Below are 72,089 nucleotides of genomic sequence, written 5' to 3'. Positions count from 1 at the left end.
ATCTGTGGTGAAATTATCTTAAACTAAGTTAGAATAACAATATTATAAGGCATTTTTAGTTTCTAGGTAGAAATAGACCCAAAAGTAAAAAGCATGGTAAATCTGTATCATTAAGAGCAATTTACAGTTACAAAATGTGAGTTTTTTACAATGGTACTTCTCAATGTCTTCATCTTCCATGGAAACTATTAGTACAGAGGAAAAGAGGTATGTTTGGACTCTGGACAAAAAGACAAGATCCTCATTGTTGTCTGTGAAAGGAACAAGAATCTTAACATGATTTCAGAGCTGCTGTATAAGTTCTCTAAAGACTAGACAACAAAACCATATTCACTCATGTCACAATCTTTCTTGCTCAGTAAACACGTAAATAGGTAACTTATACTTTTTGGAATACATTTCTAAAAGCAAGCACCGCGAACATTTGCAGCCATAGTTTAATAGTAGCAGACACTGAATATATAGTGGTCCCATATATTCAGTGAGGGGTTTATTGAGAAAATACAGCCTGTTCATTAAGTGAACAGTAGTTCTGGAACCTAGTGTGGCTCTGCTGCAGGACCTGCGATGCCACCACAGTGCACTCAAAGCAAGTCAAACTTTGTCATCATATCAAAGAACACTTTCCCAGGATCACACCTCACTTGGCTTGTCTTCACACTCTAAATAGTATCTCAACTTCAAATTTGTCTTCCATACTTCAGAATGCCTTCAGATCCATACCTACCCAGAGGCAACATCCAAGGAAGTTAGTGACTGCATGAGTAGTGTTTGAGTTGAGATACAAGGCTGTACTCTGGTAACATAATGTACCCTTTCCTGACTGTTATCATAGTTCCAGTCTTCTGTTCTTTGACATGAATGAGCACAAAGAAAGCAAATAGCTCTAATATCCATATGCAAGAAGGTAAGCAAGGAGATTTCTAAAAATATTTCATAAAAATTTTTGAAGGAAGAAAATCTCCATGGCAGGCAATCAATTCAAAATTTTGTGAGTACAGTGGTCATTATAATATTTTTCATAATTAATTAAAATACAAATACCATAGGACTTATAGACTACAATAGCATCTTATGATTTATTTCAAGGTCTGGAAATTGATGGTTTGACACAATGAATTTCCAAAGTAGCTGAATGTTTATTGACATCATACCATGTGTCAACAGAATACAATGCCTAGTCTACCTAGTTCATGAATGAAATTCAAACACTAGAAAAACATCAAAATTTGCATGCAGTTCTTTTTTCACTTTGAAAAGCTGATGGCTATATATGCAATTCAAATTTCGTAGGACTCATTTACTTGTTTTATGGAATTAGCAATAAAGCAGAATTTTACAAACAGTATCACTATCTCCAGGAGAGATAAAGCTCAGTGTATAGAATCCATATTTCTCCAGTCATTTAAGTAAAATAATGTCTGTCTTCATTTAAAGGGAATTCCATGCTGTGTATCCATGATTTACAGCCCACTAACTAGACAAAAAACCCAATTTATCTTACAAGGAGATAATGATCGCCAGTGAATTATGACATAAAGTCTCTGCTTCCAAAGATTTTCAAACCTTAGAGAAAACTTTAATTCCTTTTTATTTTTTTTATCGATTCAAAACCCTTTATTAAAAATAAAAATAAAACTTATTTGCTGAACAGTTCAAACTTAATATCAATAAAAGCAAATTTAGATAATTCAAATCTAGGGCACTTTTCAAAATTAATCAAAAATTACAGATGCAGATAAAAGCACCATATATGAAAATGGAAGGTTGTATAATCATTGCCCATTTCAATTTATCAGTTAGTATATGTGTGAATGAAATCCCTAAATAGATAGGTAGGAATACCTCATATTTGAAGTTACTTTTCTTCCAAGATATGAGACCTTTTTCCAAACAGTCAAACACTTCAAAATATGTCTTACTGCTTTGGCAGTAAAAGCAACAGACTCAAAAACTCTAGTTTTGTCAAATCTTTGGAAATTTATGGATTGGGAATGTTTCTGTGGCAAAACTCTATTATCTGATTAGCTTGAATCCATTTGTTTAGCAAAATTTGAGGTATCCTTCATTGACTGACTTCATGTTATGAAACATCAGATGTCTAGAGTTTGGTATCTAACACGAAATATGTGTTTAGTTTGCCTCATTTAGTTAGACGAAAAGCAAGCATCCCACGAAACAATCAGTCCTAGATATGTTTTTGGAGGGAATGAACCAAAAAGAACCTAAAGGTGTCCAGTTTAAACTTTTGGTTCTAACAGGGGTTAGAGAGAATATCTGGCTTTTAATTCACTGAGTCAGGTCATATGAGCTTGCTTTTTACATATTATTGAGCATAAATCTCAAAAAGAGAGAAACCATCGTTTTCTGTAGAATTTTCATGTAATGCTGACAGGGTCTTCTCATTAACTCAGCAAATGTATTCTATATTAAATTAATTTTTTTTTCACTTTTCATGTGTTTTATCAGTTTTGGGTTTGCAATATTGCTGCCATTGCTACATATCATTATGTGTCATTATTATTTAAAAACAGGATTCAGGAGAAAATGCTGTAAATATAAGGCCAAACAATTATGGTATAATTGAAATTTTTAAGACTTAGTTATGGATAAAATTATTATTATTTCAATAATAATAATTTGTAAACTCCTTATATGTACATGTTTCTTAACTTCCAGCCCTATTCCAGATGCTGTGCTCATCCTTACCCTGCTTCTTTTACTGTCATTGGCAGCAGGGGTGTGTTATTGTGAGTATTCCCATGAGTAGCCCTTCACCAAGAGGAATATGACATTTGTGCTGATGGTTTTACCTTTCTTGCTCTAGGATCTACTCAGGATCATATTTATATGTCTGCTAACATCCTTATATACCTTTCTTTTTTTTCACTGGACTGTTGTTCCAAATTACACCTGAATTTACAATCTATAGTAGGGTTTATGGATGTTAGATACTCTTCTTTTTGTTGTCCCTAAGATCAGTTTTGTCTGCCTCCAGTTCTGCATTTCTTTGACTGTTCACTGGTGAGTTGTTTACAACTGTGGGGTCTCCAGAGCCTAGAGTGTGCCTTGCCTCCAAATATTCCATACCTGTACTGCCATATACTGCATGCTGTGTCTGCAATTCTCGAGGCCTTTTACCATAGCAGGCCTCCATTCCTTTGAATGACATCACAATGTTAGAGCCATAAACCCATGTTGATGTTACCAGCTTTTGAGAATGACTAATCTTTTTATGAGAGACTCTCAGACTCGACTCTTCTTTCACCATTGGTGCTTTGGCAAGTATTCCAGCTCTGAGTACATTGTGCCTCTACAGTGCTTACAGAATGGGCAGGTGCTTACAGTACTCAGCCCAATATGCAGGGATTTGAACACATCCAGTTTTTCCCCATTAACTAATGCTGATGGATGTCAGGAAATGGAAATATACCCAAATGGAAATATACCCAAGGTCTCTGGAGACTTAAAGTTACAGTTCTGAGAAATTTTGAATGTTCGAAGGTTGGTTTTCTTGCCAGTGGTATAATACTATTGGTATTGGTTCTCAGTCTGATAATGTTACAAGCTGAACAATAACCAGACCTCTTCTTTTTTATCACAATTCTAATAGAATGTACAGATGTACGAATCAGTTAATTCTAATGGATACTTTTTTGGTTTTCTGGTTTTCTTCCATAAATTCTCCTTGGGATTTTTTTTCTTCTCAAGAATAATTATTTACAATAAATTAATGCATAACCTGGAATATAAATCTGGATTATAAGATTTTATGATCTGGTCACTTGACAACGCACCAAATATTTTATCCATTTGACCAGCCTGCATTTTAGACATTAACCCAAATGAACCCTCTTGAGACCTTTTGACAATCAATTTGCTTAAAATTTTGTAGCTAGGATAAAAAAATCAGCAGTATCAAAATGCTCAAGCTAAAACACCAACAAACTATTTTCCTCACCAACAACAAATAGGTTATACACTCTTTTCATTTGAACAGCTATCCTCAACGTTTTTTTCTCTCCCTCCTAGGATACAGAAGGTATCAAAACAGGTCTATTGTAGGTAGGTCTATTGAGTAGGTAACTACTCAGCATATCCTACTGCTTCTGTGTTACTGTGAAGTGCTTCTCTAATCCTGAAATTCAGGCCTTCTTTTGCTCTCACTTTCTGTCTGGTCTGCCCTGCTTCTCTTCAATGCACTCAATCCCTGTGCTGCCTCAGACTTCCCCTTACTTAGCACACGTCCCTGGACTCTGAGCTTGCCCAAGGGCACACCTTCCCAGAATGTATTCCTAGCATTTACATTTCTTTTCAACCCTTACCTCGGTTATTGAATTTCAAGTGGCTATATATCCTGAAGATGCATTTCCCAGGTCTTTGGTAGTTGTCTCAAGCCTACAGTCATGTTTCTGAATATTGTTAGGCAATTTAGTAGGAATTCATCTCAGCCAAAATCCTCTTTAACTCTAACAGAACTATCTTGTCATTTAGACTTGTGATTTCTGAGGATGAAACAAAAGTAAATTTATATATCTTGAATAGACTTCTTTGTCAAAGACTTGAAAAATCAATTATCTTTTGGTAAAATTATTCCCTATGTCAATTTCTTTCTTCTTGAGTAATTGTATACTTGCTCCCACACTCCTACAGCTTAGGAAAAGAAGATATACAATCTTTAACAGTAATTAGCTGTGAAACTATGGAGACAAATGAATCACAGCCATCAGTTATTCACATCCATCAAACTGATTTTGAAAAGAATTCTGTTAAAACATTTTGTTCATACAAATTAGTGAATTCCAAAGGTTCAATCTGTTTGAGGAAATGAAAGGGTTTAACCAACTGTATATTCCCATCTGAAAATTTGAAAGTAGTGAAAGTTTTTCAATATTTTTAAGTTCAATATTTGCAGCTGTGTATAATATGCAATTGCTGTGAGCATTTGCCCATAGCTGTATATTGTTTATTTAGAGGTGATGTACAAAGTTGTAAGTGTCTTAGCACATGTTTATACGAGATTTTTTTTGTCTTCTCACAAAGTTTTGATTGCAGACAATAGAAAAGACCAAGCCACAAACTATAAATTTTGTTATGGAGGAAACTGTTTAAGTATTCTCATGAAACCACATGATTTTTCAACCCATACATATCTTTCACCATCACTCAGCTGGCTGTGGTAACGCTGACAAGAGAGGAGAAAGTTAATCACTTGTCATCTGCTCTAAAAAGTATATTTGCAGAGAAATAGTATCAACTTTCTGGTGGCTGATTTATTTCAGACTCTTCTTCCTGAATTCACATAACTAACTGAACTTCCCAGTGTGAATATATAAATTATTGCACCTTTAAATTATCCTAGTATCAGAGGAATTCTTGAAAATATTGCTGCCAAAAGGAAGAATAATATCAATTATCGTCATCAACAACAACAACAAAAAGCCTCTGAATAGTTTTTGAATTCTTAAAGGTTTACATTTATTACAGCGTATTCATGATTGCTGAATATTGAGGTGTACAGTACAGGCATGTTACAGACAATTTTTAAAAGTTTTTATGGAACTTTAAATTGCAGGTCAGTTTCTTTATTTGTCTCAATAGGTATTAGCCTAAAGCTTTTGGTGTCCAAATATCTAAATTTTACTTCTCATCTGCTGACTTCAACTCATAAAGAAAAAAAAGACAAGGAATTTGATAAACCTACCTAATGTATGTATTGATGCCTTATATCTAGATCCATCCAACATGTTTTACAGGATTTTTTCTGATTTACAGTAGATTATGTGAGGTTCCATTGTGATAAATAATAAATACAATTATGACTGCCAAAAAAATGGGAGGCATGCATAACTGAATTAAGAATAATGCAACAAATATAACCTATATCACTTTTCCAAGGAAAAGTGTGTCAAGAAGGCACTCAGAATAATTTACTTTGCAAAGTAAACCTGTTAGCACAGATTTAACAATATTTTTTTTTAAATATATGGTTGACATATGTGTTCTACTTTCTAAAATTTTTATCGACCTATTTTAATTTGGAATCACATATACATTTTCATTTTAATGAAGAAAATGTCTATTCCACTTAGTATATTGACTTGATTTGTTTTCATTTAGGATTTTAATCAGAAGTATGTTTCCCATTCATACCTTTAGAATCCATGTTGAGAAACCTCATGCACAATCCAAGTCCATGAATCCCAAGTGAGACCTCATCTCTAAGATGTGTAATTCCTCAGAATTCAAAAGTGTTGGGCTTCTCAGAAAAGTATGTGAGCCATCAGGAACATCCTTTAAATTGGAGTATAGACAAGGTCTTATCACTTGATGAGCAGTTGAAGAATTGAAGTAATACTTTCTGAAGAAATTTGCCTCAGAGAAAACACTGTTTAATCATTACATTTTTGAAGCTGCCTTTCCAAAAATGTTTGGAAATAAATCATATCATTTTTACTGTAGTAAAACCCATGAAGTATATGTTAATTCGTTGCTAGTGGGCACACTCAGATATTCTTCTGTGTGGTAAACATCCTCAGCTGGCTGCAAAGAAAAAGATCATTTTAAATCTAGGCATTTAGTGATTGGGCAGCATTGGTGTTCTTGACAAAATCACAAATGTCAATCTGAATGTTACAGCTATCCTGATGCCCCAAGCAGCATTTTGAACACTCCTTTCTGCAACAGACTGAGGGACTAGGAAGTGATTTGAGGTGAGGAATAGTATATGTCTCTTACACATGGGGTGCTGCTCTTGCCCCAGGATATAGCAGCCCTCCAGAGGCGAGGGCAGCCCGTGCACACTGCCTTAGCAGCAGCCAGGGTGGCATTGGCTCAGGATCAGACCAGTTCTGTTAGCTTCTGCTATTTTTTGAACACTGTGGTTAGCAAAGATAAGAGGTAAAACTAAAAGTTTATAAGAACTCCTGATGAGTTTTTACAGCAGTACTGTCATTTTGTCTCTAATAGACTCTGATGGAAGCTAATGTTCTTCTCATTCATTTACTTCTAAAATGTCTATTTTCAAGTATGCTGATTGGAGCTTTCCTATAAAGCACATCAGTGAGCTTTGATGTTGCCTATTTGGTCTAAAATTAGGATTATAGCCCTTATAAGCTTTCACAGAGACTTTTACTCCATGAAAGACCTATATTTACAGTGCCTAAAGTAGATTTCATTTTGATTTATACTTTACTGAAACTTCATATACATGAAAAACAAGGTATCATTTATCAGTTTTGATAAGACATGTATATGAAGGTGTGAATACTGTATTTAAAATAATTTAAAATAGTAATGATTTTAGTACAGTAATAGAAATATTTATATACTTCAGGGTCCAGATATGTAAAACAAGAACTTGTGATTCAGTGACATGTTTAAACAGAAAAAAGAAAATCATTCTACAGAGACTTAAAAACACTTTTCAGTTTTGCATTTAAAAGGAAGGACATCTGATGAAGATCATGAAGGTAAAAACAAGAATTGGACTGAACTAAACTAATTTTAATAAATTGTTAAAGGAGCTAAAAAGATAGGGATTATTTATTCATAGAAATTTTTTCACAACTGAATCAACAGAAATCTGATGGTCATCGGATTAAAAGAATTGTTTATTAATTAGTAGTTCTGTTGCATAATACATATTAATGGCACACATATGAAAGATGTTGTGTGGGTTTGTATAATTCTAGATAGAAATGAACATATTAAAATATTAACAGTAGTTTAAACAATTAAATTTTTATACTTCTCTTCATACTCAGCCTTCATTCAGTTTACTGCCTAATTTGCATCTTGGTCCTTGATTGAATCAAGTGACAGTCAGTTGCTTCATTTATGCTGAAAATAAATCTCTCTCCCAAATAAATCTCTCCCCCACTAAATACTTCATTTTTTTATCCTAACTCTGAAATATTATTGCTCTATTCTGAGACAAGTACAAATAATTGAATATAACATATGCTGTTTCCTGAACCTGCCTTATGCATAACTGTTCTAGAAAATACTGGCTTTTTATTAGAGGAACAACGAAATGAGAGTGCTTATATCATATTAAAGTGTAGGATGCTAATATGAATCATAACATATATTGTTTCTTGGGAAGAGAAATGTTTGCATAAATATGAAGTCCAGAAATACTGCAACTGAAAGAGAAACTATTTATTTTAATCTGTAACCTCAGATATTTATGTGTCACAATGTGATATCTTAACAAATTGAGTGATTGTTATCAGTGGAGTCAGGAATGTCCTTTGTCTTTAAATGGGTTATCATTATAACATAGCAATGAAACCATAGAAAGGAAGACTAGGCAGGATAGAGATAACTGGACAAGGAAGAGCTGGGGTTCTTCTGTCATTAGTTTCGGTTTGGTGAAAGATTTTATAGTTTTCATGTGTAAATTCAACTGAGGATGTTGGAAATAGGGTTCAGTTTCTTAAACTAAAATTCATTAGCTTTCATATTAGTCTATCAGATAATCTTTACTCACTTGTTCCTGATTTTTAATCTTCCACAGTTTTTATTTTATTCAAGTAAAGCAAACAAGAATTCATTATTTTGAATGACAAAGGTGAACTGGTCCTACTGATGATACTTAAAATTTCTTGGAATTTCCTCTTTAATCAGGGTATTCAATCCAGCTGATGACTATTTTTTTTTCCCCCTGAAATTTCTGGAATCAACCATCTCCCATTAGAACATGGTTTCTGCATTTATCTTCCTGAGAATTTGCATAAGCTTTGAGTAGCTGATCATTCATCAATGAGTACTAATGAGACTTCAGTATTTTCAGCAAATGTCTCTTTTTGGGTCTGAGGGAAAAATTACTTCTGTTGAAATTGTTGGCAACAGAAATGCACAGCATCTAGGGCACATATGCCTATACTATATTTTTATTGATATAAAATTAAAATAGAAGTTTAAATCAAATCTGTATCATTTTTGTATCAAATCTGTGCAGTTAAGACAATATGCCTTGCCATGTTTTTTTTCTTTTTTCAATTCAAGTCTCAAGTCTTCAGAAGATGTACAAACATTTCAAATATGCATGTGCTAGTTGGACTGACGTGCTGATCCCAGCTGCACTGTTCATTGCTTAAATATTGACCTCTTTCTGGGGCTTGCATTTGATATCAGATTATAAAGATTGATTATTGCCCTATTCCTTCTTTACCTTGCTTCTTACCACAACATTCAAGAGTTCAGTTAATGTTAGCATAGATATGAATTTAAGTATTCATTTAAACATATTGCAAGAGCCACTGATAATGACAAAATATGTACATTTTAAAAAAATAATATAGTAATAATTCCTGATTTGCACAACTTTTAAAAGGATTTATATACTTCTTGAGTCAAATTACATAAACAGATTTGCAATTTCAGAGGACCCATCATTCACCTCTTCTGACCAAAGCTTGTTATATTGCATATGTCCTCTTCTATATAGTTGTCTTGCTTTCAATTAAAAAAGTATTTTTCAAAATGCATTGATGTGAAAACATCAGCAACTCTATAATTCAATACTTTTAGGGTAGTTAGGTAAAGAGATCTCTAGTAAAAAGGTGTGAGGTTTTTCTCACATTATCTTGTTCTACATCTCTCTTCAGTCATTTGCTTTTCTTACACTCTTCTCTCTGAATTAATGATCCCTTTAGTGCTTAATACTTTCCCCATCCAAGAGCTGTAATCAAGTCACTTTTTAATCTTATTTAGCAAATAGATTGAGTGTGGCATCAGGTTTGGGAACGATAGAATAAAAATCTCAAAGCACTAATTCTCCAGAATTCCATTAATTGACTTGATTTGTCAAACTCCTCAGGCATGGGTATTCAGGTGAAGAAATGTTTCTCTTGTTTTCACATAAAATGATGAATACAGGGAATTATAAAGTAGAGGAATATGAAAGACATAATTATTGTCAATTATTAAGGAAAAATTACAGTTGAAGACTGAATTTTTCCTAAAAGACTTTGGTAGATGTGACTTGTGTTTTAGACCATGAGTCAATATCTTCATTTAAATTAATACCCCTTCACCTACTTAGGTAATTGGCTACCAATTTCCACTAAATGTGCTGTTTTCTCCCAAATTAATAATTTTTTTTTTTTTTGATCTTTTTGCAAGGAAATGCTGAGGAGAGAAGAGTAATAAGCTAAATATGAGGTTTTTTTGCCATCCTTGAAACTTGCAGTTTTCTTTGATATATTTTCTCATGGTGCTATTGACAATATTTCCTTATCTACTCTAAGACTTTTTTTTATTCCTCTTCTAGATACTATAATCATCTCTTAAAAGAATGTTGCACTATCTTTTTTTTATTTTTTTTTTTCTGGCAGAACAATATCATTTTCCTAGTTTTGCTACAAATGAGCATAACATTGGCAAAGTCACCTCTTTCATCTGGTTTTTCCCACTGGCTTTCATTGTTCTGTCCTATTCTTTTCATTTAGTGTTTCCTTGTTCTAATAATCCCATTGAGAGCCATTTTTTAACAAAAGGCTAAGATAATAAAATAAAAAAAAAATAAAATAAAACTTGGTAATGGTGGCACTAAAACCCATGGAGGAGTGAATGGATTCAGGGGTAGAAACAATGGCAAGAAAAACTTATTAGTCCATTAAGCTAGTGAGATTTCACTTTCTGGCTCTCCTTTGGGTAGAGCAAATGGGGTGCCTGTTTTGCTCATTTTCCTTCTGATTATTAACTTGGATGGGGCAGGAGAACCCATTCTTGTCAAGTGTGACTAATCATGGAGAAAAAATAAGGTGAGCCTTGATATATAACCTCATCTATGAGTACTGCTGGGGCACAATGTTACACTGAAGTAGAGTGGGACAGCTAGATAGTAAATTGAATAACAAGAAAGAATTGACCAATCCCCCTCATTTCATGTTGCAAATGTTCTCTTATATATTCACTAACACCAATTAATGGCATTTTTCTGAGGAATGGCTACTTAGCTTCTCCTATTATCAAGCCCTAGCATCTGGAATTCGCAATGCTCAGTAATTTGGTTACTATGGTGATGAGGGATAGCAAAAAATTTTTGAACGATCCTTTGAATGTCCTCTGATGCTAAGGACAAGTGAATAATCTGTCATAAAAGATAGATACAATTCATTTTGACTTACTGGCCTAACTATTTCTACTAAACTGAATGAAAAAAAGGGAAATGCTTTCACCCTGTCACATCAACTGCTCTGGTATATAATAGAGACAAAGTGTGATATTTCACTTTTCTGGTAAATGTTATTCCACATACTTTCAGTTGCTTTAGATAGCTGGTCTATTCATAATTAAATTATTGGAGGTTCACATAATTTTCTATTAAGTGGCTTATAATTATGTTTATCCTGCAGTTTACAATTTAAGTTAAAGTATTTTGTTTATAATTTTGAAATGATATTTTTTTGTCAAATATAATTTAATCTTTCATGAATGTCTAATTTTTTAGTCAGTGGATTCAAATGACTAATAAAATGTTGAATCAATACATATTACTACTTCAGAAGGGATTTATTACAAAGGTGTATTATCACTACAGCAAATTGCTAACAAATTATTCTGATGCAATTTGTAAATATGTATGAGGGAGGTGGTTTGAATAAGAGCACCAAATTAAAAGATATGTAAAAAGCATATTTGATACATAATTTTCCAGAAGTAAATGGAAATAAATTCTTAGATGCTATAATTCTTCATCTTTGATGTCACAGAATTAAAAAGAGTTAATTGTCAAAAACACTTAGGCAGTTCATAAATGTTAAGATATGCAGACAAGTCAGTTAAGTCCTGCCTAGGTTTACAAGAATTTAGGAGAACATGGGAAGCTGCTGGACATAGCAGGACAAACTTCTGAGTTCAATAAGTAACAGTGTAAGTGGCTGACAAATATTGCACAGACCACAATGAGCAAGGACTGTATTTCACAGACAGTGAAGGGAGAATTTTGTGAGACATGGATATTTCAAATAATTAAAGAGGGTGACTTGGGCAAATTTTGCCAATTATCTTCTTGCAAGGCCAAAAGAGTCTAAGTAACAGTTTATTTTCTGTACTACTTCTGTGTTAACTTCTCTATTATCACTCTCCTAGTGGGGAGTGATAGATCATTAAACTAGACTAGTCAGAAACCAGAATGACACATCCAGATCTGGATGACTCAAGCTCTGAGCCAGCAAGTCAGCAAGAGGTTCAGGATCTGGATATGGAAATCAGACAGACTTAAAATCTATGCTGATTACTGAGGGACCCACTAATGTGGGTTTACCTTTATATTTAAAAAATAGAAATATATTTAGAAAAATGAAGGAGTATGTATGTTCATTGTTGAACTTCAATACTAACTCTCCAGAGATGAGGAAAAGGTTTGAGCCATCATTGCTGCTTGTGCTTGTGTGACTGCTGTGATGTTTATCTAAGGGAAAAGACACTGTTCTTCATGTTGTTTCACATGGGCAGCAGCTTTGTAGTGTGTGTATGTGTGTGATTGTGTATTCGCTTACTGAAAGCGCATTCAGGCTCAGTACTGGCTGGATCTATATACAGGAGTGGGATGAGCCCTCCTGGTCTGGGAATCCACTGCATCCAGTTTCCATTAATAACTGCTCTGAGATGTTCAGTGACTGCTCATCATCACATGGGACTGTGACTCCAGTCACATCCTTCGGGTTTGTCCCTCCCAGAGATTCCTACCTTGTTAATTCACCAAAACAAACAAAGCATACAGGAATAAGTTAAGTTCTTTGCTTTTTAAGTGGTGATAGTTCACAGACATCCCAGCCTGTAACTGGAGCTTCACAGTGTAAAAAAACATTGGAGAAACACAAGTAATAAAAGCCTCTTAATCCCTCAACAAAATAGAAAAAAAAATAAAAAGAAAAATAATAGGGAAACCCAACATAGTAGAAAAGTAATGTCAAAGAGCATGTCAATCATCTCTCCAACACTCTGCATTTTTATATGTTTATTTCTTTTAGGTCCATTTTGTGAAGAACCTGATGATCCTTGTGCCTCTCAGCCATGCCTAAATGGAGGTGTATGCCAGTATAAACAGTCTGGACATGTTTGTGATTGCCCTTCTGGTTTTCTTGGTCAGAACTGTGAAATTAACATCAATGAATGCTCTTCAAGGCCATGTCAGAACAGAGGTACATGTATTGATTTGCCAAATGTAAGTATAAATATTAAGAGAGCTGTATTTGAACATAGAATTACAACTTTGCATCACAGAATGATTTGGGATGGAAGAAACAAATATGACTTATTTCCAACTTCTCTGCAGTGGGCAGAGACCTCTTACTCTAGATCAGGTTGCTGATCTAGTTCCATGCAATCTGACCTTGAACACTTCATGGGATAAGGCATTTACAACTTCCCTCCTGTCTCACCAATTTAGCAAAAATGATGATGTGTGGGATGATGTCAGAGGTCTCAAAGAAGTCAATTTTATCAGATGCATTATTGAAAGACACCATTAGTTATACATAACACCATTAGTTAGACATAACTTACCCTTTGTGAAGCCATATTGTCTGTTTCTAATCACCTTGCTGTTATCCATATGCTTTGACATACTTCACAGGAGGATCTATTCCATGAAAGTGTCAAAATATTTAATTCTATTGTAAATTTTTTAATTAGCTTTGCATGCTTCATGAAGAAACATGGAATTTTCTCAATGTGTCCTGTTTATAACATTTTTAGTATAAAAAACCCCAAACTCCCCATTTCATGTCAGTTGCTTGATGATCACAATCACTTAAGGAACTAGCCATATTATTTTATTTCTTTTTTCCTCTCCCTAAAAAAATCAACTGACACAAAAGAGTTATCATGTGATCTTTATTAACTAGGGATTGTCTTGTTCTTGCTTTTCATGAGGTATAAGTTTTTAAATTCTTTTTTTGTTTTTTTTCTTTTTGTTAAATAGAATAAATTCATGCAGAACTCATGAAGTTTTGATAAAAAAGTCATACCTGGTAGTATGTCAAAATAAATTGTGGACGTTCTTTCATTAGCATGACTATTGCAAATAGCAGTTATTATACAGAACCAAAACAGTGAAAGAAGAGTTCAAAAGCTTGCTTATCATGTAGCAGTGATGCACATTCATACACAGAGGGAAAAAAAACATCTAAATTGCTGAATTAATTGATAGATTTCTAAGTTATGCACCTGGTCTAAATATTTTGTGTACTAGATATACTAGCACAAACTATTTTGTGAAATAGATAAACAGCTGGAATAGTTTGCTTCACACATATAGAAATGTCTCAGTGGGAGTTGAAGTTTTCTAATTATATTTAAGACCAATTCTAAAGAAACACCTAAACACTTCCAACTTCATTAGGGAAACCCACCCCTTTATTTTTTCCTTTTCTTTCTGACTTCAAAAGGCCCATGAAGAGCATAGAAAAATAAGAGTGGGACTGTCAGCCCTAAGAAATATTTTGCTTTGTAAAAGAACTCACTTTTCCTATTGTTCAAATTAGAGATTGCAGTAACTGGCAGATGTCTTTCACTGTTAAAGAGTAGCATAGACTCTGTGCTTTATATTGAAGGAGAAAATGGATAACCATGATTATCTCTCCTTCTCTAGCTTGTGACACTGTTTGGTTACTGATGTACCTTGTATACTGTTACTATTTAATTCATGCAAACATTACATTGCAAAAAAATCAGAAATGAGAAAAATACCCTAAATTAATTATAAAACTTCTTCTTAATTCAGTTACAAGATCACAAAACCACAATTTTAAAGCTGGTATATTTCCATCTAGCAAACTCAAGTATAGTATAATCTATGCTGGAAGGCCTGTTCTACTTGTCCTAAATTAAGTTTGTAACCTATCTGAGACTAGAACTGCTCTGTCTTTGTAGACTGCTTTATATGATGAAAAGTTGTCCGAGACAGAACCTCTCTAGTAATGGATGTAAACACCATGTACACTAAATTTTATGTTGTCTTGGGTACAACAAATAATTATTTCTAATTTCCCTCTCTTCTATAGGATGTGGCATGTATCTGTATGCCAATATTTACTGGCAAGTTCTGTGAGAGAATACTGAACCCATGTGAATTATTACCTTGCTTAAATAATGCAACTTGTGTAGCTCAACAGCAAAACTATAACTGCCGGTAAGATTGGAAATTAATTTATTTCAGTACTTCGTTGTTTCACTTGATGATTTCACACAGATTGCAGAAAGACATCATCATTCACAGAGAACACAGAAAACTATAAACTTTTGTTTTAAAAAATGTATTCATCTTTTGTGCTTTACTCTGCTTGGCTTTTTGTAAAGTCTGGGAGTGATACAAAAAGATTTAAAGAATTTAAGGGCTATAAATTATTTAATTATTAATACTATAAAAACATATACATTTTAAAACAATGATGACATTTGAGACAGTTATACTACATGTGCCACTCCTTTGCAGGGTGTATGAAGTTTATGTTGTTTCTGAAAAGATAAGGCAACCTATTTAATTTCTAGCTCGCAGACACGCATCAGTAGACTTTAAATTGATCCTTCAAACAGCTTATGGAAAGCTATTTTATACAGAAAGACCACAGTAAAAATTATCCATTTGAAAATACCAGAAGCGACCCAATGTATAATTTAATTTCATTTTTAAATAGATTTTTAAGGGTTTTTTTTCCGTGCCAGTAAGTCATAGAATTTATCCCATTCCCCTTTGCTTGGCTTTTATTTTGCTGCCTGAGTATATTCTGATAAACATTACTGAAGTAAACATTTTTCAAATTTTAGGATATTCATAAAAGCAGAGAATTGAAGACTGTGATACAAAAAAGCCTGACAACATATTATGAATGAACTTAGAAACTGCAAAAAATAGAATTATAGAACACAGAGTTACAGTGCATCAGCAGAGATTCCATTGAGAAGACTTGAAATTAAAATATAAGTAGAAATATGTTTACAGTTTTCCCAAAGAAGAAAATCCGAACAATTTAATTCATATTCACTCCTAAATACAGATATACATACAAACACACATATGCAAGCTCATATATAGTTAGATCTTCCCATATAGGTATGAAACCACAGAACAACATACTACACAGACAAGTGTTATCATTCATTTTACAATTCTTTAAACTAAGATATATACTAATAATTTATTTTTATATAGCCAGTCTTTCCCATAATATGTGTATATTAGTATAAAACGTGTTGAAATTTACATTTAAAAATATGCACAATATGAACAATTACTATCTGGACATAGATTTCCTTTATTAACAGAAGCCAAACAAAAAATTGAAGTAATAAAAAATTATTCTGGCCCCATTATTCATATTGAATAATCTATAATTCCACAAAGTATTTGTAGAAATGGTCTGTACCAGGAACCTCATTGCACCACGGAAATTGTTTAATAAAAATGTCTGTGGGAAAACCTTATAGTTTAACTATCTTTGCTTTTTTTGCTTTGCTTTGATAGTCTTTGATTATGTGAGAATAAGCATGGAAGTCATTATTTAGATCAGTATAGCAGAACATAAAAATGGGCAATTAAGGATCCATGTTATACTGGGGTGAGTTATAAACTTATTAACACTGAGAATGCTCTAAAAGGGAACTAACAACCTAGAGAGAACACTGTGAATGGTACTCAATTCACAAAGTTTACCTTAGCAGCCAATTTTCCTACCAGACATTCTTAATGAAGGAGGAGAACTCCAGAAAGTGACTCATATCTTCCACAGAGAACTATCCAGAGCAGGTGGCATGACACATCTTACACAAGATAGCAGTTTTCTTTGTACAGAGGTAGAGGGATACAAAGCAATCACAGAATATTAGAACACAATAAATATACAGCACTATCAGAGACTCACAGAACAGCCCAGTTTGAAAGCGACCTTGAAGTGTCTTCTGGTCCAACCTTTAATGGGAAAGGGAATTCAGATGAGATTATCTAGAACCCTGTCCAAATGCTTATTGAAAATCTCCAATGTTCAGTCTTAGTTTGGCCATTTAGTCCACAAAGACTTCAATTATTGATTTCAATATTTTTAATAAATAAAAAAATGTTGTCCTCATTTTTTATGACATTAAAATCAGTTTTTCACTACTTAATCTGAAATAGTTAATAAATATAAATATTTATGCCTCTGTACTTGAAAGGAGTCATTGAGGTGAAAGAAAGCCTTTTGAGTATGAATTACATATTTTTCACAAGGAGATCACATTCAGTAGTTTTGTTTGTGAGAGTTGCAATCTTGCCAGAGTGTTGAAATGCAGAGGAGGTGTTGACAGATAGAGAGGTCCAACAGTCAGCAGGCTTTACTGTTTTAAGAATTCAAAATTATCTTTTCAAATTCATTTTCTGCATTAGCTACTCTGTTAACAGAGGACTTCAGAAGACCTATAGGAACAGTGGTTAGAGAATTTCAGTTTTCTAAATTCACAGACTTATTTTTGCCTGTGATTCATGTTAATTACTTTACCCAAAAGAAATCCAAGATTAATTATGTTTCCTGAATTTGGGAGATTTGTAACTGGTCATCAATATTTTAAGTGAAGATTTGATTCATTTTTGGTAATAATTGTCAAATACTGTATGTTATGTCTCTGTCTAGTCACTCCACAATAAACTGAGTGTGTTTCATACTACATTTGGTGTAATACTAAGTGTAATACTATTACATGATCCACTTTTATAGTATTTTAACATCATAAATAAATGCAATGGTGTTTAGGTCAGATGCATGTACAAGTTCAAATAATAACTGAATTGAACTTTTTACTTCATTACTTTTTAAATCGCTTCCCCCTATGCTATGTTGTTTTCCTTATGCCCAAACTACATTCTTATATCCTTCATAATTCCAGCTTCTTCTCAACACATCCTTCCTTGTTTGGGAAAGCAGCTGTTTTCCATTCTAAACATATAACCAAACAGAATCAATTTAATTTTCCCCACTTCAGTTATGATGTATGACTGTCTTGTATCCTAATTCCATCCTTTCAGTCTTGATATCACACACAACTTTGTGTTAAGAATCTAATAGTTGCATTTCTTCTTAAATGTCAAAATTTAAGGTGAATTCAAATAGGCAGTGAACGAGCATATCTATCACAATAAACTATGATTGTTTGCTTTCTATCTTCTTCTGTTATCCATGTGCTTTACGATAATAAAAAGTCACAAAAAATATGAAAGGGTGTTCTGAGAAAATACGTTCTGTTGGTGCCATCTTAGGAGCTTTACTGTCAACATTTTTTCTGTTAGCTTACATTTCCCTTTCCTGACATTGGTATGTTTATTGCAAAACAACAACAACAACAACAAAACCACTGAAAAATGAGCAAATATAAAAATTAGAAAAAGTCACTTCTAAAACTGGCTTACTAGATTATCTAGTTGATGAAATAATAACAGATCGAAGCAAAAAATCTAGGAAATCTTTCACTTCAGATCATTGGTAAAAAAAAATCAGTAAAACAAACATTGTAATTGGGTTACTCTGACTTGGTTTTAGTTGTTATTTAAAAATTGTAAGACACTATATACAAAACCTTTTATTTATTATTGTTTTACGTTCTTTTCCTATGTAAATTTTATAACAAAAGACTCTTTTTAGCTACAATATGTGAACTAGAACTTTGTTAAGAATAGACTTTTCAAGAGTTTGGAAGCCAAGTATTTGAAATAGTAGAAAAATGTTTGCATGCAGCACCTTTTTCAAGAGGAAGGTGAGGATTACACAATGCATTGCTACTTGCATACAGTGTCCTCATGTACTTGTGTCTATACCAGCCTCAAGGCACATAACCATTTACAGAAGGTTTTCCCATATCCATTTACCTTTGTCCAAATGGTCCCATGCATGAATTGTGGCTGATTTCTGATTAAATCCTACCAGTTTAACACTTCCCTAAGGTTCATAAAGTGGCTTAAGCTTCTGGACATGTTAGATGTGTCTGTGCATTCCTCGGACCCAGAGCCAGAGAGAGACATCTTTAACTGATTTAGAAAGTATGGTTAACTCAGACACTTTCTATTGAATGTTGTTGCCTAAGCAGTTGCTATGGAAAATATATCCCTTACTTTAGTTTGCTGCATGACTGTGAGAAGCTTCATGCATTTTGAAACCAGGAATTGGATAGGTTTTTCCTAAATGAAAAAACATAAGCAACACATCTGGATCTCAAACCTATTAGGAGCAAGAACTTAGGAAAACCAGAAGCAATTCTGCATAATCATCATAATATCCAGTTTCTGGACTGAATCATTTGAAAAAAAATACCTCATAGAAACAGCTAGAGAAATTCCCATCTATATTTTGGATTCTTTCACAAACACAAATTTTCAGCTAACTGGCCCTTTCCTTTCTCTTCTTCTTAAATATTTTCTTTCCAAGATACTAGAAATAGCCTTTAGATAGGAGAACATGCTGTGTCTGTAAGAACATAGTGAGTGTGTTTGACAAGGATTATCTATCTATCAAGATATAAGCATTCAAATATTTTTCTACATTGCTCCATTATTGATTTTGAGTAAGAATTCTTTATTATCTATTTGAATCTCATATGTTTTATTTGTGTATATGGGATTTTTTTAACATGTGAGAGCTACATCAGGAAAGGATTTTCTCCTGCTAATAATAAGTGCTGACATGAAGCATAAGAAATTTCTATAGTTCTTTTGACATACATGAGTTATCCATCACTCCATTGGCATCACACGGGACTAACAAACAGTCACAAAAATTGAATTCTAATTTTTTTCGTTAAAGCATCTCTCTGATGCTTAATTTGACTTATCATTTCTAATAGTTTTCCAAAACCTTGTTACCTTATCTATAACTGTTTGTTGAATAATGCCTCTTTCTAGATTTTTTTTTCCTGGAAGATTATATGAAATATTGGTGTGAAAACTCTTTCATCAATGAAAGAAATTATTTATGAAAAAACAAAATTATCCAGAGTCATGTGAAGGATTTTTAATTTCTTGAAAACAAAATATCTGTTTATTTTAAATAACATAAGAGATATGTTTTCTTACTGCAAGAGCATTATTTAATAGATTTATGGAACATAATTAAATACAGTTAACTTTAAAAATGCAAGTTCTCTAAAATACACTGGTGTATTTACAGCTGCATGCCAGGATTCACTGGAAAGAACTGTGAGGAAGTAATTGACTACTGCAGGCTGCTCAGCATCAACTGTCTGAATGAAGGATTGTGTCTTAATATAATTGGAGGATTCACTGTAAGTAATTTAATACATGTTAAACTAATTCAGTGTTCCAAAGTATAAAAGCTTCAGACAAGCAAACTTGAAATGCGTTCATTACTCTAAGAGACAAGAGGGGCACAATTGTATAGGTTGTATTAATTTTAATCGATAACACAAGGGCAATTCACTTGGGTAATATGGATTTTTTTATTACTTTTTTATTGAGATCATGTTTAGTACTGTATCAAGTAAGATAACTGAAGGATATTTTTATAGTAAAAAGAATATGTAACTAATTGTGGTCCAGTGTCATTACCCACAAGGATGATAATCACTGCAGCGTTGCAGCCTTTAAAAATACATTGGTTGTATTAAGATAATCTGTTGCCATTATTTTAACCAGAATCAAATTACTTATCTACATATAAACATGTTTAAAATTATTACAAATTTAGAAATTTGATGATGAAACTGTAGTGTGGTGATGTTCATTCCAACTTACGGTTTAGGAAAAAAAAAAAATATTAGGTCTGCTGGTTTATCTCTCTAAATTGTGCCTGAAAATGTTAAGGAAAGTGCAGAATCTGGCTCTTGTCCTTGTTAAACTTCATATGGCTGGTGATTACCTGCTCCTCTGATTTCTCAGGGTCTGTCTGTCCTTGAGGGAGCCTAAAACTCCTCCCAGATTAGTGTCACAAGCAAACTCACATTGTATTCCTTCAAGTTCTTTGTCCAAGTCATTTATGAAGATGCTGAAGAGCGCAGGGCTGAGGATGGAGCCCTGTGGAACCCCAGCAGTGACAGTACACCCCAATACAGGGACAGATCACCAGACTTATGTCACACCATTCCTTATATCCCTTTGTGCCTGACCTGTGCACCAGTTGCTCACCCATCATGTAACCTGGTTATTAATATTTTGTCCAGATACATCCTGTGAGAGTATCAAAAGCGTTCCTGAAATGATGCATCTGCTCATTTTCCTAAATAAACTAAGTGGGTTTCACTTTCATAGGAGGAAATAAAGTTTGACAAGCAGGATTTCTGCTCATGAAGCTGTGCTGGCTGTGACTGATGACTGCAACACTCCAGGTGTTTTTCAGTACTTCCCAGAATAATATTTTCTATGCTTTTACCAGGCACAAAAGTGAGCCTAACAGGACTGTAGTTTCTGGAGTCCTCCTTCTTCTTCTGTGTGTATTGATGACCACAGTAAATGGTAGTGTAATTAATAATACACAAATATAATAAGTATGTCTTGGTGGACTGCACTATTTTAGACAAACATGTTCTAGGAGAGGAAAATTCAATGCTGTATGCACAGAAAAAAGAATATGAATTACACAGTAATAAGTGTTCCTGATAGTTGGTGAAAAAGAAGGCAAGTTTTAGCTAAAATTGAATTTTAAAATGTGAAATCACACTGTTGATGAAGACAGAAAGACAATCCCTGTAATCAAAAATAAGCACTCGTATATATAGAAGCATTTTTGAGTGGTCATATTTCTTTGACTGTCAGTGAAGGGTCATCATAGGCAGCTATGTCATCTAAATTGTTTTAAGAAGGTTGCAAATGAGGAAAAAGCTATTAAAAATGAGGTTTATTAAATAAAGAAATAATTTAAAATTATATCCTCAAAATAAACATGAATTTGCAGTCTTAAACCAGTCCATGGTCTATTGGTTTTTCTCAGAATAAAAAGAAAGAACAATTGTATTTAAAATATTCAACTGTTGGTGCCAAAAATTTTGAAGCTAAATTAGCAACAAAGTGATAAAAGTATTGTGCATGGTTCTGAACAGTTCCTTCTTCTTTGTACTATTGACTATAACAGGAGCATTTTCAAACACATTTTGGGAAATATGGTTCAATGTTATGTTTCAGCAGCTTCCCAGATAAGTTCCAGGTCACATCTGTCCTGTCCTTGTGAATAACTTCACCAGACATTAAATGTCATGAGAATCTACTACTGTGGGATCCAAATCTCATAATTCCCACAGAAGGCTGAAGGCCTTATTGTGTATTGCTTCTAGTAGTCAATGCAGCAGACTCATTTCACTGATATTAAAAGGTTAGGAACAGGTTTACATTTTCCAAAGTTGCCATGAATAGTGAAAAACCTAATTCCCCCTATTTTATTTGGGCCCTGAAGAAGATCAGAGACATTTTCCTTTATTAGTTTCTAAAGCACAAAAAGACAACACTGCAGCTTTGACTCAGTTTCAGAAATATGGATATAATTTGGACATATAATTTTAAGAGGTGACAAACACAATTCTTGAAAATGAACAGATCTTCCTCTCTCAAAAAAATACTGATATGAAAAATTCTATTACTTACTATTGATCTATCAATTATTGCAAGAAGTCTGCTATTGAATTTCTCCTGATTTGCAGCTGCAATGTTGGAACTGATTCTAAGAATAAATATAGCCATTGTAAAAGTTCTGAAGAAAATATAATAGACTATCTTCATTTTTTTATACCCATACCATAGGAAAGTTGGTAATTAATGTACTGGTTTGTCAGTTTTATAATAAAGAATTCCTCCGACTTAGAAGACAGGGGGCACTGTTTTAAGAGAAGAAATAAAACAGTTTGAGCATAAAACATGCAATTACTGATGTGTGAACCAATTTCAGATTTCAGCAGGTTTTATATAATAAAAATATTTAACTACATTATTATGACAATATGATAACCTGCTTCTTAAAAATATTTTTTTTAAATCTGCCCATAAATACACTTTTCAATAGATTTTTCTGTTCTCGTGGCAACTTTTCTTAAGCAGATCTTATAAGTGAAAAATCAGTGTTCTTGTTTTGCAGCTGATAGTATTTTCTCAGTGTTTTTAATCTGATTGTCTTAAACAATTTATGGCTGTAGGTATCAGTTTTCGTTATCTTTACCTGAAGACAGGGAAAATATGAGCAATGCCCAAAAGGCAAGTGATAGGGAAGAAAGAGCTGCTGCTTTTCTCATGCTAATCATACTGCTGCCACATGCTAAACACCTCAGGGTATGAAGTGGTTTGAGTAGAGCTCTCCCAGTGATTTAGAATAGCTCCAGTAAAGCCTCTGGCACACAACTGGGCAGTGAAAGCCGATAAAGAGAGTATACAAACAAGAAATCACTTGTGGATGTAAAGCTTTCCTCTAGGTCCCAAGGGTGGATCAAGTACCTTGCTATTTGTTTATCCGCAGTAAGTAGTTTAGATCATGGAAAAAAGTATTATCTTTCCTTAAGATGCCCTGTTTCTTCCTTAATCATTAGTGTTAAACTGAAAAAAAAAAAAAACAACCCTCAAAGCCAACCAAACAAAAGAAAGGTACTGAAAAAATATATCAAACTAATCCAGTGCAAATTCTGAGGATAACGCTACTCTAGTTTACTGGAATTTGGGAGCCTGGAAAGGAACACAGTTTTGAAAACACTGTATTGAGAAAGTTGAGGTATGAAAACTATGAAGTTTTTTGGCATACTAGCTGTCTTTGCTTTCCAGAGAGAAAACACTGAATTGCATAAGAAATGACAGAATTTACAAGTCAGTTATGATTACCTACAGAAGTGCATTTGAGGGACAGGAAAGTGCTGCTCTACAGTGGCTGCTACACGCTCTCCCATTCATGATCTGCCACACATTTCCTATGGAAGGGGATGCAAATTGAAAGTGCTTTCCGCTTCTTGTAGGGTGTAAAAATACTCATTCATGGTTTTGTTGTTGTTTTGGGGTTTTTTTGCCTAACAGCTCATTACTATGCTACAAGCATCTTTCAATTTATATGGTCTGCATAGTGTATCCAAGTCTATTTTGTCAATATGCCTTTCTCCCATCATCCTGACAAGCCTCTGATTCGTGCAAGGCTGTGTGCTTACAGCCAGCAAAGAAATTGAGTTATGTAGACACAAAAGCTGAAAGATGAGCAGGAAGCAATGTCATTGTAAGGTCCATTTCCATTTGCCAGCGCTACACTTGAGACAAGGTCTAAACAAATTATACATAGTGACTGAACAGCAGAGCTGTGTTGGCAAGCAAATGCACACTGGGGCAGCATTAAAGAAAGAGAAAACAATCTCTGTTATCATTCTGGGTTTTATCACCACACCTACTGTCGGTCATTCAAAGAAAATGTTTGAAGTTTCTCTGAGGAGCTGTACTGACAGTTACATGTGGAATTTTGCATTGGAATAATTGCCAGTGGATGTCCTGGTACCTTCAAAAAGACCAACAAAACTAACTGTTTGATTATAACTAGTTTTCCTACAGTGCAGTGGAAGTAGATTTTGCTTTTAAGGGAGAGTAAAGTTAAGCAAAAAGAAATAATGGTTTTAACTTCTACAAGTAATTTGCCTGGACAGCACTAATTACTGAGAACAGGTACACATATGCATTCCAGCCAATTCCCTTCAGAAAAGTGTTCCCCAGTCACCAGAAGTTTGCTTTCTTATATGGATGCACATTTAATAATGTTTATCTAATAGCATGATTCACTGTAAGAGGATAGAAAAATTAATATAATAAAAAGAGTGGTATCTGAAATCTTGCCCTGCAGATGGCTCTGTGGCTGTTCATGTTATACTCTTTTGACCGTTTTCTCACATCCATATAGTGAATCCATAGCTTTTATATTTGCAGTTTTATGGTGAATCTAAGATATTTCAACAGCAATGTGTGCACCAAGAGGATATAGGGCTGATAAAGTAAAATTATGAATATACAATAATAATCAGTAATACCATGGGTCACATTGTTGTAGATGAAGTTAAAAAAACAAGCAGATATGTTCTGTCCAAAGACTACTCTTCCCTAGCAAAGCATGAGACTGTATACTAGCACAGAAAACACCAAACCTAACATGTTCCTTCAGGGTGATGTGGAAAGGAGGATAGAGGAGGGAACCTGTCTTTCTCCTGTGATTTTCTCCATGTGAAGCTGATATGTGGCCCTCATTCAGCAGAACTTGTACAGAAATTGCAATCAGGCAGGCAGAGGTCCAGGTTTCATTCCTCCCAGATGAGGTTTGCTTTTGTGGGTGCAGAACCAGGCCCATCAGACAGCTGTCAGGCTGGGAATTGAATTGCTGCTTTGCAGAAGAGCAGTGAGCAGTGCCAAGCCCCACAGGCTTGCCTGAAAAACCTTTGTGGGAAGCCTGATGCTCTGGTCCTCTTGGTAAGCTCTTCCCTGAGGAGCAACTCTCAGTTCTAAAGTTTTTTGATAATGTTTTATCCCTAGAAGTCTGGCCGAATTTATAACCCAGAAGCAAAGCATCTCTATGCAGAATTGGAAATAATCTCCAAAATGGAACCATGTCACACTGCTTAGATCTCATAGCCCTAAGCAGGCCTTCAATTTATCCTTAGAGAAGCCATTTGTATTTATTGCATGGGAGGAGAAATAACTTCTAGATCACATATCCAGAACTCAAAGGCAGTACAGCTGAGAGAAAACATTAACTTGTTTAACAAATTCAGTTCTTTAAAAAAAAATGCACTGTTTTTTTTTTTTTTTTAAAGTCTTCTGCACTGTATCTATCACTTTTTGTTTTCTGATTATAAAAAAGCCAAAAGGAAACAAACATTCAATATATTTGGTGTATTATATATTAAAGCAGTTGCTTAGAGTGATAAAATTATTATGAATATTTATAACAGATCTACTACCAATTCTAGAAGCAATGAAAATTGGCACTGCAAAGTCTACTGCTCTCAGATGTGATTTTTATACTTATGTACAACATATAAAATAGATTATTGTCATTTTCCTTTTTAAAAAAATTTAGAGTCTCTCCTACTCTCACTCCCCATGGACCATATGAGAGCATTATAATCTCATCTCTGTGAAGCCACTTTGCCACTATCATTAATTCTATTGATGTCTCTCTTGTGTTTGTCCTTCCAGCTGTGTGTTCAAAACAGCAGTAGTTCAAAGTCAGATACTTCCATTAGGGGCTAGTTTTACACCAGTTAATTAGTCAATTTCTTTCACACAGTAGCAGTAATTCTACAGAAGAGTTCACATAAATTTTAAAATGTCCTAAACAGCTTTTTCCTTCTCCAGTGTTTAATTTGGACTTTACAAAAGTTAATTTTCCTGCTTTTCTTTTTCTATTGAAATAAACACCATCAAAGCACTGTAGGTACATTTCATATGTGCTAATTATCTCTGAAGAGAGTACAGAATACAGAAGTTAATAAACAGTAGAAATCTTCATGTAATAAATTTCCTTCTTTTGAAGAGCAAATTTAAATGAAAATATTTAATTAAAGCTGTGATCATGTAATCATTTCATATATCTTTGTACAATAGATCTAAATTTGTATAGTAGAAGAGCGTGTAATTAAATATAAATGACAGTGAAACTCAGCAGATATAACAACAGAAATGTTCTGCTTTATTTTTAAATGCAACTTCTGAGAAGTTAAAAACAAGCCTGTGCTCAAGTTTAAATCACTTTTTGAAGACACAAAAATTCCCCAAATTTCTTCTTTACTGACTTCCTTATCTAGTAAGGAGCTGGCCCCTGAAGATAAGGAAAATGTAGACTCTTTCTGTAGAAAGAGTCCATAAAATTTCACTCAGTAAACTCAGCATTGTATATTTTTGAAGCACATAACTTATGATAATATTTTTTTTACCTGTTTATTAATGCCAGTAAGATCTCCATGTGCAGTAAAAATTTTGTGGTGTCTTTGGCAGCTGTTTCCAATACCGTACAGTAAGTTTCTAGTTTGAGCTTCTTGATGATTATTTTTTTATTCTTCAGTATTTTCCCTTTTGTTATCTACTACCAAAACCTCAAAAATGAACATTCTTAATTTGCATTTTAAAGTTCGAATTAAATACTAATAAAATTTCATTATTTTATGAAGTCATATGTAAAGAGATTATTCAGAGTCCCATTCAACCTGACTGACCTTCAGAGTTCCAAAGACAAGGCATCTACCACCTCTCTGGGGAACTTACTCCAGCGTTTCACTATTCTCACTGTGAAAAATTTCTCCCTGCTATCTACAGTGAATCTACCCTCTTTTACTTTACAAAAATTATCCCTTCTACTCCTATATAACCTGCTAAAAAGTTTGTCCCCATCCTTTTTATAAGCCCTTGCCATGTGAAAAGGGGAGATTTGATGAGCTCTTAGTGTTTAACTTCCATTGCATTCCACACAGGAAGCAACGATTGTATTTTACCCTGTACTTTCCATACCTAACTTCTGTGAGGATGTGGGTATAACTTCTCAGTTTCCTCTAATTTTACAGTCAATTATCTTTCCACAGTCCTCTTTAATGAAAGGTCACAGGAAGCTCTTCTCAGAATCTTTTTTTGCTCCAGACTGGACAAGCTAAATTCCCAGCCTCTCTTCTTAGGAAAGCTGCTCCAGCCCCCTGTGGCCCCACTGGTGACCCACTCCTACAGGTCAATGGATTTCTTGTAATGAGAACCCCAGAGCTGATGCAGCACTCCAGGTGGTATCTCACCAGAACAGAGGGACAGAATCACCTCCCTTGACATACTGGTCACATTGCTTTTAATCCAGCCCAGGATACAATTGGCTTTCTGGGCTGCAAGCACATGTTGCAGGCTTATGTCCAGCTTTTCATCCATCACCACCTCCAACCCTCTCTACTAGGCTGTTTTCAATCCCTTTCCCCTCAGCCTGTGTTGGTACCAGGGTATTCCCCAGCCAGTGTGCATGACCTTGCATTTGGCCTTGTTGAACTTTGATGTAAGTTCCCATGGACCCATTTCTCGTGTTTGTTCAGGTCCCCTGGATGATGCCCCATACTTCAGGTGTGTCACCTGCATCCAAACCTTCAAAGGTCTCTCTCAATTTAAGTAATTCTGGAGTCTTATGAATGCAAAATATTGCATTATCCTGTATTGACATACAGGATAAATAATGTTTCTGTAGGCTTGTCTGGGATAAGCTTTGTGAATTGATTAACAAAGATAGACAAACCTATAGATGCACTTACCTAGAACATGCTAACTTGTTTTTAGCTCTTATTACCTTTCACCTAGTAGTGTCATATTTAATCAAACATAACATCATAGACAGGGACAGTACATAGCAGTGAAAGGTGTTCCTGGAGATAAAGGGGAAGGAAATTAGAAAATGTCAGAGGCTTATATGGGTATTGTCACAACAGAGCGATGTAGGAATAAGAATGCAGCAAATACAAAGGAATATACAGCTGCTGGAGAACATTGTGTTCTTCCAGGCCTTGGAAGGTAAGTCACACTAATTCTGTAGGTTCTCATGCTCCTCTTGTACCTAGGTCACTTTGCAGATGGCAGTCTGCTTTAGTTATCTGCTGTTTCAATCAATTCAATTGAATGCAGAGATTCTCAGTAAGGCATTCACATAAGTGCAGTTCTCTTAAAGCCTTCACTTGACCACCTAAGCACTGTTCTTTTTTACAAAATATATGTGTCAGATAGGGAATCAGAGATCACTGTAAAGGGAATTCCTACAGTTTAAACTGTAAAAGACTGAGAGGTAGGGCTAGTTTTAAATTTAAAACAAACTTGAATGAATTAATTCACAAACAGCATAGTTAATGCCAGTAGTTTTCAAGATTATTAGGCATTGTCAGTGCACCCACATACCGTTACTGTGCAACATTTACATTCTAAATTCTCTGTGATCACACAACACTGTGGAGCTGGTGCCAAAGAGTTAGTGCTGATGAATCTGCTCTCTGGTGGTACTTAACATCAAAGGTCAGGGTAACCTGTCTCATGAGCTCTTTGATGAGAAGTGTCATTACTGAATTGAGGTTGCCTTCTGTCTCCATCCTTCCTGTACATATTTGATGGTTTGCAATATTTTATCTCCCCCCCAAGCACTCCTCCTGCCCTTCAAAAAATTATGGTCTCCTCCTGGTACTACTTGCCTTGGAGAAGTACTTTTTTTCTGTATTTAGCAATATATTTTGCCTATTTTCTGTGCCTTGCGCTAATCTTACTCTTTAGTAACTTTCTTTTTACTTGTATGAGTCACTGCAACGCATCTCTCTGTCTTTGGTGCTCACATGTACACATACTCATGTAAAATGTTTATGCATTGTGAACCTGGTACACCATTCCAGTGTTCTAAAATACTTGCATGCTACGACTGTTGGCTATACTGGGATTCAAGGCAAGCCACTATTAATTATATTTAATCAGGGCACTTGCATGAGTTTCACAGCACTCTTTTGAGAAGCTAATATAAGCTTCAGATCTTCCCCTTTCCTCTGAATAAACCATTTTAATTTATTTTATTTAACAGGTAGAGTCTGCATGTATAACAAAAACCCTGTATTAGGTTTTCTGATTACTGTTGGTGACAGTGTTTGTCTTACAGGCTTTTTTTATCATCACTGCCCAATTTCTCCCTCATCTCTATCCCTTTAAAATCCGTTTTTCACACACACTTCTTCTGTTCCTGCTGGTGTTTTTATCCCTTACAGCCAGTAATTATCTCACCATTTCCTCCAACTCATGTGTCCTTTTTTCCCCAGATTTTTTAACAGACATGGTAGATGAGTTTTTCCTTTCTCAACTGTTTTATCATCTGCAAAAACAGGCATGAAGAATAGTCTCAGCTGGGTGCAACACTCTGCATTTTACCAAGCTTTTACTTAGTAGTAAAATACAAGACCCAGAGAAAATTCTACAAACTTTCACATTGCATTTTCATTTTGGGTTTTCTGTGTTTGTTTGTTTGTGTGTTTGTTATATCTAGTGCCTCTGTGCACCTGGATGGACAGGAGAATTTTGTCAATTTGCTGAAAATGCATGTTTAATTTACCCAAATAATTGTTCTGGTGGAGCAACTTGCATTGATATGAGTCAACTGAGAGAACAACCTTTGTTTCAGTGTTTGTGCCCTCGTGATTTTACAGGTAAGGCATATATAAATCATGTAGAAGTTTGTAGTTTCATTTCCTTTTAGATATTCAAATATAAGAACTCTGGATTTAAAACAAAAACAAAAAAAAAAAAGAGATAAGTATTTGGAAAGTAATCACACCTCTCTACACTTTCTGCCCTCTGCTGCGGTGCCTATAAAATCTGAACAGAATTTACAGGTTAATTTTGAATCTTCCAATTAAAGTTGCAGTAAGAATAGTTCTAGAATAAGATTTAGCTTCAGTTTAAGAAACTAAGTGTATATCATACATACATACATACACACACTCTGTATACAAGCTTTGCAGGTGAGCTATATGTTTGACATCTAATTATAGTTCCTGTATCTAATTAATGAGAGAAATGGAGTTCAGGAAGTTTGTTAGTTTGTATCAGCCTCTATTTACTCAGATAACTTTACTTAGTTTTTGATAACTGAATTTCACCCTCTGTTTACCTTAGTAGACTACCAGTGATTAATGAAATTTAATTTGGTGTGGGATTAACTGATAAATTTTACTAAACTAAAGCCTAGTCTTTGAGGTTCTCTGTATTGCCAGTAAGTCAGTTTTTCAGAGGGGAATCATAACCACTGTGTCAGACATTTGTTGATTTATTGTCACAGTTTCTTCATCAGTGTATATCTAATTAAAAGTCAGTGTTTGACTTTTAATTAGATATAACAGAAGCCTAAAAAGTAACTTGTATTAAACACAGCTGGTTTGTTTTTTTTAATGGCGAAGAAAATAATTTCTGATTATTTTCCTTCAACTTTATTCTTTAAATAGAAGTTGATTGGAGTTGGATTCTAAAATCCTTCACTAATCTTTGTCTAGAGAGGGAACTGAAAGAGAAGATTCAAATGTGATTCACTGCAGGTGTAGGTAATATTATAGAAAGAGACATTTACCATATGTACATCAACTTAAATATAAGTGCCAGAACTTAAAAAAATAACAATTTGAAATATAGGAACAATGTTTATTACCCAAAGAATGAAAATTAATTTAATCTGAAGAACTGATGGCAACACACAGAGAAAACAGACTTTAAATCTACCACCACTGAAAAAGAAATAATAGTTTAATAACCCGGAGTTTTAGCTATCAACCTTTCCTTTCACTTCTCCATTATCCCCTTTAGAGACTGTTGTTTTATGTTTTTTTATAAATCTACGCTTGACATATTTTAAATTGCGGTGACGCCTAAAATTTTGGATTTGTCAATGAAAGATTGTTTCACTACAATTAGGTTTTTACAAATAAGGTTTCTATTGTACAATGTGATCATGAAACAAAAGTTTAACTGTTTACCATAAATGGCAATAAAAATATGCAATTAATGGCATTAAACGTTCCTAAACACTGAGTCATGACCAAATTCAAGTGCAAACAACTTTTTTGTTCAGAGACATCTTGCAATGAGGCCAAGATTCTTTTTTTGTGGAGTGTCATTGTAAGGGCTTCTATATATTGCAATAGATTTTTTTAAATTTATTTTTTTTTACTTTTTCTGCTTTTAAATAGCTAGATACTTCTTCAATCTTGATCCATACAAAAATTTATTTATACCTCTTTACTGTTTAATCTATATATTTGGAAAGGGAAAGAAGGAAGGGAAATAGAGTAGCAATTTTGGCATATCTACTTGACTCTGAACTAAATGTTTTCTACAACCAGAAAAACAATTGTAGTTCCACATCTATTGGTTCTTAATTGTGTTTTTAAATTATAAACACTACAGCTGCAGCTTTTTAATTAACATTCAAATCATGTTTGGAACAGACATCTTATTGAACACAAAATATGACATGATGTAACTTTCTCAGCTGTGAAAAGCAGAACTTTGATTTAAAAAGTAATAAACTCACTTCAATTTGGTTCCATGCTTTTTAACAAAACCTTGTAGAAATTTAACATATACACATGAATTTTAAACTTTAGATTTTATTTCTGTTTATATGTAAAACCTTTTGGGTTATTTACTCAGGAAAATGTCCCCATGTTAAGTTTAAATGCTCAGCGAATAAAGAGTTATAATATATAGTTATCTTTGCTGAATAGCTGCCATTATTTTTGTGCTTTCCATTTCCTTCTACAGTTAGTTTCTTATTTTCATTTTTCTTTTCTCTGAAAGTGGATAAAAACTTCTGAATCTACAACAGTGCTTGTAAGTAATATGTCTTATGACATTGAAACAATCCATATCAGCAATTTCTCAGTGCAGTAGACCAATTGTCCTTGAATAAGCTTAATCTAATCTATTGCTATCTTTCCTTGTGTGTAGAGCAACCACACAGGCAGGAATTGATTTGGCATGTTAGACACTTCATTCTCACTTCACAAAAACGTCCTTTAATTAAAATAATCTTACTACTGTTAAAATGAACTGAATCCCAAGAAAACTCATCAACCAGAGTTAAAAGTACTACTTCAACTGCATACCTTTTCCTTATCTTAAAACTTTTTATAACAGTCATTAAGATTGTTCATAGATTTAGCCACAATTTTTTTTTTCTCTTTCATTGTTTTGTTGAGACCAATCTTCTAATTTCTACAGGTATATGGGAAATGTATATAAACATACTGTGATGGAGATTGTCCTATTGAACTGTGTGAGATACTTGAAAATGTATCCCTGGTGCCAGAATAACTAATGTCGCAGAGAATGAGATATGGGATATAAAAGTTCCTGTATCTTTCACAATCTAGTTAAGGCAGTGTTTATATTAGTGAACAAAGAAATTGCATGACCTAATTTTAATCCTTCTCTCTGATCAAATCCATATTTTTGAATGCTTTTGTTCTCAAGGATGCAGTGGTGACATATTTTAACCCTGGTAGACAGCTAAGTACTAAATATCTGGTTGTTCACTCTTCCCCAGTGAGGTCTTGGAAAGAATCAGAAGCACAAAAGTAAGAAAACTTGAGATAAGGATAAATCATTAGGTCAAGCAAAAGCTGTTCACATAGATGAAGCAAAATAAGGAATTCATTCAGTACTTGCTGTTACTAGGAAAGAGTTCAGACATTTCTAGAATATTTGGGGAAGGTCTCTGTTCCATGTAGAAGTACAGTGGTAATCTTATAAGTCTCAAAACTCAAATAGATTAAATGAGTAGTACTTTTTTTTTTTTTTCCCCCACAATATGTGGGAAAAAAACCTCTAATCCCTATAGTAAAGGTGGGCAGGTAAAGGAATTTTGAATCATCATGGGAGGTCCCTGTATCACAGGAGTGTACTGGAATTACACAGCAGTATCTGTCTCAGCAGCAGATGCTGCCATTTTAAGCTTTGTTCATTGCACTTTAAATTATATCTCCATTGTCATCTCTGAAAGAGAAATGGTTAGGGCACATAGATCCCAAACATCAACGACCATGTAGTGAAACACTAGAATAAAAGAAGTCACTTGTTAAGTTGTGCTACAGGAATTCACTCAGAATACTTCTATTCATAGGTGAATAAAAAAGGAACAGCTTGCTGCTTTTCAGAAGACTCGATTTTTTATTAAAGAACAATTTTCAGAGGTAACTGACAGAAAGCAATAATAACAACCAATGTACTTCTCATTCTAATCCTCTTTAACAGATGCCCAGAAAACTTACCTGCTTTTTAAAATGCCTTTTAGGAGGTGTGTCCATATAGCCTTAGTCAGGGTGAAAGGAAAATGGTTTTATCTAGTCTGTTCCTTTAACTTTGCTCACAATGCAGCTTTCTCTCAATGCCAGTAAAAGTCCAAGAAAAGAAAAATTAGTTATACTGACTCTGTAAGTCAGAATAATAGCATATACTGAATTGGAAGGGACCCAGAAAGATCACCATGCCCAAGTCCTGGCTCTGCACAGGACCACCCCAAAAAATCACACCACATGCCTAAGAACATTTTAAAAACACTTCTTGAGTGCTGTCAGATTTGGTGCTGTGACCACTTCCCTGGGGAGCCTGTTCCAGTGCCCAGACACCCTCTGGAGGAAGAATCTTCTTCTGATAGCCAACCTAAACCTTCCTTAGCTTTATGTCCCTCACTTGAGTCCTGTCACTGGGCACCACCGAGAAGAGATTGGTATCTGCCCCTTCTCTTCCCCTGGTAGAGATGTTAAAAATCCATCTCATATCTTGGAGCCCAAAACCGCATCCAGGACTGAAGGTGATGCCTCACCAGAACGTGTGTTGTAAGGACACTGATCGTTACTAGAACCTCACACCTAAGATGAATTACATGGAAACACAACCATTTCAATCCATCTAGGGCATTCTACTCTACAAATTGTAATGAAAGGATAGAGAAGGAAACAATGAAAAATAAAAAGGACATATTATCCATACTGGCATCATATTTAATTTGAAGCAAGTAAAACCCTGAACAATAAGTGAGGCCTAGGGCTAATGCCTGAAGTTGTAGCATACTTGTAGTTACACCAAGCAGACTGTGACCTACAGTAACTCAAGTCAACAATTTTTTCTCAGGTCTTGATTTCCACACCAAATACTAAGGCTATTGAAATTTTTGTGTTGGAAATACTTCTATTATTTTGGCATGCAGCAATTGCATGAAAAGCCAAAAGATTATTCTACATGAAAATTCAAGGAGAAATGTAATATCAGTATTTAAGTTCTGCCTGCTTTTAAAATGGAACAAAATTCTCCTAGTGCAGGGGTATATTTATGAGTATGTTCATATTTCCTAATAGTTCAGTTTCTGGTTTCATTTGTTGTACACAATATATTTTGCCTATTTGAATAAGTAGAATTTTGATGGAATTTTTTTCATTAAGAATAGCTATGGTTACCTTAAAGATGTTGCTGTTTTTTTAGAAGCATGGCTGTATCAAGGTCTGGATTTCAAAGCATATAATTAGTAGAGTTCTCAACTGGAAGACATGCTTTAAAATATGCCCTTAAACATGGCATATGGAATCCTCCAGATAGTTACATCTGCTCATGAACTCCAAAATTACTTTCACCCACCTCTATCAACATTGAATCTTTTAAGAGAAGTACAAACTATTTAACTTTTTGGGCACTACGAGCCCCAAACTCAAACTGAAGAGGTACTTTACATCATTAACTAAATATTTAGAAATTAGCAATGTTTCAGGGACATAGTAGAAGTGCTTCCTATTCACAATGTATTCCTGTGAATGTCTGGTCTCAAGTCCAGGTGCAAATTAAACAGTCTACCATTTTATTCTTCTGCTTCTCACTTACCAGTCTACCATGCCTCATTTTATTAAGGCATACAACTCGAAGATTTACCTGTCAGGGAGTTAGAGCTGTTCTGATCTCCTTTGGTTTGTCTGACTCTTCTGGGTTTATAGCTACTGATGTCTATCCTTTCCTTTTTTACTCATTCAGAGTAAAACTTAAAAGGTTTATTTCTTCTCTGTGGATAGTTTGTAAGTCTCTTTTTGAGAACGTCACTGCATTATTCACTCTCATTCCCAAATGTATAAATCTGCTGTTAGTGGCAAGGGAAACTGCAGCTTTCTATAAACATTCAGAGAAGTAGCTGGATAGTGAAAATTTAAATAGCTATATATCACCTGAAAAAACTATCATATCATCAATAGGAAACATGGGGGATGTAGACCTTTTATGCAAATTCAGTCAAAAAGTCTTCTGAACAACTTGAAGTGCTTAAAAAATTTAATTAACTGTAATAACCATAGAGAGTTTATTTTCTGCTTCTCACCTGAACCTGTTTACTCAGCCAAATACACCATTTCAGATCTTACCAAGGCACAAAAATCATCAACAGCGTTATAAATCACTTATCACACTAAATGGGTTTAAAATATGATAAAGTGTGCAGTGTAGATATAATTGTAGCATGTTTAAAAATATATAATGCATTGGAAAGATGAATAACACTGTAGTGTAGATCTAGTGACTGTTTTCATTACAAAGCTGATCTCTGTAGCTCTGTTTTAGTTCTTTTAAAGTCCTCAGACTTACATCTTTTAGCTTTGAATACCAAATTTCCTCCTTAAAGTACGGATAATCAGGCTAGTTGCATATTGATTCATTTTTCTCAGATACAATGTAGAACATCATTATCTGGCTTAGCCTACTGTATCTCCACTGAAGCTGGAATAATAATGTTAATATATGAACTTTCTTATGTTATATTTCAGCCTTTGTGCTCAGTAGTTGTTCCTTCTATTAAAAAAAAAACCCCACAAAAACAACTCAAGCACATTCTGTTGAAATACGATATACAATACCACTTTGTTACAGACTTAAAGCATGGCTTCATCCGTGTTAATGATGTCTCTTATTAATGTATATTTTTCTTGTCACACAACCATTTAAGACCTATAATTTTTTTGTTTTGTTTTGTTTATTCAGTTTTTTTAACCTGAATCACATCAGAAACTTACATTCAGCAACAACTTCTATACTTTGGTCCTCTCTCTGGGATTCTCTGAATAACTCAGGTTTACTTTTTCTGCAATATATTTGCCTCCATTTCTATTCACTGTGATATATATCACATTAGACACAAATTCCTTCAAAATATTTGACTTTAGATTTGTTTTTTTATTGTGTCTTTCTTCCCAGCATTTGCCACCAATTTAATATAAACTCTGTATAGGAGGTTTAATTTACATTTCAGATCAGAAAAGTTCAGATAAGAACATTAAATAATATTGAATTTAGACCAGAGTGTTGCATCCAGCCCTACAGCCCTCAGTACAGGAAAGACATGGAGTCAGTAAAGAGGACTGGGACAATTCTCCTGTGAGGAAAGGGTAAGAGGCTTGGGGTTTCTCACCTTGGAGAAAATTCTCTAAACACCTTATTTAGACATTTCAATACTGTAGGTTACAAAAAATCTGAAGAAGAACTTTTTACAAGGGTCTGTAGCAATAAGAGAAGGAGTAATGGCTTTAAATTGAAAGACAATAAATTCACACAACATATATGGAGAAATTTTTCAGAATGAGATTTGTGAAACACTGGACCAGGTTGCCCAGAGATGTGATAGATGCTCCGTCTCTGGAAGCACTCAAGGACAAGTTGGGCTGGGCTCTGAGCAGCCAGAGTTAAACATGTTCCTGCTCATTGCAGGAGGCTTTGACTAAATGATCTTTAGAGGTCTCTTCCAACCCAATCTATTTTATTATCCCACCATCAGTCTTTGGGTCACCCACCCAAATTTGGACTGTTGCTTCAGTGCACTTACATTTACTCCAGGCTCATAAACCATTGTCTTATTCTCAATCTAGAATCCTTGTATATAAATAATTTGACTCAATTTTCCAAGGAATATTTTCTAAAACTTAAAAAATCCCCACCTCCTATCTGGAACCCAAGTGTGATATTCAAGTGTCTTCCAGAGAGCAGAGGAATCTTCAAGTACAGTGCTTTTTATCCAGGCTAGGTAGGGTGCTCCTTCTGGAATCTACCCTCTCTCAGTGTCTCTGTGAATGTTTGTTCCGAATTATTTCATATTTCACTTATGATGAGTGAAAAAGGACCTACATGAAATTTCTGAGTTTCAGGCATGCAAATTGTTTTGCATATTCTCCTAGTGTCCTGCTGCGGTTTTTATATGAACCAGATTTTTTAATGAGACATATAAAGGCACTTTGATCAACAACAAAATAAAGAAACAAACACCACCTTCACAGGAGGAAAAGAGAGTCTGTGAAAGAGAGGTCTGCAAAAGACTTTGCCAAGAGATGAATCTTTATGACAAGATTCCCAGCTAAATCCTGAATGCAGTTAAGAGAAAGGACAGATAATCTATTAAGTGGTCAAAAGTCTAATTGTGTGTTCCTGAATAATGAGTTCATTTAAGAGCCAAGGTTATTAAAATACATCTCAAACAAATTTAAGGACATTCTGTAAAAAGTAACTCAGATAAAGACTGTGCTCAAACAACAGCTGCAGAGGAACTTTCATGAAGGACTAAGTGCCCTTAAATGATCACTTGAGTTCTAAACCAGGAGAAGGTGAAATATTAAATGCATATTTAACATTTGAGAATATCTGACTGCGTAGAATTCATGCAGTAGTAGACAACTGCACTAAGTTACAAGCTGTGGTCAGTGGAAGTCTTTTTGATCTTTTCAAAAAGCTTTAAATTTAGCTCCACCTAAATAGACTATGATAGTTGGTAAATTTTGAGAATAAGCATAATATTCACTTGAACTGGAAAATGTTCCTATTATAGTTTGTATCCCCTTAGTCTGTGAAGCTGGGACAGTACTTAATGAATCAAGGTGTTTTACTTTGGCTGCTTTGGCATGTATGTCTTTATGTTGAAAAGATTATTTTGCTTTCCCAAAAAGGAAAGGAAATAGTTCTAGAACATTGGCCCATGATGTGGGGTAAATGTGTTTAATCACTTACACCTAATCAAAAAGTACTCAGACTCAGTGCATGATGACTTCCAGTCTTGGAATTTTTATCTCCAATCCCAGTAAACAATTCTTGTTTTTCATGAGCTAATGGAAGCTATCCTCTTTATATGTTAATTAGAAAAACTGTATCATTAGAAAATTATTATCACATTGTTCTTGGTTTTACCTTATTTAATTTCTTTCTCTCAGAAGAATAACTCTTCACTGGGATTTGTGAAACATCATACTAAAATGGAGATAGATATAAAGGAATTTAGGAAATAACTGAAAAAATATAATTAAACATGCAAATTTCAACAAAATAAATATTTTTAGATTAGTTTTCAAATACCACTGTAGATAAATATATTCATTCTAATGCCAGCTGCCATTTCACATGGCTGTAGAGTTTTTAATTTTTTTTCATTATATACAGGGATGTGATAGTGATAATAAATGAATTAGCTATTTCAGTATGATGTACTTTAGAAATCCAAAATTTAATAATTTAGTCTAAAGAAGTTTTCTAGATTTCATCTAGAAGATTTTCCAGTTTCAAGTTTCTTCAACCCACCTATAGCAAAAATGCTTCCACCAATGAGAACAATAACATCATCTTTTCTTTAATGTTCAGCTGTAGATAAAATATTTTTTATCAGTATGCAATTATGTTCTGTTTAAGCTTGATTGTTCAACTGCCAGGCAGAAGTTTGAACATCTACATGTGTGAGTATCAGATGATTTTATTTCTGCTATTCTTTGAATTCTATTCTCATTCACTGAAATTACTTTACTTAGAAAACCACAAATATTTATCACTATACCTACATTTATCTAGTAACACAATGAAGTTTCTTCTTCATCTACAGGGTTCACTTGGGATAATTTCTATATGTCCACTTACACTTTTTTTTTCATTGGATTGTAGTTCTATTTTGGACCTTAATTTACATTTTATGGTGGGTCTAAAGTATAATAAATAAAACTTCTTTGCACTTTTTGTTAGCCTTCAGACCAGTTTTGTCCAACTGCAGGTCTTCATTCTTTAACTGGGCACTGTTAAAGTGGGTTGCCTGTTGTTCCAGGGTCTCCCATTTCTGATCACAGCAGTACTCCTCACATCACATCCCATGTCTCTACTTCTCAAGGTCTCTTGTGATGGCACCAGCCCTGAACTTGTATACAGCACTGCATTAGACTAGTAAATGCAATTAAACATATGAAGTCTATTTGTTCCTATTTATTTAAACCTATGGTTATTCCATATAAGGATAAACAAAAGTAAAGCAAATCAGAAGAAAAAGCCATTGTCACAATTAGGCCAAGGAAAGCATCACTGCAGGAGAGTCTGATGACTCTCAGTTCTTTCAAATTCAGTGCAAAGCTTATGGTCTACTGCTAGAAAAGGCAGTGTTGTTCTGCAGGGATATGGGGGGAAAACCCTCAGTTTACTTTTAGAATTTGTATTGAATTTGTCACCTTTCCTTCTTATGGTCCCAAAGTCCATTTAAAGGACTCCTCACTCCACTGGTGTTTCTTCATCAATGTCGCATTTTAGTCTCTTTAGAATTCTTAGCTGAATTTTACCTGGATTGGGGTATTTGTAGCTGTTTATTTAAATAAACTAGCAGGTTTATCAGGTATAGACATAAGTACACCAATTTATCTGTTTCTTAGCTGGCTGGTATGAACCCCAGCACTATGCAGCTCTTTTAGCTAATCATGGCTTCTAAGATAACAAATACACAGATGAGAAGCAAGGTATATTCTTTCAGATTTAGTGTATCATTGTAAATAAATATCTTATTCCATGGTACACAGAAAGTGGAAACTAGAAGCTGTCTAAAAGGAACGTAGAGAGATTATGTGTGTGTATGGATGGAGTTAGAAAAGCTAAAGCTAAGCTGTAAATTAAAAGAACAAGAATCAAAGAGAAGAAGAAAGTGTCCTTTAAGTATATCGGTAGGAAAAAAAATTAGGGAATATAATTAAAAAATTTAACTTTTAAGAACACATCCTTAGATAAATAGCATATAAGGTAATTTACAATAATAAATAGTGCAACAGTAGTCTTTAATCAATTTTTTTCGCTCCTCCTAACGTTGTAAAATTTCTTTATTTTCCCGTTTGTTCCTTGGGCTTGCTGAACTTATTACTGATAGAAGAATAACACGCTTAATTGTGCACAAAAATCTTGTTTGAGTTCTCTAAGTACTGAATTTCTCAATTACTCAGCCCTTACTCACTATGAAGTGATAATTAGGCATTAAAAGCTAAGTGGATTACTGTGGAGATCTCTCCTGATATCCATTTATCACTTAATCAGACTTTAATACCATAAATTATGCATTTCTCAGCAGTCTTCAGATTCCAATAAATTTTATCACAGTTTTGAATTACTAGGTTTTCTTGACCGCATTGTGGTGGAGAAAAGTCATAAAGTTTGCTTAAAGGATACAGCCACTCTAAGAATTTCAGATTTATAGCAAAATAATTCTGAAAGCCTGTTGGGTTGCACTAATATTTATTCATAAGGGTTTTTTGGACAAGACAATTCCATCCTCATGAATAAACATGAAAAAAATTGATCCAAAATACATATTGAGTTGAAGTTTTCCACAGCTTTTTTTTCCTCCTGATTTTGCCTTCCACACCTCATTAAGAAGAACAAAATAAGACAAACCCCACAATTCCTAGGAGACTGCAACTTCCTCAGCACATTCTGTTGCTTATGGAATGAAAATGTCTATTTATGCTGGCCACTATTACAGAAAAAGTGGCTTTCTAAAAGTATAAATCATGATGAAATCTCCCCAGAAATGCAGATTTTTGGGTTACCATTAGAGTCAATATGAGCAGACCAAATGAGAGTCTTGAAAATGTTAGGTCAGGTTGCCCAATGTGTAATATTACATCTTATAATAATAAATAGCAAGAAGTACCTAATTTCCTATATTTCTATGTCCTCTATTATTACGTATTACTTAAAAATGTTTTTTACTCAGTAAAATTTATAAATTAATGTAAAATATAATCTTGGCTGCTAAAAATTTGATAGATGTTAGTGGGCAATTTTTAACTGAGGCGTGAAAGGATAAAATAAATATTAAAAGTCCTTAAAAGCATGCTGGTCGATGTCTCTCTAAATACATGAGATTGCACTTTTAGATGAACACCTGTTGGCCCAAAATAGATTTTTTGGCCAACAAATCACAGCATATTCCTGTTTACATTTACAGAAGTGCATAGAAAGCAGTCTTCAGGTCTTAATTTGGCACTGTATTCCAGCATACTAAAAGTGAATGAAATTGGCAGAAAATACTGAAGGAGAGTCATAGTTGTTTTTTTACCAAATGTTATCCTATTAATTTGTGTTTCTTGATGTCTCTAGCTTTAGATGAAAAGGACAGATGATTAAAAATTTTAAAGCAACTTTGTTAATTGAAGTAAATTTATTTCCTTTTTTTTGGCACATGAAGAATTTCAAATAAAATACTAACTTCTGACTCAAAATTTTACAGGAAATATTGTCTCGTTTAAGAAATTATCCACATTTCTTGTATATTCCTGCCAAACATTTTTCTCCTGTACAACTCTTCTATGTTTTCAGCTTAAGATATAGGGTATAATAAATTAACAGTGATTACAAGCAAGTTGGTGGTAAAAACATCAGTAATTTACACTTGTTGTATTTTCTGAAGATTTCCTCTTCAAAATACCTCGAAACCCCTGAACCTTCTTCTAGTTTTCACAGCAGTAAAGATTTTTTTCTCTTTTCTCTATTCCTTATCCTTTCTAAATTTGGAAACTGCTGCCCCCACCTTCCCCACCCCAAATTCATGCTATAAAATTAGTAAATTAAAAAGAAAAAAAAAATTAAGGAAAATTAAACAAAGCACATCAATATCAAGGAAAAAAGAATCAAGAATGCATACAGAGAATTCATTAAATTGTTTTTTGTACCAAAAAGAATAAGAAAAAAAAGTGAAAATGCTTCCTTTCCATCAAAAGGACTTGTTTTCCAAGACTAGTGGTAAATCTGATGGTCTTCCTTACTGATTAATATCACATTGCCAGAGATGTATCTCTCTTCAGTACATTTTTTTTAGAACTGTCCAGTTACAAGTTTAATTATTTCTTCCTGCTGGGCTAAAAGCAGTTTTCATCTAAATGAGCAAGTTGTTCGGTGAATCACACTAAAGGTTACCTCAGATAAATGTGGAATAGCCTTTTCCTAGCCAAAACAGGGCTCAGATAATACAGAATGAAACATATATATATATATATATATATATATATATAAATATATAATAGATGCAAAGTCTTGAGTAGATATCAGGGTTGACTCATGAAACAGAAAAAAGAAGAAAATACAAAGGCATTGCCTCTGGTTCAGGGAGGGAAAATCCACCCTCTTCAGATCTGTATCCCCGTCTGGATGCATCTTAAATTGTTTCAAATGCTGAAAAATTATTTTTATTTGAACTTTTTTTTTTAAACCACTGAGATCTATTTTTTATATATATAAGTGGAGTGAAAAAGAGTCTGAAAACATACACAAGTTCTTTAACCAATATTCCAGAGATCTTATTTAAAGAAAGTTATTTTATATTATATCTATCAATATTGTTAATATGATTTACAGTGTTTCCTTCAGAATGTGATATTAATTCCTAAGCTTTTTAGGACTTTTTTTTTCCTAACTCAGGAGAATTCTGTGAGGTGAAAATTGACAACTGTGGCTCCAATTCATGTGAAAATGGAGGAACATGTATTAGCTATGAAGATCATTTAAAGTGCACTTGCCCTATAGGTGAGCCATTGGTAATTTATTATATTTTTTAACAAAACAAATAAAATGTCATCCAAATATTTATGTTAAGAAATAACAACATAAAAATAGCAATGTATCTCAACAAATGCAGTGAACATTTTTATGAAGAAAGGCACTTTTTCTCTTTGTTCAGGAAATAAAACTGCCAAATAACTCTACTAGAGTGGTGTTAACTGCTAACACCCTGAACAGACACAATGTCAATATTCTGAATGAACTGTGATTAAACATTCTCTTTGTGGTGCAGGTTTTGAAGGTGAAAGATGTGAACTCGATATTGATGCCTGCCTATTCAACAATATAAGCTGTGCCCCAGGAGCACTGTGTATGGATAAATCTCATGGATTTAATTACACATGTTTATCACCATGTGTTGGAAACACAGAGGTAGGATAAAACAATATATTCCCCCCAGCATTTTTTTGGGAAATCAAACACCCTATTCTAATAGCAGTGAGCTGATGAAGCCTCATTTCACACAGGTTTTCTAAACATAGTACTCATTCTTGATATATTCTGATGCTTTTTCCTGTGTAACATATGCATGTAAAAGTGCATGATCTGAGTAGTCTGGTCATTTCCCAACAAACTGTATAATTTCTGAGCTCTGCCTTTCTTGTTCTTTATAGGTTCAGTCACTGATGTCTCCTTCTGTCCCCTGCTTTCTTCTGCTATATTATGAAACTTGAAGAACTTAGGGCAAAATCTCTACGCAATTTTTGATATGTTTAAGTTACCAGATAGAAGGCTGATGGTACAGCAATGCACAGAGGGAATGACAAAGTTTCATTTCCATTACAAACAAAAATAAAAACCATATTCAACAACAAAAAAACCAAAACTAATTACACTTCAGTGGGAGCTGAAAATGCAGTTAGAAAAAAATCTAAATTCTCCTTGCAAGTTACTCTTCAATGCTCATAGGATATGGAAATGAATACTACTTTTGCACTTTCAAAGTTTTCTAGAAGAAATGCATTAGTTGTGTCTTTCTCATTCTCCTTTAGTGACCTTTTAAATTAAATTTGGGTAGGATTCATTCATATCAGGGTGAACTATGAGATTTTGATATGGGTTAAACTAAAATACTATTGCATTTTCTTACTATGATAGTCCTTTTAAAAGCTCTGTAAATAAAGCTATATAGCCTTCCAAACAACTACAAAAACATGATAATGAGTGGTTTACAGGCATTATAAATTCTTTTCTTGAAATATATGCACCATAAAAATATAGTATGCATAGTAGGCAACATATTTACAAAGAACCATCAATATTTGTCACCTTGATGTCCATGGGTAGACACTTATCAGTGAATATGAAATATAGCACTGAAAAACTCACTGGTTCAAGGGTTTATACTTAAATTGTTCAGCATCTGGTAAATTTTAAAATTTTTATTATTTAAAGTGTCATACTGAATGTAAATACATTGTACATGGCATGGCATCATAATGGTTCAATTATCATTATGGCTAGTTAGTATGGGAAGTGATATTGTGCCAAGGATGCTGATGGGACCTAGTAAACCATTTTACTGTAATATTTGCTTAAAATCCCTCAGACATATTTAATCTATTCATACAAACATTCATATACTAGCTAAATGTCACATGGGAAAAAGGTAATTTTATATATAAATATATCTCTCAATATATCCTCACTGTATGAGATGCTTGATTTGGGCATAATGTGAATAACTAGTAGATTTTCTAATTGAAAAAGGAATAGTATATAAAATTATGGAATTATATACTGGAGTCTTACCTGTTTTCTTAGCTTACAGATCATTAAAATGATACAATTTCCTTATTGGAAGAAAGAAGGACTGTATTCAAGCAATTATTTTAGTACATTTCTGAAATCAAAGATTAATGTTAGTCAATAAATTTCATTATTCATCATTTAATTCTGAATTTATTTGTTGTGGATAGAAAATAAGTACATATCTTTGCATCCTTTCATTACTTTTACATTTCCAAAGGTACCTCAATTATGCTGAACTGCTGTGTATTCAGCAAAATAGATTGAAAACAATGCTACTATTTGTAATATTTCCTTCATGAACAAAAAAAAAGATGTACTTAATGGGAGCTCCTTTATCTCTGTACAAATATATAAGGCTATTAATGCATTAGGGTTTGGCTTTTTTTTTCAAGCCCCAAAATTAATATAGTACAGTTGTTTTAAACTTCTTTTTTTTTTTTTCCAAACTAATATTAAAAAAAAAATTGAGGTGAACAGGGGATATCTTCCTTTAAACTTCAAAGCAAATCTTAGCTTTGTAATTAGGATAATGGCTGTAAAGGAACTCTAAATCAAAATGTTGTCGTCTTTAAATTAGTGGCTTCCAACAGGACCAAATTTAGTCACTTTATGTTATAACACCTTTTGTCTGTAATGTACTCAAGTAGACATGAAAAGCAATAAAGAAAAATATCTCTTTTTCCATTTTGATACTCAATATATGCTACAAATATTAATATTTTTATTAACAGGAGCTCATAGAGAATTTGTGAGATCACTCATAATGACAAATAATTGCAGTGCAACGTGATAGGCCTAAGTAACAGAACCACAGAGCCATAAAACAGCCCAGGCTGGAAGGGATCTCATAACACCATCTAGTCCAACCTTTCACTCTCTATAACTACATGGAAGGGCTGCAGCCAGGTGGGGCTCAGCCTCTTCTCCCAGACAACCAGTGACAGGACAAGAGGACATAGCCTCAAGCTGTGCCAGGGGAGGTTAAGGCTGGATATCGGGAAGGATTTCTTCACAGAAAGGGCTGTTAAATTTTGGATTAGACTGCCTGGGGAGGTGGTGGAGCCACCATCCCTGGAGGTGTTTAAGAAAAAACTGGATGTGAGATAATGCTATGGTTTAGCTGAAGTGGTGGTGTTCGATCAGGGGCTGGACTCCATGATCTTGAAGGTCTTTTCCAGCCTTAATTCTATGATTCTATGTGTGATTATGTTTGAGTGGCTACAGCTGCATCTTAAGAATTTTATTTTTTCCCTTAAAACACTTATTTTTCAAAATTCTGTCAGCAAGCTCAAAAAAGTCATTGTTTCCTTTAGCTCTTATGAAAAATTTGAAAGTGTAACCATAAACTATGGGCACTGCAAGATGCTGACCAATGGTTTCTGTTTCTTAAAAGAAAGCATAAGAACTAAAAAATACTTTTCAAATATTTTCCATTCTCTTTTCAGTTTTAAGATGTAAACAGATGTGCTTAGCAGACATCAATCTGGTTTGTCATAAATAATTCCTATATTGTCGCTCCGATTGGGAACGGCGATAAAGAACGACAATGGACTCTCAAGGGAGTCACAACACGAGAATTCCCTAGTTTATTGCTTCAGCTCTGTCTTATAGACAGATACGTGGAAAAGTACAGAAAAGAAACTCCTATTGGTTAACAAAGTACTACATCACTATCATTGGTCAGGGGCACTTTGCCCCCCTGACTCTCTCCTGCGAGGAGAAACAACAGGCTGCAAAACAACACCTGCAAGGCTGTTTAGTATCTCTGAGAATTGTTTTAATTCCTTCTCATGAATTTCCCAGGCTAGCTTTCAGTCAGGCCTGAGAGCTATGTGGCCTGTAATAACTACAGGCACTCTGGTTCAGATTTAGCATCCATACTATATGAGTTAGGAACTAAACACATCTGAACATTTCTTTCAGGGTCTATCTACGGCTTTATAATATTGAAGTTTATTGAACTCCACTCACATATTTTGCTTGAAAATTTTCTCTGTTTATGAGCCAAGGTCCCATATTGCACTTGCAGTCAAGTCCATAGTTCCAACCTTTTCAATGGGATTATCTATATTCTTAATATTTATTTAGTGTTTAGAGGAGCTGCCACTCCCATGTTTGCTCTGGTCCTTATGTGCGGTTCAATTTTACAAAGTTTCCACATCTGTAAAAGCAAAGCAATTTCTATTTTTGATATTTTTAAGACAAACATTTTATCTACTTGATTAATGTACCACTAGTCCAGAAAAGAATATAGGGAAGATCAAATAAAATTTCACTTCTTGAAAAATTTGAATACTCAGGTACAATTGACTTTGCAGCAATAAAACGTGGAACTATAGTAAAATTACATGCTTGGGGGAAAATATACATATGTGTGTGTGTTTTTTTTTAATATATGTAAAATGCAGTTTCATTCAAACTGCAGAGAATTCCATGAAATGTAAGATGAAAGAGGGGTTGGAAATGATGACTGCCATCTTATCTCGAGCATTTGACAACACGTGATACTTCGAGAAGAGACAGACATATAATAGGGTTATATCCCTCAATTCCTGAAAAGGAAACATAGGAGAAGAGTAAAAAATTTCCTAGCTGGAATAAAATCTCCTGGATGATTTTGGAAGAAAGTGATTCTTACATTTTACCACAACTACATAAAAAGGCAGATTTGTGTTAAGTGCTTGCTGTGGACAGAAGTTTGGTGGTCAGACAGACAAGAATAGGCCTATCTATAGTTTTTTGAAACATAAGATTTGTGTTTAAATCCATTCCATAGCTTTCATTTCAATTTATATCTTTAGATTACACTAACATCTTAAAGGGTAGCACCTTTCTTCACAATATAAAGTATCAAAATGACATCAGAATAAATTAAACATAATATTGTGACGATATTGAAATATTTGTCTTAATTGCCTTAGGTTTTCTTGAGTATAAGCTTATTTGACCTATTTGAGCTTTGAGAAAATAGTAAGCATCAGGACAAAATCCATCAAAAAGATATAAACACATAAAAATAATAAAGTAATATAATAATAACCATCCCATACATATAGAAGGGGGGAGGGTTGCGTTTATGTTGAACTGTGTTTTTCATAAAGATGTTATATTGCATAAGTAACCCAAGGTAAGCCTAAAATTCAGTACAGGGAGCATAACAAAAATCTCTTCATTTTAAGGTCAATTTAAAACTTAATCAAAGACAAATGAATATTAGAATATTTCTGCCAAAGACTGTTATTATTACAAATCTTAATGACATTATAAAGAGATTCAGACTCAATCAAACTGAAGTACTGGTGCATTAACTCATCTTCTAGACACCATTTTCTTTAAAAACCAATTGATTAGAAGGAGGGGTCTTAATTGCTTTGAAATGAATATGTAGTTATCTGTCTTCATACTGGCAAAATTTTCATGGAAATGAAAATGGAACCTAAAAGTAAAATGAGGAAAAGACCATTAATGCAGAGTCATAACTTTCTGCAATTTTTGAAGAATACAGGAAATATTGGCTTAGTAAGTAATATTATCAATTTAAAACAAAAAAGCAAAAAGCTGTTCCATTCTAAATTTATCAATCTTTTAATATCTGAAAACTGGAAATAAAACAGCTTCTGATTTTCCCACAGCATAGATGTAATTTATAAACATATAAAACATTCAAGGATGGCTTGAATCAGCATTAAAATTAAAAAAAAAAAACAGTCTTTTACTGATAGCCTTATATTAAGCTAAACTATACAGCATAGGAACAGTTGATCTACTCCTTCAAGGGAAAAATAACAGTCTAGTTCACTAGTGTCCCTCCTAAAACAAGCACATTTTAAGGGCAGTTGTAAAAATGCCCTTAAACAGTTAAATACTGTTAAATTAAAATATAAATGTCTTCTACCAACTAAACAATAAATTGATATATTGATTTAATAACATTTGGTATTCAGTATCAGTATTCTGTACCTTCTTGGAGATATATATTTTTTAATATTACAACATAAAAAGGTAAAATAACCATAACTATTACCAATGGCTTATTCCATTAAACTCTTGGGGAAAAAATCCAACATGCAAAGAAAAAACTCTTTATGTATGTGGTAGGTTGATCCAGGCTAGATGCCACGTGCCCAGCAAAGCCACTCCACCAGTGCCCTCTGCAACTGGACAGGAGAGAGAAAATTGATTGTGAGTTGAGTTAAATGCAGGGAGAGACCACTTAATGATTACTATCACAGGCAACACAATTTATTACTAACAAAATCAGAGCAGCATAATGAGAAGTAAAACAAATCTTAAAAGCACCTTCCCCCCTTCCATCCCTCCTGCCTGGGTTTAATTTTATTCCAAATTTTCTACCTCCTCTTCCCTACAGCAGTGTGGGGATATGAGGAATGGGAACTTAGGGTTTGTTCATCACGTCAGTTTTGCCCCTGCTTCCTCCTAAGGGAGAGGAGTCCTTCCCCTGCTCCATAGTAGGTTCCTTCCCATGGGAGACAGTCCTCCACAAACTCTTCCAGTATGAGCCCTTCACAAGTTCCCTGATCTGTTGCAGTGTAGGTCTCTACAGCGTCACAAACTTCTTTTGGGCATCCACCTGCTCCAGCGTGCGGCTCCTTCATGGGCTGCAGGTGGATCTCTGTACCCCTGTGTCCCTCCATGGGCTGCAGGTGGATCTCTGTACCCCTGTGTCCCTCCCCGGGCTGCAGGTGGATCTCTGCACCCCTGTGTCCCTCCATGGGCTGCAGGTGGATCTCTGCACCCCTGTGTCCCTCCATGGGCTGCAGGTGGATCTCTGCACCCCTGTGTCCCTCCATGGGCTGCAGGTGGATCTCTGCACCCCTGTGTCCCTCCATGGGCTGCAGGTGGATCTCTGCACCCCTGTGTCCCTCCATGGGCTGCAGGTGGATCTCTGTACCCCTGTGTCCCTCCAGTGGGCTGCAGGTGGATCTCTGCACCCCTGTGTCCCTCCGTGGGCTGCAGGTGGATCTCTGCACCCCTGTGTCCCTCCGTGGGCTGCAGGTGGATCTCTGCTACCCCTGTGTCCCTCCATGGGCTGCAGGTGGATCTCTGCACCCCTGTGTCCCTCCGTGGGCTGCAGGTGGATCTCTGCACCCCTGTGTCCCTCCGTGGGCTGCAGGTGGATCTTCTGCACCCCTGTGTCCCTCCATGGGCTGCAGGGGCACAGCTGCCTCACCATGGGGCTGCACCAGGGGCGGCAGGGGAATCTCAGCACCTGAAGCACCTCCTGTCCCTCCTTCTGCACTGACCTTAGTGCCTGCAGAGCTGTTCCTCTCACATGCTCTCTCTGCTCTTCTCTGGCTGCAATTACTTCTGTGAAAAAAGCTTTTTCCTTCTTAACTCTGTTACTCCAAGGCTCTACCAGCACCACTGATGGGCCTGACCGTGTCCAGCAGCGTGTCCATCCTGGAGCTGGCTGGCATCTGTCAGGCATGGGAGCAGCTTCTGGCAGCTTCTCAGAGAGAGAAACCACCTTAATAGCACCCCGCCACTGCCAGAACCTGACCATGCAAACCCAGTACAGCGTATCTGTCATTCTCACCTTCAGGTATGTGCAAATGGAGGTAGCTGCTTCTACGATGAAGAAAATCAGAGATCTCACTGCGTCTGTGCTCTTGGATGGACTGGAAACACATGCCTTGAGAATATTAATGACTGTGAGATAAACCAGTGCCAACATGGAGCCACGTGCGAAGACGGAATTAATAAATACAGGTACTAACATGTTGCTTTCTGTACAAGCCTTCATAAAGTGTTTTATGCCATATGAAGATATTTTGACATTCAGAAATAATTACAAAGGGTGTTGTTAATGCAGTAATATAATTTTCATATCAAAAAATGCCATGGAATACTAATTTTCAATAAAGATGTGCATTCAGTAAAACCTTGCAGTCTGAAGTATTTCAGGAAGTAATGACAAATATTCCTCTTTGCTGGTCGAAGAAGTTAAACCAACTATGCAGAATCTCACATAAAAAATAATCTATTTTATTAAATGGCAAAAACTCTGGACTCTGTCATAGAGTGTCTTACTAAAATTTGAATTATAATTTATTATCATTTCAGTTACTGAAAAAAACAAAGTACGTGTTCTCCTTAGTGAGCTGTAACATGCTGTAGGTGTTTAAAAATTAAATTTTATAAAATATGGTGAAAAAATAAATGGGAAAGGTTTTCTTCAATAAACAGAGCTCAGCTGTTCTTATCTGACTTGAATTATTTATTTTTCCTCTACAAAATCCAGAATTAATAAAACTTCTCCATAATATCTGTAGATGTATTTTGAGAGACATTATTCTATGCTGTGCCATGCCCTACTTAGAATCACTGTAATTAGTATGCTTTAGTGTTTCTACTTAGAAAAGATTGTAAGAGTGCACAAAATAAAAATAGAAACAATTAAAGATTTCTTTAGCTTCACTTCTGTTTTTAAAATATCTTCTCTAAAAATAACTGAAATCACCAAACAGGCACACAAATGGAGAAAACTGACTTATTCTCAGTATACTAGAGTTAAAGGAGTTTTTGTCAAAGAATCCTTACAAAGTAAACATCCTTCCTTTTTTCCACTTTGCAATTAACTCTTGTACCGAATTTCTGGGTCATATTCTGGCATGTTATTTAACTGTTAAATCTGTGGCTTTCCTTTCTTTATCAGGGAAATAATAGTCATAGAAATACAAAGTCATGTTTATGTTAGAAAATCCACTAACATTTACTGAGAAATTAGTATCTCTGAAGACATCTGGTAATAACTTTTGATTTTAACTTGCTAATCCATACTCAGTTTACTGACAGAAACCAATTCTTACTTTTTCAGTCTTTGAAAGACAAATTAAATCGACAGATTAGTCTGTTTATCTAAGGAACAGGAAAACATACCATTAAAATCTGAATCTCAGATGGTCAGTTTTGCTAGCAGAGAACTTGACCCCAAAAGAGCAAGACTGGTTATTTTGTTGAGACAAAGTGTATCATGTTTACTGTAGAATACCTGTTCTGTTGAAAAAGCATGGTGGTTTCTCAGTGACAGTGAAGCATTATTTTAAATAGCTAAACTATGTCTGCCTTAAAAATAATGATGTTTCTCAAGTTATTGTTAGCAAGTGAAACAAAAATAATTTCCCTTTTCCAATACATGGTTAACACCAAAAGAATACAAGAGGAAATGCTAAATGTAAGTGCACCCACCTTTTTAAAGATTTGTGATTGCATTTCCATCCTAAAATGGATATAGTTTTAATTATGGTATTTATCAAGAGCTGTATTTGATGCAAAATAGTTTCAGGAAGACATAAGAAAACTGTCTCAGAATATATGGAGAATCTAGTGTATAAGTACCATTAAGAACCCCACAGAGATCCATTTTTAAAATTAATACAGACATTCAAAACCTCTCTTAATGAGTGCAGAAGATATACCAAAATTGTATATCTATTAGATTTTATTTACATAAAATTATTATAAAACTTTAGGTCTTTCTCCTAATTAAGAAATCTTAAATTTTCAATTATTAAATTTTGGTCATAATGTATTTTTTTAGTGGTAGATTGATATAATAATGCTAACATAAGGAAATCATACAAAATATCCAGCTTTGATTCAAAAACATCCCCCTCTTTTAAGATCTCATATTTTGCAAGCCTCTTTTTTTTTTTTTCCAGATGGGAAATAAGATGTCAACTGAATGAAATGTTCCTAATTTTTTATCTCTTTACCATGGCATGTTCTTTTTCTCCTCCCATTTTGAAATTACTGACCTAGACTGTAGTGTCACATAGAAGTATATTTATATATATGCAGAGATTTTCCTTTGAGTTTAGATTGGGGAATTGCTCTAAGTGAAGGAGGGGGAGTTTTAAACTTTTATATAGTGTAATTCTCAGCAAGGCTGCATACTAATACCCTCATAATTACAGCAAAAAGCCTTAGGAGTTTTACTCCTTTGGTTTAGTGAGCCTTCTCTTACAACTAAAGTGGCCCAAATCACACAGACACAAAACCTGTAATTAATTCAAATTAATTGTTGCACTGCCAGCTGAGTCTGTGCTGTTTGCGATACCATGAAGTAAGTCAATCAGCATGTATTTAAAATTATAACTTCAAAGAATTACTGCTCTTGCCACTGGTGTAGCTGTCAATACGAATCTGGCAGATACCATGCAATAGACTAATTGCATCCACATGCCAAAAGAATCCCTTGACCTTTGGTTATAGATACTTGAGAGAAAAAACAACAGATAAGATTCATTACCTCAGTAAACAGACTATGTAACAATGGTAAATAGACAAAAATCTACATTAGAAAGAAAATAGAAATAAATTTTCTCTTCTAAAGAGCCTGTATTGTTTGATTATGTTCTGTGTAGGAGAAGAGAGAGAACTGATTTAATATGGCTCAATGAGAAGCAGTTAATGAATAATTAAAGTGAAAGAGATCTTCAAGGAGTATAACCTCCTGTTTTGAAATCCAAGGGGAAATCTATTACTCTGTTTTTTTCACCTTTGTAAACTTTTTTCCTGTCAACATTGCACTTTGGACAACCAAGATCCTAGCTGAAATAAGACAATAACAGTAGATACTTTACTGTTACCTATTCAGTGAATGGAACAGAGTGAAAAGACACAATTTAAAACTCAGTGTAGTTTCCATTATCTGTCCTGTTTCCCATTTCTTCAGTCCAGTCTGTTCAGATGAAGCCCTACATTTACCACAACCCCCAGAAAGCCCAGCAAGAAGGATTGAGAACTGCTAGATTAAGACTTTTGAAGAAGATGCGTTGTAGGACTTGCTGCTGTTTAAGAGGTCATGATGAGATAATATATTTTAAAAATATATTTTAGTCAACAGCTATAGCACTGATGTCAGCATTTCATTAGTTTTTATGCAGGAAAATATCTCATTAAGAAATTTGGTTTGATGTATGGTAAAACTTGAATTGCCAACACATTCTTCAAAATTCAGGATACAAATTTCAGTGCATAAAATTAAATAATTGTGTAGTCTCTATACAAAAGAGCAAAGTGACACATTGTAAAGTAAAATGCTTTAAAATATTAAACACTTTTTTGCATGATTCAAGCAAGACTGTAAAAAGTAAACATAATTCAGATAATTTCTGAGTACCATAAAATTTAAAGCTTCTGTTATTTTAATCATCCTTGACTTTTTCCATTTTCTTCCAGCTGGGTAAATTGGGCTGTTTGATTAGATTATTTTTTAAAATCTAATTTTCTTTTTTACACGTTTCTTCATCCTACGCTATATATGCAATTTGACTGCGGGATCCAATTGACAGTGCCGTATAAATTTATATATAGTTATAACTATATATATATATATACAGTTTTCTACAGCAATAACAGGCTCCTTCAACTAGAGAAAGAGGAGAAATACTTTTTCTCACTTTTCTACAACTACAGAAGATAGGTGAATATATGTCACAATTTCTTAGGGAAAACCTCTGCAATATATACATAATATACAACAGCTTTTCTGCAGAGAACAGAGATGCATATAAAAATCAAAGTGAAACTAAATAACCTTTTCAGCCACTTATATGTGTACAGTTCACATTTCATCAGGGAAAATAGATAAATAATACTGAATAAATGCATGTAATATGCCTCGATTCATACTAATAAACATATATATATATATGTATATATATAAGGATGATAAATATTAAGAAAATAGAGGGATTCTGGGAAGTCTTTGCTAATTCCAGACTTCAGTGCTCCTAAATGCCTCTTGTATCAATGTAGAAAGCAGCTAGATCATCTAGCACAGGTTAAGATAGACACATCTTCATTCAAGTTTTTGGCTTTTTGCAGTCATTTTAAAGATTCCTTTGATGTACACGGTTATTTACTCAATGACACAAATCACACTCTGTCTTTAGTGCAGGCAGTCTATGGTGACAATTTGACAGCTACACTGCCTGGACTAACCAGCATCAGCCCATTTACCCGCACATCTGCTGTGATGAGACCTTTAGTGATAAAAAGTTGGTAGAAAAACTGCATCTACACCATAACCATTTGCATTTTAGCAATGCATTCCTTCTTAGACTAAATTCCATGTCTGCCTTTATGTCTTCACTTAACATTTATTTTGTAAGCATATCAAATTATCATGCAACATTAACTATGTTTAGGTGTAGGAGTAGTAATATAACCATCTTCATGGTGTGTGTGGGGGCATGGTGTGTGAGGATTGAGTAATCCTCAAATGACTTGTGTTTATTACTCACTGCTAAAATCCATGTATGTAGCAGAAACATTGAAGTATTTTTTTCCCTCTTAGTATCTGTTACCCTCAAAATCTTGCTGTGGATGAAAGAGGACATACATGAAGCTAAGAAAGTACTGTTATTCCCATTAATGCTAACACAAAACTTTTTCATATGCTGTTGTCTGGTGCCATGCTTCTGCTTTCACTGTTCCCCCACTTTGTAAGGCTGACATTTTAGTCCTCCTTAAGGAAGAGGCTGGGGAGGTGTCATTGGCATCTCCTGGTCTCTGCTGGGAGATCTCTCTCACACACACACCCCAGATGGGCCATCCCAGAGCTGAAGCTGGAGCAGAAGAGTCAGCAGTGACTGCATCACAGGGGTGACTGCATCACAGTCAGGGAGTGACACCCAGACAGGCCATGGAGAAGCTGAGCCCCTGTGCTGAGATGCCAGTGCACAGCCAGGTCATCCTCTGATACAGGCAAAATACAAGTTCACTGAGCTAGAAATATACTTACAAATAGAAATTCTGGTATTGTATATATCTGTATACAATTTTTTTTTTATTTATTGTAGAGAAATATTTAGGCTTTGAAACAAATAATAATGATAATTAATTCATGCCTCAAAGCTTTTTATAGCATGCTCAGTATTTTAGTACTGCTGAACTTAATAATAATAATAATAATAATAATAATAGTACAGTACTTCATTATGTTGTTGTAGGAGACGACCCATACTAAATTAAAAGACATCGAGGTATAATTTCACCAGGAAAAACAAAGCACATTTCATTCTTAACTGTTTTTGATTTCTGCAGACACCAAAGCATTGAAAAATAAGATATTTATTACATCATTGCTTGTAGTATAGAAACAGAAATATGAAACCGAAGCTTAAAGATTCTGTATCACATCTGTTTATGTGTAGCTCTTCTGTGGTCTCTGAAGATAAGCTATACAACTAGAAAAATCCAGGAATTGACAGAAAATTCTTCATCTTCCCATTCTTGTTTAGGAGCTTTAAGCTAAATTTTCCATTCGATGCTAATGATAATAGCCACATTTTCAAAGAATGATTGAATAGTTGCATTTTGACTGTGAACACACTAATTGTTACTCTAAAAAAAAAAAAAGAAGGAAATAAAGTGATTAACTGCACCAGAAAGATTGATATGGCTGGTTGCTTACCATATTATTGTAGGTAGATTCAGAAAATGTGCAACTAAAGTTAACTAAAAGCACACCTGTTTCTATCATTTACACATAATGTAAATGTAGCTATAAATATAATTGTCTAACACCACCTGCAGACAAGCCCAAAGCAGACACTCACTCACTCTTGCACCAGCAGGACAGGGAAGAGAATTGGAAGGGTAAAAGTTAGAGAACTCATGGGTTGAGATAAAGACAGCTTAATAGGAAATGCAAAAGCCATGCTCACAAGCAAATCAAAACAAGGAATTAATTCACTACTTCCCATGGGTAGGCAGGTGTTCAGCCATCTCTAGGAGAGCAGGGCCCCATCACACGTAACAGGTACCTTGGAAGACAAATGTCATGCGTCAAAATGTCCCTCACTTTTTCCTCCTTCCCCACACTTTACATACTTAGCATGATGTCATTTGATATGGAATATCCCTTGGTCAGTTTGGGTCACCTGTCCAGGCTGTGCCCCTTCCAGTCTCCCATGCAGCCCCAAGCTCCTCACCAGACTGGCAGTGTGAAAAGCAGAAAAGCCCTTGGCTCTGTGTAAGCCCTGCCCAGCAATAACAAAAACATCTCTATATTATCAACTCTGTTTCCAGCATAAATCTAAAACAGTGAATTAAAACCAAAATAATACAAGTACTAGCTGCTGACAATAAGATTAACTCTATCCCATCCAAAACCAGCAAACTATATGATATTATTTTTGTGTTATCCATTGTTTTAAAAATGAGAAACAGAATCAGCTGAAGCTCTCAAGAAAAGGCAAAGATTTCTCATTTGCTAAGAAGTGACTGAGGCTGGAAAAGAGAATACAACAGCTATATATACTTCTGTTACAATGGATCTGTAGGCAAAAATGAAGGTGATCAAGAGCTCACACCCACACTAAATGAGATATGGAGGGCTTGCTCCAAGCGTGCTCTATTTTGGTCCATAGACTAAAAGCCCATTAGCAGCTGGTATCCATTAGCTGTACTCCAAGGCACACAGCTCCTGATTTAGTTTCCATATGTCTACCATAAAAGATGCAGGCACAGTAAGCAAGGACAGAAGCAAAGAGCCACATGAGCATTCACTTCTGCTAAAAATACAGGGAAAAATACTTCTTCCTTCTTCCAGATGGATCGGTAGAGAAAATTACTATAATCAAAGCTTCCTTAACTTGTTAGTTATTTCCATCTTCTGGATAGCATCTCTATGGGTCAAGAATATGTATTATTGTAAAATTGCCTCCTGTGTGAGAAGACCTCTGGACATGATAAGGAGAGGATCAATCAAAGAATATATTGCAGAGTACAAGACATTTTCTAACTTTGAGATGTGGGTCAGCTATGAGACAATCCAGATTTGTTTTCATCCACACAGCAAAAGAATACAAAAGCTAGAAAGGGTAATATGAAAAAAGTCATCTGCAGCCTCATACAATTTAGATGTCTGTCTAAATTTTGGAAAAAAAAAATACTCTGAACAATTTCTATAAAACAGACTGAACAATATCTATAGAATTCTATAGATTCTTTTTTTTTGGTTGAACAGAAATTGTAACTTTTGTTGCTAATGGTAAAGTACTTTTATACTGATTTTATTATATCCAAACAGGTTGTAATATTGTTTCATCCTAGAGATATTGTAACAAGTACCCATTTTTTCAGAAAAAAACCCAAACATTAAAATGCATAATAATCATATTTATAAGAGTTTTTCTTTCAATATTTTCACTTGAAGCTTAATATTAATATAGCTCCTAGTTTGTCCTATGTAAATAGCCAAGATTTTAATTTAATTATTGCTAGCACTCCATGTAAAATGAAGTTACTTAGTCACTAATTAAAGATAAAGAAGATTGGGAAAAAAAAACTGTGATTCATTTGCAGATAATTCAAAGGGAGGGTATTTTTAACATTATTAGTGATTACTGACCTACATATTCCTGACTAGTGATTTTGTTGGAATTTTTCCCCCCTCCCTCCTCTCATTTCAATAACAGGTGCATATGTCCCCTTGGTTACACTGGCACATTTTGTGAACTTGATATAGACAACTGCATTGGAAACCAGTGCTCTCAATATGGATTCTGCCAGGACCACTTGCATAATTACAGCTGCTACTGTATGCCTGGATATGAAGGACCCTTCTGTGAAGTTGAAACTAATGAATGCTCAAGTTCACCTTGCAAAAATGGAGCTACTTGTATGGATTTAAGTGGCCACTTTTCTTGTCATTGTTCTGCTGGGTTCAAAGGTAAGTTTTGTTCTTTCAAAGTGCTTTGTATAACAGATGTGGGTGTCCCACTCTATGTTAGCAATGTTTATGTGACTGCCTAATTACAATTATATATAAATATAAATATGCATACCTCTGTGACTGTATGACTCACGGGAGTTTTAGCTTAGCATTGAAATTCTTAGGTTGTCCCTCCTAACAGTTCCTCAGCTGACCTTCCCTCCACTAAATGTATAATTCTGTGTATTAGCTTTGATTCTGTTGGGAAAAAAAAATCAATGAAGTTCCAAAACACAAGTTTAATTGCATTGTTTTTATTTCACAGTTATGCAATCTTATGTGTTATGGCTTCAGTCATACACAGGCTGATAAAAACAAATATTTTGGTACAGAACAGAAAAAATGTAAGCTTGAGGAGGCATGAGATCAGCAGTATCATCTCTCTGCATATATACAATATAATTAGCTATATTTTAGTGAGATGTTCAGACTCCCTTTCTACATACTGGAGGGAGATAGGGCTTCTGTCTGTCCTAGACATCTTTTCTAGGAAGAGGTGGGCTGTAGATTTGTGCATTACATTAGATAAATACTACACAACCTGACACTGTGATTTCTTTTTGTACTCATTTCTGTTTTGGGTGAATAATAGTAATATTCAGACTACATATGTGGGACAGAAAATAGTTTTGAATACAGTAATACCAAAGTGTTGCATTTCCAGCCTTTAGTCTATATCATCAAGAACAAGCAATTAATGCTCCAAATGCTTCTCTATTGACTGTGGTATCAATAACAAAGGCAAAAACAAATAGCAAAGTATGCACCGTGTCATTTGTACTAATTAAACATTAACTTACAGCTTCTTTCAAGCTACTGAGGGTTTTTGCTCCAGTCCAGAGCATGTGTATAGTACTAGACACTAGATACTGCCTTTGTGGCAGTCTGTATTGGTAAGACTGTCCTTCAAAAATCCTGGAGACCAGAGAAAAAGTCTGAAGCAAGTAAAACACACCCTTGATGGACAAAACATGTCAGGAATTACTTAGCCAAGCTGGATATATGTATGCCCATCCATGGGCCCTGTTGGGGTGCACCCACAAGTCATAGCATCATAGAATTTTAGTCATTAGAGCTGAAAAAAGCCTCTAAGATCACTCTGTGCAGATGTTAAGCTAGCACTACCATGTTCACCGCTCCACCATATCCCCATGTGCCCCATCCACATACCTTATAACCAGTTCCAGGGGTGGTAATTTCGTGGCTTCCTTAGGCAACCTATTCCAATGCATGACCACCCTTTAGTGAAGAATTTTTTTTCCCACTATCTATTCTAAACCTCCCCTGGCACAACCTGAAGCCATTTCCTCTATCTTGTCACTTGTAGCTTGGTAAAAGAGACTGACCCCCACCTTGCTACAAACTCCTTTCAGGTAGCTGAAGAGGGTAATAAGGTTCCCCCTCCTTCTTCTTTTCTTAGGCTTAACAACCCCAGATCCCTCAGCTGCTCCTCATATGACTTGTGCTCCAGACCCTTCACCAGTTTTGTTGCCTTTCTTTGGATATGCAATTCTGTGAGAGCTGGCAGATGTCATTGCAAAGTCACTGTCATTTATCATTAATAGATCATATTGATTAGCAGAAGCACACAAAGAAAGGAGGAAAGCAAATGTCACTTTTCAAGAAGGGCAGAAATGAAGTCCTAGAAAACTTCAAGCAGCTCACTGTTCCCTTGATCCTTATTAAGGTAATGGAGCAGTTAATCCTGGAAATCATGAATAACAAGAAAATTATCTGGAGTAATCAGCATGATTTCAGCAAGGGTTAGTCTGCTGCCACCCAGAGGGTCCAACACAGGCTTGAGAAATGGGCTGACAGGAGCCTCAGGAAGTTCAACAGGGGGAAGTGCCAAATGCTGCCCCTGGGGAGGAATAACTCCATGCACCAGAGGGTACCATGGGCTGATAAGCTGGTGTGCAGCTTTTCAGGAAAGAACCTGGGGAGTCTTGGTGGACATCAGGTTGAAGTGAGACAGCAGCATGCCCTTGTTGATAGAAGGTTTATGCCTGGGCTGCATTATGAGGTGTTTTGACAGCAAGTCAAGGAAAGTGATGCTTTCCCTCAGCACCGGTACTGAGGCTATACCTGTCAGACTGTGTCAAGTTCTGGGCACCCCAGTAAGAGAGACATGGACATGCTGGAGAGAGCACAGTAAGGACACTAAGATGATTAAAGGACTGGAGTATTTCTTCTATGAGGAATGGCTGAGGAAGCTGAAACTCTTCAGAATGAAGAAGAAAAGAGAAAAGGAAAAGGAAAAGGAAAAGGAAAAGGAAAAGGAAAAGGAAAAGGAAAAGGAAAAGGAAAAGGAAAAGGAAAGAAAGCTGGCTCAGGGAGGGATCTTATCAAAGTACAGAAATACCTGAAGAGAGGGTGTACAGAAGATGGTGCCAGGCTCTTTTCAGTAGCACTCAGCGACAGAACCAGAGGCAATGGGCACAAAGGGAAACACAGATGCTGCTGTCTGAACATAAAGGAAATACTTTATTAGTGTGAGGGTGACTGAGCACTGCCACAGACTGATCATGGGGATTATGGTATGTCCATCCTTGGAGATATTTAAAAGCCATCTGTACATGGTTCCGTGAATCTGGCTTGAACAGGGGGATTGGACAAAATGATCTTCAGAGGTCACTTCCAATCTCAACTATTCTGTGACTGTTACTGTGAGGACTTGCTTAAGTAATTGAAATAATTATATAGTACTGGAAAACACTTAAACCCTTTATCACAAAATGAGATATTATATAATGGAATTTCCATAGAAGCAAATTTAAAGAAAAAAGAAAAGCAATAATAATGCCCATTAGGTATAAGTCATTACCACATGTACTGAATATATTTTCTGATTTTTTTAGAGTATAAACCACAAACAATTAACAAAACCTTACAAAATCACTCTTGAGACAGTGAGAGAGGCAGGATTGGAAACCACAGAATAGCTCAGGCCAGATCAGGGTGCCCAGAACTGAGCTCACTGACAATGGTGTAGGAAGGGCCTTGGTGGGTCTGCTTCAGTCCATTTGGGTATGTTAGTGCTCTCAGGGCTCTGACAGCTGCTTTATAGGCATTGCCTGAAGCAGGGTCATCTGGAAAAATTAAATCATTAGCTTTGTTGAGAAAGGAAAGCAATCAGATTCAATTTTTTTTCCCCACAGCCATTCTGCATTTGAAACACCTGCTTCCATTTCCTTTCATACAGTTCCTATCTTGATAGAACTAGGCCATCCTGGAAGCACAGCTCATGTCTGCTCCCACATTTCCACCACACATCAAGGCTGGGCTGGGTTTGCAGCTCAGGGCATTGGGTAGTGCAGCCTCTTCAGGGGCTCTGTCTGGCTTTTTCTGCTAAGGAAGATTGATTATTGCTGGCACATTGTGGCAGTGCAGCCTGACAGATGTACATTATCCCATGGACACAGATGAGCTGGGCTGTGGGCAGTTTACATTTGAAGAGTCACAGACTTTTTCTGAGTTAAAACTCTTTCATGGAAGCTAAGAAGGTGGAGTGGTTTGGCACATCATATAATTTGTTTTCAATCTGTAATAGGCATTCACAGAAAGGATTACTCTCAATGAGAGAAATAAAAATTAGATTTGTTTTGGATTTTTAACTATTACAATATCTTACACAGAAAAGACCTTGAAGAAGATTAAAAAATGACCAAGTGTGTAGAACAACAAAGCTGAGAAAAGTAAATAGCTGTCAAGTTCGCTAGAGCCTCACCTGGACCATCTTTCTTTTTCATAACCGCATTTTCTGCCGAGTCAGCAGAAGCATTACTCAGCCTGATGCATCTCTTATCTAACAGAATAGCTTCTGTTGCAGAGCAAGAAACAAAATTACACAATTCACTATCAGGTACATGACTGGAATGCTTTGCAAAGATACACGTTTTATAAAATGGTGGACAGTATGATAGGGGTGCTGTGAAAACAATCCTCAAATACACTGTTAATATTTTGACTACTTCTTGAACTTTATAAAACCCTTGTGATTTTCTTTTTTCTTTTTTTTTTTTAATAGTATTTCATTAATTTTACATTAAGCAGAATTTAAAATCATTTGCTTTTCATCTGATCTTGGAATATAAAGATAAATTTTGTGTCATGAATATCTCTTCAATTGAGAACTTTTGCTTCAAAAATATTCTTACACATCCTTTTCTTAATTGTGGTCATTTTGTGTGCCTTTACATTGTCAAACTTTATATTCCATTTTGGCTATAAAACAAAAGTTGGTATAAAGAGTACTTAAAATAAACTTTGTATTTCTATCTTTTTGCATGTGTATTTTGATTCAGGCAGAAATGTTGTAGTGGTGGTGGCACATTATAAGAGATACTTCAAATATAATGTGTATTAGATTAGGAAAATAAACTCTCAAATTATTTCAGTTTTATTTTGATTGCTGAATGAATTTTAGACATTTATTTTAATGTCTGAATATTATATTTGAGAAAAGTTTTAAATTGAACTTATTTTGGTATCAAAAAGACATCAATTTTGTGGATATTCTACAAAATCCAACAACAGTTTAATAAGTTCAGATAAAGTGCAAAGTTAATGTCTTTACATTAAGCAGAAAAAAGACATACAAATTTTGAAAGGTACAAACTTTCAATCTAGTGATCTTATAGAGTTGCACTTCTGAAGGCAAGGAATATTCAGTGAGACTTCATCCATTAGATTTATTAATTTTTTTTTGTCATCCTTCATCTGCAGTTCTAGTTACCTGAGAACTTGAGAGTCCCTTCATTTACTAAAATGGCATGATTATTTTAAAGAGACTAAGTGTTATCAATTACACTGGAGGAGGATGAAATATCTTTGCTCACTTTTTTAGCATTCACCTTCTCAAGTCCTTACTTTCATCTCAACAACTCTGTGCTCCTGCAGAATAATGTCTTTTGTATCATCAATGTGCCGGTAGAAAATGTTGCTGTTAAGGATCAGGCAATGCAATTTGCAGAAGTGACAGACTTTCCTGTAATTGTCTGTTATATATTTGAGAACACTGCAATTTTATACAGCATAAAATATTCTATAGAGTTAATAGAAGTACAGTTGGTTCGTGATAATTTTTAACATTCTCTTTGTACTTCAGAATTGGTGATATGATGCCTTTAAAGTGTATAGGAACTCAGACCTTAAGCTATGACTTATTAAATAGCTAATTAAATATTATGTTTTACTAGTAATTATGTTTGGATGTGTTGTATTAATTTTAACCTTAAAAGCATAAACCAAAAAATATTTATATTAGCATACTTTGATGTTGAAAGTAATTTGTAGCCAATTAACAATTTTTATCTGACTTTCAAAGAAGGTTCTCATCATACATTTCAAATGTATAGTTGAGAGGAGCTGCGTACTGAAAACAAAAAAGCCTCCTCTGTATCTGTCCAGCTTTTTTCATGTCTCAAGTACAAAGAAAATATGGTCTCAGAGTAGCTTCACAGATTCTTTGATTATCTCTGAAATATTTTTAAATACTGCCCACACATTACCTTTGTACTCTGAGGACATGAATTCCTAGATTCCCCCTTGCATGCTATCTTGGATATCATCAGTGTATGAGGATGATCTCATTCTAGTATTTCCTTTGAAATTGCACTTGCTTTCACCTTTAACAATTCAAGGGAGGTGAAAGAAACTGTTTTCAAGGAGTTTTTCTAATACATGCTTCAGCTTGCCTATGGCTTGTGGCCAGATAATTTACTCCTGCAGGAAACTCTGCTTGTGCTATTTGTGCTACTCTCCACCTGCCTATCCAGAGGAAGAGAACAGATGCCAATGCATTTTTATTTATCTCCCTCAAAAGAGACCAACCATAATCAGGGATCTGAACTGGAAAGCATAAGGAATGCAAAATACCAGAATTAGATCAGCAAGGTTGTATAAAGTGCCATTACCTTATCAGCACTTCAAAGAAAATTCTTTAAAAAATTAAAGAACTTAGAAATTAATTTATATCTTGGCCAGTCCTCGCTTTAATGCTCACTGATGCCAGGGCATATGTTAAACAGCACTCAGCATCTGCTCTTAGCAGAAAGCTTTTTAGTTTACTGAGTTACCTGAGCTCTCCCTAGACTATGCTTTTTTTTCCCTTTTTTCCTCCATATATCTTCAAATCCTCTGGAAAATGCAGAACATGTTTAGAGGCAAGAAAAAAAACTATAGGAGCCCTCCTTTCACGAGTTTATGTGTTGAAGAGAATCTTGGTGCTTCATTTCTCCAATGAAGGCTCTTTCTATCTAGTAGGTACAGGTTGACAGCCAAGAGTCTTGGTTCTTATGATTCTATGAGAGGGCATGTAGGTGTGCTGCAGACACCAGATTTCCACCATGTAAAGAATTCAGAAGCATATCAGCATTTGGTTTCTTTTTATCTTCTGCTGTAAGATATACAGAAAGCCCAGCATGCTTTCCACACTGCTGACCTCTTGTAACTACTGATCATGATTTACCTCCATATTCCTATTGCTGGATGTAGTGGGTTGACCCTGGCTGGACACCAGGCACCTGGTGATCCTCTCTATCACTCCCCTCTGCAAGTGGACAGGGGAGAGAAGATATTAGAAAGGGCTCATGGGTTGAGACACAGAGATATCACTCACCAAACACCATCACAGGTAAAACAGACTAGAATTAGAGATATTAGTTGATTTTATTACTAATAAAATCAGAGCAGGATAATGAGAAGTAAAATAAGACCTTTAAAAATACCTTCTCCCACCCATCCCTCCCTCTTTTCCAGGTCTACCTGCTCCCTGCCAACAGCACAGGGAGACAGGGAATGGGGGTTATGTTCAGTTCATCATCTGTGGCTTCTCCCACTGCTCAGGAAAAAGAATCTTTTTCCTGCTTCATCATGGGGTCCTTCCAACAGTAAATAGTTTTCCAGGAATTTCTCCAACATGAGTCCATCCTACAGGAAACAGTTTCCCACAAACTACTTCAGCATGGCTCATTCTTCCATGGTGTGCAGTCCTTCAAGGACAGGCTGCTCCAGCATGGTCACCCATATGGTGACAAGTCTGACCACGAGCCCTGCTCCAGTGTGGGCTCCTCTGTCCATGTGTCTGCAGGTCCCTGCCAGGATCCTGTTCCAGCATGGACTTCCTACAGGTTCACAGCTTCCTCTCAGGCATCCATCTCTTCTGGCATGGGGCTCCTCCCCAGGCTGCAGGTGGATCTCCATCCCTGTGTCCCTCCATGGGCTGCAGGTGGATCTCTGCACCCCTGTGTCCCTCCATGGGCTGCAGGTGGATCTCTGCACCCCTGTGTCCCTCCAAGGGCTGCAGGTGGATCTCTGCACCCCTGCGTCCCTCCATGGGCTGCAGGTGGATCTCTGCACCCCTGTGTCCCTCCATGGGCTGCAGGGGCACAGCTGCCTCACCATGGGCTGCACCAGGGGCTGCAGGGGAATCTCAGCTCTGGCACCTGGAGCACCTCCTGGCCCTCCTGCTGCACTGACCTTGGTGTCTGCAGAGCTGTTCCACTCACATGCTCTCACTCTGCTCTTCTCTGGATGCAGTTTCCCCTGCACAAGAACTTTTTTTCCTTCTTAAATGTGTTATAAATGTTACCATCATCTCTGATTGGTCCAGCCAGCCTTAGCCAGCAGCATGTCCATCTTGGACTTGGCTGGCATTGGCTTTCTTGGACATGGTGGAAGCTTCTGGCACCTTCTCACAGAAGCCACCCCTGTGCTCCTCCTTCTACCAAAACCTGGCCTCAAAAACCCAATAGACTGGAAATAGCTTTTCCTGTTGCATATCAAAGAAAACAGTTTTGTAGATTACAAATCTTCATTTCACTATACTTCCTAGCTTTGCTCTTAATTATTTCATGCCCTTTAATTTTGTTTCATTAAATGTTCTTTAGTGATTTTATCTTACTCCTTTGTATTACATGGATGAAGAGAAATGTACAATATTACATTACTGACAGTTTGCTGTAGAACATAGGCTGAATTGCTCTATTACACATAAATGTCTGTAACTTAGCATTGTTCGGATTTTCATATGAAATAATACTTCACAGTTCTGTTTCAATGGTGTCAGAGACCAAAATTAAGGAAAATTATTGACAAAACTGGACAAAAATTGCTTGAATTTGTAATTGCTTGAAATTGTAGATTTGTATACTGAAAAAAAACAACTTCAGGATTATGTATAACCTCGGTAGGAAAGCTTTCTATTTTCCTGATTGTCATGCTTCCAACTTTGCCTGTGAAAATGGACTGCCCTGTAACCAATGAAGCAGAAGAATTCATGACACACAGGGAGTCAGTCAGTAGTCCTGTGTATGCAGTGTACTGTGGCCAGTGGGATCACCACGTAGACTGTGACAATCCTATGTGTTTTTCATGACAAATGTATCTCTATGATTTGAATGTGTCAACATATTTGTCCTTATTAATTTATTCATTTATTTATATATTTATTTTAAATTGAATTTTTCAGGAGAAACATGTTCTGTTCGCATCAGTGAGTGCCAAGACAGACCCTGTTGGAATGGGGGAACCTGTGAAGAGGACATAAGTGGCTTCAAATGCAATTGCCCCTTTGGTAAGCATTTATACTTTTTATATAATTGCTCTGTTGGCACAATTTGGGAGTCCCACATTTGCTACTCAAGTGCAGTGAAGTCTTGTACAATCCAAGCATTCTGCTTGCATTTTGAAATGTACAGAGCTACTTATTTAGACTAATTAAACTATTTTTTTCTAATTTGTCATAAGAAATTTTTATAAATTATAGATTACTTAGACAAAAAGTACTTGTAGTACTGGAACATACTGGGAAAAAAATATGACAGAACTGAAGATCTTAAATTATTTAGTGTATATTTGTATAGACATCTTACAGCAACACGTTCTTTCAAAAAACGTAGGGTTAAGGCAGCAAAATGTCGAAATGTAGCAAACATAAAAACCTCAGTCTTTCAAATCCTATTCCACTGGCCAAATGACTAATTCCTAAAAGAACTGAACATTGTCCTAAAGTTTGTATGACCCCAATCTGGTTGCCTCATCTTTGTGGCATCTGAAATGTCCTGAAGTGCCCAAGGTATTGTACAAGGCTGGAAGATATGGTAGAGGATGTAAAGGACATACAAGATGCATCAGGGCAGGTGAGAAGTGAACTAAGAACAATGCAAAAAGACTGATCAAAATTAGGGACAACGATATATGATACTGAAGATTTTCCTTTGCTAATTGTATATAGTTTAATTTGAGATTTTATATGCTATTTTGTGTTGACTATGAAAACATAGAAGAGGGTGGGTTAGAAATTCCTAACCTTAGAAATAGTTTTGACCAAAGGACGCTGGGTACCGATTTTGCAGCTTACAAATTCATTCATAAATATGGATGATAAATTGCTGAGAAAATAATGTTTTTTGTTTTGACATGTGCATTTTTAAGCTCATTGCTACTATGGAATATAATGTCAAAAATGTAATTTTATGCAGTTATGGGCTAAGAAGCACTTATAGTACTGTGGTGTTTTGAAGATGGTGATCAGTAAAGTCTGGAAATGTCAGAGTACTGAAATACAGGTATCCAAAGAACCCTCTCAACCTGAGTGACTTATTTTAAGAGAACTTTAATGTATTTAATAACATAAGATCCTTAAATGCCCTAAGGTCAGTATCTGCTGAGTTGGGAACTGAAGACAATACTTATATCTTCAAAGATAAGGTGATGCTTTCAAGTCTATTGCTTCACTGAGACAAATGTAAGCCTGTCAGGCGTTCCACTGAAAAAAGGCTGTAGCAAAACATTAACACAAACATTATCTCCTTTGTTCTTCTGAGATGGAGGTTATCAATGAACCACTTCGTTATCATGTGTTTGACTCTTGGTGTTCACCAAAACTTTTATCTACAGTGGATTTCACACAGAAGCATCCTGCACTTTTCTTTCCACAGATCTGAAAGGACATCTCTTTCATATAGCAGAATGCATATCAGTGACAGAAAACAAAATTGTTGTGGCATTGTGTTACTAATCATCTGTGCCTTTTTATTTAAAGAAAAGCTAGCCGCTTTGTAAATGTTTCCTTAACCAGTTAATTTTATTAGAATTCTCATTGTGTGTGTGTCATCTGGAACAATGAAGTTTATGTAATGGGCATATACACTAAAAATTATGAGTTTCATTCTAGTGGCTCTAAAAAATGCTGTGTATAGCAATGGTTCTTCATCATCATAAGTCAAAAGATCAAAAAACCTCATAGTGAACCAGGGGTCATCTGCAGAAATGATCAGTTATTTCTGAAAAGAGTTAAGACTTGCTGTATCACAATTTGCAGCTACATTATTAATATAATAGCAAACTGAATTTGAGAAGGGAAAAAATTGTGTACTGATATGAATACTTAACAATAAGCTAAAAAGAGGAGAATTTTAATCTAAATGTGATACACATTCCATTTGTGCCCTTGGCTAAATTAATTAATATCCCAGTTCATATTCTCTAGGTGAATGTGCAGATAAACAAATGTAACCGTCTTGCAAATACATTGCTATGATTAAATAATGTCTGTAAATTGCCTGAAATCACAAGTAGCTACATTACTGGATATTTTTACTGCTAGCTCAGTTCTAATAAGAGTATCACTTCAAAAGATAACAGCTGACTTGAGCTAGTCTTCAAGTGAAAAATGACAATTTATGCCTCCGTATTTTCATTGACAGCCAGTGTCCTACTGGATTTCTGGAAAAATACAGTAGGATTATCAGAGGATCTGTAGTCACTAGCTTTTTAGCAAGTAATAGTAAGTAAATAAAATTTCTTTAAAAATGGAATAAATTACATGTATTCAATAGCAGTAGACGAGGGAAAGAAAATAATATGTCCTAATGATCATGTTCCTGTAAATGAATAAACTTGTAGCTATAACTGTCTGTCTGACTAGAACAATAACATTTTTATTCATTAGGTGGGTAGCTGTTTTCTTTGCACTTTTCTGCTTTGTCTCTGTTGTCTAAAATAGTATCTGCACCTTATTTTAGGTGCATAATGATGTCTTCTCAATTTGACCTTTTAATATCAAATATGGTACGAACAATGAACATAAAGATCTTTCCTCTGTATTCAGTGGAGGTTCTACTTCTAATATTTCTTTAGATTATTATTTTATGAGTAATAGTAACTCTATTTTCCTAGATGCATCTTAAGATAACTTTGTTGGGCAAGAAATATGTCAATGTCTCTGCCATGTCAAAAGTGAGAAGCACTGTTTTTTACCTTTGACTAAAAATTCAAGAGTAACCACAGTTAGGAGTTACATACATTAAAAAGGTAACCACAGTTAAGAGTTGTATACATTAAAATTAATTAAATAATTTTTTTTGCAAATTATGGCATAACAGTATTGCCATTTATTTGAATGTAAGAGAGCATAAGTCCTCTTAAAGTACAATTTAGAAGGAAAGGATTAATTTCTTTCTAATTTTTCTTTCAGAAACATTAATGCTAAGCTAAGAAAGATGTGGAAAGATTCTCAAAGAGCTTTGCATTAGCAATGGGTGAATGTAGTTTAACTAATGATCTTGACATGGCTTAATTATGAAGAGATACTGTTTAATAGTTAAGATAGAATAAATCTATATGTTTTGAAAAAGAAAGAGTGATTTTTATCTTTTATATTAGAGAATTTCCATGCAAAGTGGATGTAAAACTATCACTTTTTATTTATTATATAAATTATAAAGATTATAAAGATACATATTTTTCCAAAAGCTCATCTGGTTACACATGGTATGCTATGTTGCATCTGAAAAATGCATAACTGGCCCAATGAGAACATGAAAAATGTAAGTCTGGTTTCTTCACAGTGCTGTGTGCTGTGGATATTTTGTTGTATCTGAAGAAAGCGAGCTGATTACCCACGTTAATAAACAAGGATCATTAACAAGAATGTTATGGTAATACTTAGGCTGCTTCTGATAATAAGTAGGAACTTTCAAATAATGTGTCTTTATAAAATAGAATGTTTAAGAAATGCAAAGCATTTGTCATTGGGGGGAGTTAATAGAATTAAGCTGTCAGAGAAGATTCATAATCTGATAGCACTGCTTTTGATTGAGACTTGTGGTACTCCAGTTTTAATTTATTTAAAGAAATTAAAGGGGTAAAAATAAATAGAATGTGAAAATTGACCTGTGCTATATTAAGGCAATCATCTGACATATTTATGTCTGTATAAACTTTCCAAGACAGCTTTTTCTTCTAGAGAGTTACCCAGATCTACCCCAAATGCCTCTGCAGCCTACACACTCCATTAAGATGACCCAAGAATTGCATTTTTTTAGTTTAAGTTTTCAAACTTACATATAGGTTTCATTCATCCTTGAGAAGCACAGTTTTTTTCTTGCTAATAAAACAGAACTTTATATATTTAACAAATCTAAAATATATACATTAAATTGTATGAGCTCATTTTATGAAAATATATCTTATCCTTTATTAATTACTTTCAAGTAGTTAAATTTCTTAATATGTGGTCAATTTTAATACTCAAACTGTTATTTTTATATGACAAATCCCCTTTCAGCAGCTTTAAAAATAATCCATTAAAATTCTCTGTAATACAGCTGAGACCTTTCTTAGATATTATTCCAGTAGTCCATCCTGCTGTTGATAAAATATTGTCACTAAATTGGATGAAATGAGGTCATTTAATCATACAGATCATAAATTCGCATAAATGTACCCCAGCATTGCTGGAAACCTGAAATAACTAGAGTCAAATTTTAAAGGTAGACAACTAGACAAAATCCTTTCCTCACAAGGAATTTGGGTTGATGTATGGACTTTTGTTTTTGGGGTTTTTTTTTTCTGGTTTTTGGGGTTTTTGGGGGACGGTTCTTTGCTGTTGTTGTTTGGTTGGTTTGGTTTTTTTCTTTTGGTTTTGTTTTCCTAATTTTCCTAATGTACTATATTCTAATTTTATTAACACAACATAGGAAGCCTGTGCATCAAAAGGTATAAGTTACTTTCAGTAATGGACTCTTCAGGGTCTATTTTTGTGGATTTTTGTGACAGAGCATAATCTTTATATTTGCACCTCAAGATAAGAGGGAGTAATCAGACAAACAGAATCAGACAATATCCTTAGATATTACATGAACTCATTACTTATGTCCTTTTCTCTCTGGATAAAAGACACAAGTTCCTTTCAGGTGAACATTGTAAACATCTTCTGAAAATGTTTGACAGGAATGTAATTGCATAATAACATAGCTTGGG

The 72,089-nt window shown here is 34.9% G+C and overlaps 1 protein-coding gene and 2 long non-coding RNA genes across 4 annotated transcripts; 2 read left to right on the top strand and 1 right to left on the bottom strand.

Moving 5' to 3' along the window:
• The first annotated feature begins 15,026 nt into the window (after positions 1 to 15,026).
• LOC111926025 (uncharacterized) lies at positions 15,027 to 44,081 on the top strand. The gene is made up of 6 exons (XM_023922689.2): positions 15,027 to 15,148; positions 20,145 to 20,259; positions 29,958 to 30,117; positions 43,184 to 43,288; positions 43,557 to 43,696; positions 43,939 to 44,081. Exons 1-6 carry the CDS (start codon positions 15,039 to 15,041, stop codon positions 43,996 to 43,998), a joined length of 690 nt encoding a protein of 229 aa, XP_023778457.2. The 5' UTR covers positions 15,027 to 15,038; the 3' UTR covers positions 43,999 to 44,081.
• Positions 44,082 to 46,989: 2,908 nt separating this feature from the next.
• Positions 46,990 to 60,211, bottom strand: LOC147654683 (uncharacterized). The gene is made up of 4 exons (XR_015282902.1): positions 59,994 to 60,211; positions 50,634 to 50,729; positions 49,101 to 49,233; positions 46,990 to 48,512 (listed from the first exon to the last, which is right to left on the bottom strand). It is a non-coding gene; the product is annotated as an uncharacterized LOC147654683 (long non-coding RNA).
• LOC147654682 (uncharacterized) lies at positions 57,509 to 70,197 on the top strand. 2 transcript variants are annotated; one of them, XR_015282900.1, is made up of 4 exons: positions 57,568 to 57,704; positions 58,528 to 58,781; positions 67,294 to 67,398; positions 68,306 to 70,197. It is a non-coding gene; the product is annotated as an uncharacterized LOC147654682 (long non-coding RNA). The 2 variants fall into 2 exon arrangements; XR_015282901.1 differs by lacking the exons at positions 67,294 to 67,398; positions 68,306 to 70,197 and adding an exon at positions 60,244 to 61,095 and having other exon boundaries at positions 57,509 to 57,930.
• Positions 70,198 to 72,089: the final 1,892 nt, after the last annotated feature.

This window comes from Cyanistes caeruleus, chromosome 2 (genome assembly GCF_971803275.1).
Source record: "Cyanistes caeruleus chromosome 2, bCyaCae1.hap1.1, whole genome shotgun sequence".
Taxonomy (NCBI): domain Eukaryota; kingdom Metazoa; phylum Chordata; class Aves; order Passeriformes; family Paridae; genus Cyanistes; species Cyanistes caeruleus.
Note: the sequence above shows the minus strand (reverse complement) of the source record. Positions and strands in the feature narration are given on the sequence as shown.

What these genes read in the sequence shown, in the direction of transcription:
- LOC111926025 (XM_023922689.2), top strand. Translation starts at nt 15,039, where the DNA reads ATGCCAATATTTACTGGCAAGTTCTGTGAGAGAATACTGAACCCATGT. An exon ending in AAAGTGCACTTGCCCTATAG is followed by an intron (nt 43,289 to 43,556) that starts GTGAGCCATTGG and finishes TTTGTGGTGCAG; the next exon opens with GTTTTGAAGGTGAAAGATGT. An exon ending in CATGTGTTGGAAACACAGAG is followed by an intron (nt 43,697 to 43,938) that starts GTAGGATAAAAC and finishes TGTTCTTTATAG; the next exon opens with GTTCAGTCACTGATGTCTCC.